This window comes from Monodelphis domestica, chromosome 4 (assembly GCF_027887165.1).
Source record: "Monodelphis domestica isolate mMonDom1 chromosome 4, mMonDom1.pri, whole genome shotgun sequence".
Classification (NCBI taxonomy): domain Eukaryota; kingdom Metazoa; phylum Chordata; class Mammalia; order Didelphimorphia; family Didelphidae; genus Monodelphis; species Monodelphis domestica.
In genome coordinates this window covers 282074870-282143201 of record NC_077230.1, presented here as the reverse complement: position 1 = coordinate 282143201, position 68332 = coordinate 282074870, and the positions used below count along the sequence as shown (strand labels likewise).

The 68332-nt window shown below is 38.6% G+C and overlaps 1 long non-coding RNA gene across 1 annotated transcript; it reads right to left on the bottom strand.

Moving 5' to 3' along the window:
* Positions 1-23766: 23766 nt before the first annotated feature.
* LOC107648978 (uncharacterized) lies at positions 23767-32486 on the bottom strand. Its single transcript, XR_001622179.2, has 3 exons — positions 32326-32486; positions 30991-31133; positions 23767-25383 (listed from the first exon to the last, which is right to left on the bottom strand). It is a non-coding gene; the product is annotated as an uncharacterized LOC107648978 (long non-coding RNA).
* Positions 32487-68332: the final 35846 nt, after the last annotated feature.

Below are 68332 nucleotides of genomic sequence, written 5' to 3'. Positions count from 1 at the left end.
CTTGAGTTTGGGAGATTCCAAATGATCAAGGAGCTTTTCTCATCTGGAAAATGAAGTGGTTGGGTCAGATGGCCTCCTGTGTCCCTTCTACTCTATAATTATAAGCCTATAACCTTTTATGAAGGTTCTTTTTTAGAAGAAAGGTGGTTATTTGGCATGTGACCTTTGTGAAGACAGATTTCAAGTGTTTTGAGCATCCCTGAAGAAAATGCTGTTAAATGGTCTTAGGTAGCATTCTAGATCTTCAGAATGCCTTTAGGCATTGATTCATTAACTCTCCCCACATACCTATGTGCTAAGCAGGATAGGGCATGACTGTTACCTTGAATAGAGGAGAATACTGAATCACGTAATAGTTAGCTGTCCATGACCCTTCTTTGCTGCTGCAAGTCCAGAGTAAAGCTGATGTGGACTCTGAAGCTTGTGAGCATAAACTGGGATATTTATTGGGGGGGGGGAGCTGCAGAAGGATGGAGCTATTAGGTTCACCCTTGCTGAATTGTTTTGATACACTGTGGGTGTTCTATGCTCTTCAGACAATATTCAATCCAGATGTTCTGTTTTAGCCTCCCCAGAGGGTTCCAGGAAAGTACTGCCGAACCATCTCCCAGCTGGCCCAAGAGGGTTATTACTCCTCTCTCTCTCTCTCTCTCTCTCTCTCTCTCTCTCTCTCTCTCTCTCTTCTCTCTCTCTCTCTCTCTCTCTCTCTCTCTCTCTCTCTCTCTCTCTCTCTCTCCCCCCCTTTTCCCATCTCCCTTTCTCTCTCTCCCTCCATTCTCCTCTCTCTTTTGCTTTGCCCTGATAATATTGTGTTTGACAGGAATGAGGACCAACAGTTTAAAAACAATAATCTCTTGGCAAGACAAGATGGCACGAGCTTTGTCCTGAAATAAAATAAGCCTTTCAGGAGAACTGTGTTTCAAGTTGCCGCTGGTGTTCCCAAGACATTGTGCTTTTCATGGCTGACACAAGAGTGGGGGCTGGGGCCAGGCCAGAGACCTTTAATGACTTGCCAAGAATAGGAAAAAGTCAAATGAAGGCCTAGAGAAATGAGCCCCTAGAAGCCTCTGCCCTGAGGCTGAAAGGCCTTGCTGATGGCATTGCCTTGCCCGGGGGCTTTGCTCAGCTCAACAGGGCTAAACAGAAATGACCAGATCCAGCCCTGGAGAACTGATTTGTTCTGAGCACCCATCTCTTACCCTTACATCACTTACCTCTTATTAAAGTGATTTGTGTACCAATGGGGATGGGAAGGTCCAGAATCACATCTCTATTTAATTTGCTCCTTCCTTATTACCTCTTCCCCACTCTGAGACATTTCTTTCTCTTATTCCCTCACCACAATACTCTCTTCCCATGATCTCTAAACTGCTGCCATCTATAACTGGCTTCCTGGATGTGATCACTTTTGTTAAATGCTACCTGGACATAAAACAGGTTTAGATTGGGCTTGCTGTTGTTGTTGCTCTTGCTCTTGCTGTTGATGCTGTTGTTGTTGGGAGCACAGTGGCTTTGGGCCTGGAGTCAGAAAGATCTGAGTTCAAATCCAGATTCAGACACTTAATAGCTGTGTGACCCTGGGCAAATCACTCAACAATGTCTGACTCAGTTTCCTTATCTGTGAAATAAGCTAGAGAAGGAAATGGCAAACCACTCTAGAATTTTTGTCAAGAAAACCCCAAATAAGTTCTCAAAAAACTGCAGAAAGAATTGAACCCAAATGAAATAACTGAACAACAATAACAATGCTACCTGGGCTTGCATTTTACCATGGAATGAACATAGTAGTACTCGCCAGTTCCCAAACCACTGTAAAGCATTGATTTGACTCTCTCATGGCCAATTAGCCCTATGCCTTGGTGGTTAATGCCACAATAATACTCAAGATACTCCTATAGTGCTTTAAAGTTTGCTGGGGACTTCTGAGCCTCACAAAAGACACATGAGCCTTTCATGTATTATTTTCACTATTCTGCAAATGGGGAAACTGAGTGCAAGAGATACGATTTGGATCCATGCTTTTGTGATCCTGAGGTCTTCCACCCTGCGTGAACATCATCTCATTTGCCCGACTCCATCTCTGCAGGTAGATTTAGGGAGCCATATTCTGAATGACCACTAGAGGGGGCGCATGACCTCTTATTTTAGCCCTCAGAGAGAGATGTTCAGGCCAGGAGGTGGCGCAATTGCCTTAACCATTAAAAAGGGTGAACTCATCTAGAGTTGGGTGGGGATCTGACTGTCCGTGCTCAGAGCAAACTGCATCCCTACGTGCAGAGGGGTTGTCCCCCGAGAAGATATTGCTTCTGCCGCACCCAAACAGCCTCTACCCCACCCTGAAAAGCCAAGCCAAGGCTTGAAAGCTGGGTGTGGGAAAGAGGAGGAAAAGCTGGATGGGGTGGAAAGAGTACTGAGCCAGGATTTGGGGGACCAGAGTTCTAATCCCGAATTGATGTGTTAGCTATGGAGATGCCAAGGAAGCTCTATCCTTCAATTTCTTCCTCAATGAGGACAAAATGAGATTTTATGCATCGGAGTCTCTTGGGGTAAAAAAAATAGGTTGTATTAAATTAATAAATGGTATTATTATTATTAGTAGTAGTATTAGTATTATTATTAACAGTGCTCCTTTGTAGAGAAATCAGTATTCTAGATATCCAGCTACCCAGGGAAGGTGTTTGCAACCTACACCCTGATCTTTAGGCAGTAAGTTGTAGTGGGAAGAATAATAAATTTCAAATTGGAAATCCTCAGTTCAAATTCTGACTCTGCCAGTCAAATTAAGTCAAAAAGTATTTTAAATTCTGCCTATGTGTTATAGGCAGCTAGATGGTACAATGAATAGAATTCTGGGACTAAAGTCAGGAAGAAGTCAGTTCAAGAATGACCACGAACATTTAATAGTTCTATGACTCTGGACAAAAGATTTCAACCCTGTTTGCCTCAGTTTCCTCATCTGTGAAATGAGCTGGAGAAGGAAATAGCAAATCACTCTAGTAACTTTGCCAAGAAAACCCCAAAACAGGATCACGAGGAGTCAAACAGAAATCACTGAACAACCACCAATGTGCCAAGTACTATCTTAATCACTTTGCAGTTGAGTTAGTCAAGTCAGTCTGTTGACAATATATTTAGCAAGTAAGCACCTGCCACTTGACAAGTACTAGGCAAGCCTAGGTATAAAAAGAAAGACAAAAGACATTTATACTCAAGGAGCTCACAGAAGACACCAGCATGGAAACAACTATGTAGAAACAAGCTATTTGACCCCTCTCAGTCTTCATTTCCTTATGTGTTAAAAATAGGAATAACAATGCTTACATCATCTAGCTAACAGGATGGCTGTTAGTTAGATGCTATATAATAAGAATTAATTATTATTGGGGCAGCTACATGGCTTAGTGGATAGGTTACTGGTCCTGGAATCTGGAAGGCTTGTGTTCAAATATGTCCCACCCCCAACTGCATTCCCGCCACCCTCTCTCTCTTTCCTCCCTACCTCCTTCTCTCCCACCCCTCTTCAAAATCCAAGGCCACTAGCTATGTGACCTGAGCAAGTCATTTCACTTCTGTTTGCCTAGGGGGTCAGCTAGGTCCCTCAGTGGATAGTTTTGAGCCTGGAGACAGGAAAACTTGAGCTCAAAATCAAATTTAGACACTTTACTAGATGTAGGAACCTTGGCAGGTCACTTAACCTCTGTTAGCCCTTAATCCACTGGCATAGGAAATGGGAAACCACTCCAGTATCTTTGCCAAACAAATGAAAATGAATGGTATGGTCCATGGGGTCAGGAAGAGTAGTTTACAACTGAATAACAATTATTAGTGCCCTTCTCTGTTCCTGTCAAGGGCAGCATCAACCTTCTAGGCACCCATGTTCACTTCCTGGAACCATCCTTGGTTCTTCACTCTCACTCTTCCTAGCCAAAAATTTGACATTCTAGTATTATCTTGGTGCCTCTACAACATCTAATATCCCTTCCATTTGCTCTAGACTAATAGCTGTCTCACTAGTTCAGGCCCTGATCATCTTTCTAACAGACACTGCCAGTGGGATTCTAATTGACAGCCTGCTTTGGTCTCTCTTCCTCTCTAATCTATCCTCCCTGGTCTTAATAACTTTCCTAAAGCAGGGCTGATAATGGCATGGCCTTGCTTGGGAATCTTAATTGGCTCCATACTGCCTCTAGAAAAAAAATATATAAACCCTGGAGGTTAGCATTTAAGCCTTTCACAATTTGACTTTGCAGCATTGTTTCAAATTATCCCTTTTCAGGTAGCCTATTTTCGAGAATAATTGGCCTGCTTGTTCCCTAATTTGGTATCCCTTGTCTCATTTTTGTGCTTTTGCACAAGCTGCCCCCCCACCAATGCCTGGAATGAACTTCCTCATCATTTCGACTTCTTATCATTTCTAGTTTCCTTTCATTCTCAAATGCCACCTCCTTCAGGAAGCATTCCCTGCTATCTATTGATAAATGCTCTCTCTGTGTGTCTCTATGTCTCTTTGCCTCTCTCTCTGTGTCTCTGTATTTTGTTCTACCTCTGTCTCTGTGTCTGTTCAGTTAGGGAGGAGAGCTAGTGTGTGCATATGTGTGTACATGTTTGTGCATTTGTGTGTATATATATGTGAAGACATGTATATGCTTAAAGTGGGAATGTAAAGAGAAATGAAAACAGTGAATACTGATCATTTTAATGTTCATTACAAAATTATTTTACACATAAAATAATAAAGAAAATAAACATTTTCTTTTTTAAAAACCTGACCTTCCACCTTAGAATAAATACTGTGTGTTGCTTCCAAAGCAGAGTAGTAAGGGCTAGGTGATGGGAGTTAAGTAACTTGTCCAGGGTTGTACAGCTAGGACATGTCTGAGGTCAGATTCAAACCCAGGACTGAGCCACCTCACTATCCCCACATTTGCTATCTTTGACACTACTTACTCCTACCTCTCAGACACTTTCTCTTCCCTCCACTTATCCTGGTTCTCCTCCAACCTGTCTAGACATTCATTCTCTATCTCCTTTGCTGAATTGGCATCCATCTCCTACTCCCCAAGGACAGGTATCTGTCAAGGAATAAGGGTGCAACTGTAGCTGACCCTTCTATCAAAGCAGAAACATTTTGAATATGAGTCATTACAGATTATATGCTTTGTTCAGAAGACCTAGCAAAGTTCAGAGAGGTTCATTGCCACTTTGATAATAAAATGATGATGATTTTTGGCCATAGAAACTCTCAGAGATCCCCCACTGTTCTAGAGGGGTGTCTCTCTGTATTGGTGTGGGTGGCTATGTATCTTTAAAGTGCTTTTTGCTTTGTTGATGTCCTGAGTGTTTACATGGAAATCATTTCTACATATGCCCATCATCCCCATCATCCTGTGAGTATTCCTTTCAGTCACATGGAGCCAGCTACACTGTGGCTGCTCACTCTGCCAGGGCCAGGATTCTAGGGTACCCTCGAGGGTTGGTGGTATAATCTTTTCTGCTGCCATCTGCTCAATTCCCCACTGACTTCTTGATTTTCCCATTGTTAAGGGCCAGTGACTATCACCCCAATTCAGTTTAACCATTTAACATCAGTTAATTTTTTTTTCCATTTTAGAATCAATAGTATGTGTTGGTTCCAAGGTAGAAGAGCAGTAAGGGTTAAGCAATGGGGGTTTAGAGACTTGCCCAGGGTCACTTGGTAGGCCAATTTGAACCCAGGATTCCTGTCTCTAGACCTAGCTCTCAATCCACTGAACCATCTGGCGGCCCCTAACAGTGATTTTTTACAAAGATATGGCACTAAAAAAAACATAAAAATGTTTTTCTCAATGCCTAATGGAATACTCTCGCAGGGGAGAAAACATCTTAGTTTGGGACATGGTGGTGGGGTGGAGTGGAGAATATGTTCAACTTTTCACAGTCCTTACATGGCATTGATCCTACTTAGTGGTGGGGCTGTGTATGCAGAAACAACTTAGAAAGTGTTTATGAAGTATGAGTAACAGAGAAGAATCAAATATGACTTGTCGGGTTTTGAGCCATTTGGGAGAGTGGTAGTTACATCAATAAAAATAGAGAAGTTTGGAGCCAGATGAAATATTGCAGGGACAGAGATAAATAAAGGAATAATTATATTTTCAATATGTTGAGTTGGAGGTGTTGGCAAAATCTATGGATTGGACTATTGGAGACGTGAGGCTAGAAGTAAGAGCTGGGAAAATAGATTAGAGTCATCTCTACTGAAATAATATTAAGTCATGAGATTAGATAAAATCTCTAGCAGAGTGTATATAAAGAGAGACAGAAGGGAGCCCAGGGGGAACCTTCGAGGATACCCACACTTAAAGTATGAGAAGGAAGAAGATAAACCAGGCAATGAAAATGGAGATCATTCAAAAGTAGTAGAAGAACCAGAAGAAAGTAATGTAATGGAGGACAAGGGAAATGAGAGTATCCAGGGTAGGTTGTCAACAGTATCAAATGCTATAGAAAATTCAGACTTGATGAAGATTGAGACAAGACCAGTGAATAGAATAAAAGATTAAGAGGCCATTGAGATCCTTGGAGAGATAAGTCTGAGTAGTTTTTTTTGTTTTGTTTTTTTGGTAATGTAGCTCCCCTGGACTAGTATTTATGAAATGTATCAATATATTTCAAGTCTATAAAAGTTTGGCGCCAAAAAATAACCTTGGGAAGTCTTCATTTGTGAGACCAAGATGATAGTGTAAAAGGAGTAAACTTTGACAGTATCATGGAGGAGAAGGATTGACTCAAAACATAAGGATAGGAGATCTCATTAACATTCAGTAGATAAGAGACAATAGAGAGGCACTAGATTTTGGGGAGAGAGAGAGGAACTCAGAATCTCAGACTTTGAAGGAACATTTGAAGTAACTAAGTTGTAGGCTCTTAAAATTGAACACAATACTCTAGATATAGTGCAACCAAGGCAAAAGTGAAGCAGGATTATCACCTGCCTCAGATTTCATGATGGCATCTAGGTGGCTCAGTGGGTAGACAGCCAAACCTGAAGATGGGAGGTCCTATATTCAAATCTGGTCTCAGACACTCCATGGTTGTATGATCCTAGACAAATCACTTGACCCCAGGTAGCTAGCCCTTGCTGCTCTTCTGCCTTGGAATCTATATTTACTATCAATTTTAAGACAAAAGATAAGGGTTAAAACAAAGAAATAAAGATTTCATGACATTATGTGGGTTTCAGTATAGCAGGCAAATTACCCTTCTCTTCTCCTTCACCTCTACCTAATTGGTCTACCTCTTTTATTCTATTCATCTTTTATTCTATTCCTGATATGATGCTTCATTAGTAGAATACTGCAGCTTATTTATTCCTACAATCTAGTTCTTTGCCCTTTAGGTGGCCCACAACTCACAATCATTAGAGACTGTGGAATGTAATGACATAATCTCATAGCATCACTGGAATAATTTTGGTCTTTTTAAAGTTAAACCTTATTTTTCAATGAATATAAATTGGTTTTTTCTCCCTCTTGACCACTAGAAAAGAAAACAAAGTCTTTATCCCAAATATACATAATCAAGCAAAACAAATTTCCACGTGGGCTATGTCTATAAATATATGACTCATTCTGTACCCCGAGTCTACCAGCTCTCTATCAGAAGTTGGGCAACATGCGTCATCATTGGTTCTCCAGAATCATAGTTGGTTATTATGTTTATCATATTTTTGAGTCATTCAAAGTTGTTTTTATAGTGACGCGTTTTTCTGTAAGTTACTCTTTTTTCTATTCACTTACCTCTGCATCAATTCAAACAAGCTATTCAAGTTCTTCTGAAATCAACCCTTTTATCATATGAACTTTGTTCTCAAAAAGATGGGAAAAGGTTGGGGTTACGAAAAGCACAAGGCAACTTCGCTATCTAACATGTTCTTTTCTTCTAGTCAGCACTGGGCCAGATTCATTGTTCATTTCCTGTGTCTATCCTAGATACATATCATACAAAAATAAAATGCTTTGTTCTCAGGTTTATGTAATTAGCATAACATAAATTCTTCAGTGATTATTTTCTATGTCAGTGGAAAACATATTTAGAAAACATGTGTCCTTGATTTATGCCTCATTTGATATTAATAATCAGAGGATAACTCAAACATTATATCTGAAAAATCTCTGAAACAAACTAATCATTACAGAAATGAAAATTAAAGTAAATTTGACATTGTACCTCACACTCATCAGATCAGCAAAGATGACAAAGAGGAAAGTGACAAATGTTGGAGAAGTTGGCTAGAAAACAAGCAGCTGGGAATTGTTCTGGCCTTTCTGCAAAGCAGTTTGGATAGTTTCAGCAAAAACAGAAGACCTTCATTAACTAATGTAGAGTGGTATGAACAGAAGTAGAAGAATGATGTGTAGCGAGACAATAATGCAGGGGGACCAAAAAACCCAACAACATTGTGATAGTCTTTAGAACTCTTATCAATGGGATGATAAATCATGGTTCCATGGGACCAAAGATGAATCATGTGACCTAACTCTTGAGAGATGAGATGAACTTCAAACTATGAATGGAACATTTATAGTCACATCTGTTCAATATAGGAATTTGTTTTGTTGGACTTGTTGCATTTGGTATGAGAGTTTTCTTTTACGATTTTTTTACTATCCAATTTAGAAAGGCAGCAGAAGACAGAGGTTATATATGTTTGTATTAACAAATATAAAATCCAAGTTTTCTTTAAAAAGAAAAAATATTTTCTGTGCATTTCATCCTTCAAGGAACCTTATATGATATGGACATATGTGTGAAGATCATTTTTTTGGAGGAGTGCTTTTAAAGTGGCATTTTGACCTGCAAAACCAAATACATTTTTGTTATTGCCAAGCAATAAGCACACTGGAGTCTGGTATTGGCTATGTTTTTTTAGTAAATTGGGGACCTAAAGATTGAAAAGCCCTTACTTTCTACATCTTCTACAAAAGTCTACAAAGTTTCATTCAGGATGCCTCACATACACATGCAATTTATTTTCATAAATTTTTAGACAAATGAGAAAGTCAGCTTATAGTACAGTACTTATTTTTCCATGATTGTCTCTTTTTCCAAATATTAGAAAGACCTATGATTTTCACCAAGCATTTAGTATTGTCTCTTTTCACAAATATATTGGTAAACTCTCAATGGCCTTAACTCTTAATGGCCTTGTCTAAGAAAGTTTTTCCCAATCCCATCTTTAGAACTATTTTTACTATACAGTTGTAATTAATGCATTACAATTAATTATGAATGCCTCTGATTGTATTATTTTCTAACTCAGATCTCTCCCTCTTGACCAACATGAGTTGGTCTTGGGCAACATGAGTGACTTCATTAAATGCTTTCCTGGGTGTGTTAGCTTTCCCCTGATTTTCTAGTTTAGTATCCTGGACAAAAAAAAATGAAAGAAAGAAATGAGGCTAGTCTGGGACAATCTATTCTTGATGGCATTGGCTCTTCTTTTTACACATTCAAAAACCATTTCTTTAAATAAAATACATTTTGATATTTTGCTGGGAATCAAAATCAAGATCACTATCCTATAGTTTGAATATTCGTCTTGCCTCTCTTATATGAAATATGGTAGAATGTCTGCCATTCTCCAATATCCCAAGACATATTTCTCATTCTCCATAGTCATTCAAAGGCCACTTGGTGTAGGTTAGCAATCACATGCATCAGCTCTTGTTGTAGTATCCTGAGATATAGTTCATCCAGATCTGGTGACTTGAATTCATTGAGGAAGTGTAGCTATCTTTTGATATCATTTCACTTATCTTGAGTTTCAGTTCCTTGTTAACCATCCCCTACCCCATTCTTCCCAGTCTGAAAATTTGCTTGAGCTTGCCAGGGATTTCAGTGTAGAGCCTCTCAACCCCCAAACAAGAACCAAACCACTAATCCAATTAATCACATTCAAGGAATATGAAGACAAAATTCAATTTTTACTGAATTCAGTAAATACCATTGAGAATCTACACCAGGTGATAAAGCACTACTCTCATTTTTATAAGCTTTTCAGGACCAACCTAGACACTGAGTCTCAATGCTAAGTTTTATGCTTGATTTCCATGGCTGACTCATATGACCCAGATCAGGCAACCACACCTCTGGACATCAATATTCCCACATCTATAAAATGAATATTGTACTCCATGACAGTGGTCCCCTAAATCATTATCCCAGTGAACATTGGGATAAGAGGCTGAGGCACATATACTATTATACTCTCTTCCTTCTGTCCTTAATTTATATCAGAAGTATTTTAGTGGTTTGAGGGGACAGTAAGCAATAGGGAAATAATAGATATAAGGTAAGCTAGGAGTGGGGAGGACCCTGGAAAATGTGGATAAAGCCACTCCAAACATTGTGGTCAAACAGAATTTTTGTGGCCTGATGACTTTTAAAAACTATCTTCAAGGATGAATGTAATAACATCTTTCCCCTCCTGACCACAAAGGATTAGCTAATATGAGTAAAGCACTTGGAGTGGCTCTTAAGAAAGCACAATGTTATTGTTATTATTATTATTATGCTCTTACATATTTCCCCCCTGAGATGCTAAATGGATGTGTTTAATGCCTGCTTGGCTAATGCTTGCATTGTAATAACCAAAACACAGAAACTAGAACTTAGTGATATTAGATTGTAGTTTGAATATTCTCCTTGTTTCTCTTACTTGAAATATGGGAGAATGTTTGCCCTTCTCCACTCCCAAAGGATCTCTTTCATTATTCATAGTCATTCAAAGAATTTGAGTTGAATAAGGCCAGGTTAATATTCTGCTGTTGTTTTGTTTTCTCTATTTTACTTCTCAGCTCAGAAAAAGGTCAACATGTCATCCTGAAAAGGAGGTTTCAGGGAAGGGAGAAGAGGAGCAAAAGGGAGTGGGGGGTGGGACAAGCTTGGAATTCTGTTTCTTCTCTTTAGATTATTCCTGCTACCACACAGTGATCTGAAAGAATAAACTATGCCTTCCTGACCACCTCACTTACTACTCAGGGGGAATTTCCAAGTGGGAGTATAAGGCTTACTATGTCAGAATAACACAATCTCAAAGCATTCTATTAAAAACATACAATTAGCCAGATGGTTTTCCCATCAAGAAATTAACTCTAAAAACTAGAAAATGAAAAAAAATACATGATGACATGGATTTGTGATTTCATCAGCATTCATGCAAGTGACAACCTATCCATGCCTCATCTTCTTATGAAAACTGTGAAGATAAGGTAGTGGAAGATAATATGATTAATCTGTGATGTGCTCCAATAATTCAGATTATAGCCCTTACTTACCTTCTCATTCTGTGCAATTCTTGCCCTTCCTGGGTTCACCCAATATTTATAATTTGTAAGGGGGGGGGGCTTACCAATTGTTTATTTCTCTCATTCTCTCCATATAATTGGCTCCCCTCCTTTTTTAAGCCATCCATCTTCCCGTAATATCCTTTATACTACTTCTAAATTCTTCTTTGGTAATATGCTGAAACCAATTCATAGTCACAATGCTCCTCTTTATTGCCATTTGGGGTACCCACAATACTAACTCCTCAGAGGCTGTGGTACTCTGTGACTCATAGACATACAGAATACAAATATTTAAAAGATATGACTTTGTTTCAGGGTTAAATGTTGTGTCATCAAAAAACAAAAAATTGTTATGTCTGGAGACTTCCTCAGCTGCATTGGATGGCCGTGTTGTTCTTTGTGCTTCAACATGCCCTAAGCACTCCACAGTGCTTTGCTGCGTCGCCCTCTCAGCCATTGAACCTTCTTATTGGTTTCTTCCGCCTGTTCCACCAAAGCAGTCTTCACATGCTGGGTGAACAAAGCCCTGGTTCACCAGGGGTCCACGATGACCCGATGGCTACCCTCACAATATTTGGCCGGCCTGTCAAAGCCATTGCCCGGGGTGTGGCCGCTGCTGCATGCTAGCAGCTACTGAGAGCCACAAGTGAGAGCTGGGTGTCAGGTGGGGGTCAGAGGCTGGAGAGCTGCCCTAGGAGAGCACGATAAGACCTCCATACCAGAGATACTACCCCTCCCTGAGCACCCCATACACCCCAGAAAAGGGCTAGGCAATGGGGGTCAAGTGACTTGCCCAGGGTCATACAGCTGGGAAGTGTCTGAGGCCAGATTTGAACCTAGGATCTCCCATCTCTAGGACTGGCTCTCAATCCACTGAGCAACCCAGGCTTCCAAAGCCGAGAGAGTGGGACTGTCTCTGTGCATTGACTTTTCCACTTAAATCTCCTTCACGCACAAGTATCTTTGTGCACACTCATTTATCCTAACCCAGTCCACCCTCTTCAAGACCTCCGGCGATGGGGGAGTGACGAGCAACAAGTGGAGGTGACCACTGGCAGTTGTAGTCACGATCCTGCATGTAGGCGGCCCATGGAACAGTGGTTGCTTGGCCCTCTGGGCAGCAGGGACGTTCGGCAGCATCCTGGGCGACTGAGCAGCCCTCTCTAGGACAGCACTGCTCACCCTAATCAAGGGAAGGGACTAGAAAAGGTGTCCCAAACATTGCCTGCCCTACAAACACCCAGTCAGCACACCGCAGCTGGCGGGTCATCCCTTTAAGCAGCCAAAATCAAAGAAAAAATACAAAGAAACTCCTACTAGGAGCATAGAACATCAGGACATTACTTGACAGAGAGAATACCCCAAGACCTGAGAGAAGAACAGCTCTAATTGGTAAAGAACTGGTGCGATATAACATCGACATCGCAGCCCTAAGCGAAATACGCTTACCAGAAGAGGGATGACTCAGCGAACCCACCACTGGATACACCTTCTTCTGGAAAGGTAGAGCCTCAAATGAAGACAGAATTCACAGTGTTGGCCTGGCTATCAAGACCAGTTTGCTCAAACAGCTGCCAGACTTTCCTGTGGGCATCAGCGAGAGGCTCATGAAGATCCATTTGCCTCTCAGCAAAGACCGGTATGCCACAATCATCAGCGCATATGCCCCTACACTGACCAGCACAGAGGAGACCATCGAGCAGTTCTACTCTGACCTGAGTGCCGTCCTGCACTCAGTGCCCACCAATGACAAGCTGATACTACTGGGAGACTTCAACGCCAGGACCATGAAAGATGGAAAGGAGTGCTCGGCAACCACTGTGTGGGCAAAATGAACAACAACGGCCTACTGCTACTCAGCAAATGCTCAGAGTTCAAACTCACCATCACGAACACTGTGTTCAGAATGGCGAACAAATATAAAACAACGTGGATGCACCCAAGATCAAAACAGTGGCATCTCATTGACTACATCATTGTACGCCGGCAAGACATCCAGGATGTACAGATCACCAGAGTCATGAGAGGAGCTGAATGCTGGACAGACCACTGATTAGTTAGAGCAACTCTTCAAATGCACATTGCACCTCACCATCCAAAACGCGCCCAGACAGTTCGCACATTTTACAATGTGAGTCGTCTTAGAGATCCATCTTATTTGCAAACATTCCAGTCCTGCCTGGACGACAAGCTGTCTGCCAAGGGACCACTCACTGGAAGCTCAACCGAGAAATGGAACCAGTTCAGAGACGCAATGGAGGAAACATCAAAGGCAGTCCTAGGCCCAAAACAACCCAACCACCAGGACTGGTTCGACGAGAACAACACTGCTATTGAAGACCTATTGAGCAAGAAGAACAAAGCCTTTATGGAATGGCAAAATAACCCAAACTCTTCTCCTAAAAAGGACAGATTCAAGTCTCTCCAAGCCACGGCGCAGCGTGAGATCAGGAAGATGCAAGACCGATGGTGGGAAAAAAAAGGCAGAAGAAATCCAGCGTTTTGCTGATATGAAAAACTACAAACAATTTTTCAGTGCCCTCAAGACTGTCTATGGGCCATTAAAACCCACCACCACTCCCTTGCTATCCTCTGATGGTGACACTCTCAAAAGATAAAAAAGGCATCAGCAACAGGTGGAAAGAACACTTCAGTCAGCTTCTCAACCGACCCTCTTCAGTCGACCAAAGCACCCTTGACCAGATCCCCCAAAACCGCACCATTGAACAACTTGATGTCCCTCCTTCAGTAGAGGAAGTCCAAAAAGCCATTAAACAAATGAGTGCAGGCAAGGCACTTGGTAAAGATGGGATCCCAACCGAGGTGTACAAGGCCTTAAATGGAAAGGTGCTCCAGGCATTCCACATAGTGCTGACCAGCATATGGGGAAGAGGAAGACATGCCCCCAGAATTCAGAGATGCCTCCATCGTAACCCTATACAAGAACAAAGGCTCACGAGCAGCCTGTGACAACTACAGAGGCATCTCACTACTCTCCACTGCTGGAAAGATCCTCGCCCGTGTTATACTCAACAGACTCCTGTCATCTGTTTCAGAGCAGAACCTGCCTGAATCACAATGTGGCTTCTGACCAGATTGCAGCACCATCGACATGGTCTTCACAGTGAGGCAAATGCAGGAAAAAATCCCTTGAGCAGAACCTGAGTCTCTACATTGTCTTCATAGACCTGACAAAGGCGTTCAACACAGTGAACAGGGATGCATTGTGGGTGATCCTCAGCAAGCTCGGTTGCCCAGCAAAATTCGTCAAACTGATCCAGCTCTTTCATGTCAACATGACAGGGGAAGTCCTATCTGGTGGAGAGACTTCCAATCGCTTCAACATCTCCAATGGCGTGAAACAAGGCTGTGTCCTCGCTCCAGTACTATTCAACCTATTTTTCACCTAAGTATTATGACATGCTGTGATGGATCTAGACCTGGGTGTCTACATCAAATACTGACTGGATGGCTCACTATTTGACCTTCGCTGCCTGACTGCAAACACAAAGACAACAGAGAGACTCATCCTGGAAGCTCTCTTTGTAGATGACTGTGCTCTCATGGCCCACCAAGAAAATCATCTCCAAACCATTGTGGACAGGTTCTCCATCACAACAAAACTGTTTGGCCTGACTATCAGCATCAGCAAAACAGAGGTGCTGTTCCAACCTGCACCAGGGAGGCCAACGAACCAGCCGTGCATTACAATCAACAGCACGCAGCTTTCTAACGTCAACACTTTCAAGTACCTGGGAAGCACCATCACCAACGATGGGTCCCTCGACCACGAGATCAATGCCAGGATCCAAAAGGCCAGCCAGGCACTCGGGCGGCTGCGCTCCAAAGTCCTCCAACACAGAGGTGTAAGCGCTGCGACGAAGCTCAAAGTGTACAACGCAGTGGTCCTCAGCTCGCTCCTGTACGGCTGTGAGACATGGACACTGTACCGGAAACACATGAAGCAGTTGGAGCAATTCCACCAACGCTCCCTCCGGTCAATCATGAGGATCTGATGGCAGGACCGAATTACCAACCAGGAAGTCCTCGACAGAGCCAACTCCACCAGCATCGAAGTCATGGTCCTCCAAACCCAGCTACGATGGTCTGGACACGTCATCCGCATGGACCCACAGCGAGTACCAAGACAGGTATTCTATGGTGAACTGTCAGCTGGACTCAGGAAACAAGGCCGACCAAAGAAAAGATTCAAGGATCAGCTAAAGTCAAACTTGAAGTGGGCTGGCATTACACCAAAGCAACTAGAACTCGCTGCCTCTGACAGAAGCAGCTGGCGAACCCACATTAACCATGCCGCCGCCACCTTTGAAGATGAACGATGTCCACGTCTTGCCGCTGCGCGTGAACGCCAACACCAGGCCACAGCCGCACCTCCCGTAACAACTGGCGTCCCAGGCCCCATGTGCCACAAACTGTGCGCCTCAGCCTTTGGACTCCAAAGCCACATGAGGGTACACCATAGATGATAATACACAAAGACAATAGTCATTCTCGGTCACCGAGAGACTACCACTACATCAAAAAACACTGTGCAATTCCTTGAATGAAATCTAACCCACTCTACTCCTATTCAGTTCTAGACCCAGATCTCTGTTCTTCCAGAGTTAAGAAATATGTGCTAGTGGGAGTTTATCAGGAGAGTTTCCTGATTGACTTGATGAGGTAGCAGGAGGGGAAACATTTTTTTTTTTGGAAATTTGATTGCATCTCTCTATGATGGGAATGGAGCATGCACATTTGATAACTTCATCAAGCACATAAAATAGGGGCAGCTGCATAGCTCAGTGGATTGAGAGCCAGGCCTAGAGACTAGAGGTCCAAGGTTTGAATCTGGCCTCAGACACTTCCTAGCTGTGTGACCCTGGGCAAGTCACTTGACCCCCATTGCCTAGCCCTTACCACTCTTCTGCCATGGAACCAATGCATAGTATTGATTCTAAGGCAGAAGGTAAGGGTTAAAAAATAAATGAATAAAAAGAAAATAAAAGGCATTTCCTGAGCATTAGGTATGATCTGCTTTTTGGGGTTCAGCCAGTTTTATACATATTGTGTATATATGCACATATATATACACCCATATTTACACATAATATATATGTACATACATATATACACATACAGTGTGAATGCATTAATTCACATAAGTATGTACATTGAATTCCCAAGTATCCAGAATCTCCTCTGCTCCATCCATCTTCTACTCTGACATTTAGGAGTCTGACATTCAGGAATTCCCACCACTTGGTTAAACAGTTCCCTTCTGGCACCATATGGCTTCTGAAAGCATGCGCAGCTTAAATGTTCCTCTCTCACTACCTTTCCATTACTGGGTAGAGGAACTACTAGCCTGAGAAATCTAGATCTTAGTCTACCATTAATGGTCTTTGGCTGCTGCCATCTCTTGGGGAAATGGGGGTCAGAGAGTGATCAGTTAGTTCCATGGAGAAGACTTTGCTGAAAATCAGTCAGTGGACCAAAGTTTACTCTCAAGTCTCTGGCCTCAGATCTGTCAGGATCTCTCAGATAAAGTGAGAGAGAGAAACAGACAGACAGACAGATACAAAGAGACAGAGACAGACAGAGAGACAGAGAAAGAGAGAGACAGAGAGAGACACAAAGAGAGAGAGAGAGAGACAGAGACAGAGAGAGCAGAAATTCTGCCAATCTCCCCACTCCCATTTTATGGGCTCAACATAAATGTCTAGCTCTGGTCTACAAATGGAGGAGCCAACTAGGTCATTCCCAAAGCCCTCAACAGTGCTTAATTTTGTCAGGAAATGTCAATAAGAATATTTTATTACTTCTACGGGTCTGAAAACAAAGCCTCAAACAAAGTCTCTCCTCCAATTACCTTTATCAAGTTAGTCAGGGAACTAACTGTTCCAATGATTGAAGCCCCCATACCATTCCTCTAGGAACTTATCACTCAAATGTACGTGTTATAGGGATTAACATTTTTAAAAACTGAATCTTCATTAGTGAGTGCTTCACCAGGTCTACTATTTCCAGCCACGCATCACATGACTCTTAAAAAAAAAAAAAAAACCTTACCTTCTTTCTTAGAATCCACACTAAGTATTGGATTCAATGCAGAAGAGAGGTAAGGGCTAGGCAACTGGGATTAAGTGACTTGCCCAAGGTCACACAGCTAAGAAGAGTCTGAGGCTAGATTTAATTCACTTGATTCTTATTCCCTACTTATCACAATGGTACCAAACTAAATGGTACCAAACCCTAGAGATTTTACCTTTTCAACACTAGAACTTGTGCTCCTGGGGTCCTCCTCTCCTGATAAGTACCTTGCCTGATCCACTCTTTCAGGCAGGTTCCAACTATGCTTCACTTTATCTCTACTTTTCAGCCTTCTTTCTCTTTGACAGCACCTCTCCCACTCCCTCTCCTCACACTCTATTTTTAGAATCATCATTAATTCAAGTCTAACATTGCTCTTGAAGAGTGTGACAGTTTGGGGCCCCACTTGCCATCCTTGAAACTTTTGGTCCAAGTGCCCTTCTCCGGCCCCCATTCTATCATGTGTGTTTTCTTTCCCTTTTTTAGCCTAGTTACCTCTTTGAGAGCAAGAAATTTCATTTGTTTTTTGTATCCCTTCACCTAGCACAGTGCTTGGCACATAGTAATCTCTTAGTAAATGCTTGTTATTCTTCCTTCTTTAGGGCCCTCACTTGGCTGGTTTCATAAGGTTCGGAGATAGAAAACCACAAGGTATATGCTTGCCAAATGTATTTGCCACTGTTATACAGGATACTCCAAGTGGGGTTTGATTCAAAGTGGGTTTCCCTACACATAGACATTATCTAAATACTTTCTTTTGCATATGACATTGTGTTTATTGGATCACACTCTGGAATGTAAGGTGTTATTACTAAACATAATAATGGTAATTTTGCAACAACACAACAATGTTCATTCTTTTATAAGCTGCTTAGTAATCACAATTGCTTCCATTTAGAATATATTTTATAGTTTCATAGTATTTATATTTATTATTTCATTCAATTTTCAACACAACCCCATGAAGGAGAAATAACATAGCGTTTGGTTTTTTTAACCCTTACTTTCCATCTTGGAATCAATACTATGTATTGGTTTCCAAGGCAGAAGAGCAGTAAGGACCAGTCAATGGAGGTTAAGTGACTTGCCCAGGGTCACACAGCTAGGAAGTATCTGAGATCAAGTTTGAACCCAGGGCTTCCCATCTATAGGCCTGGCTCTCAATTGACTGAGCCACCTAGCTGCTCCCAAAATAAGTATTATTATACTTATTTTATAGATGAGGAAACGAAGGTTCAGGAGGGGTGTTATGAGGTTCAAATGAGAAGGTGAATGTAAAGCACTTTGAAAACCTTAAAGTGCTATGAAAATGATAGTTTTTATTAGGATTAGGATTAGTTACTGTTGCTGGGTCTCTTATTATTAGTCTACAGTTACCAGGCCTCCATTCTGGTTATGACTTCATTCCCTGAGCTGAAGCAATGCTTATAGAACCATTAATAGAGATGTACTTATTAATGTTTAACAACCAGACTGTTGTGGGAAAGGGGAATGCATGCACATACTTTTAAGTTTAATCTAAATTATTAACACTTTCATACACCTAGATAATTAACAACACAAAACCCGCCCCACAAAAAAACCCCAGCAACAACCTAAATCAAACCCCGATTCACAACTAATTTCAGAGGTTTTAATACACTGAAAATTTAACAACCAGCTCTCAAAAGCTACTCAAAGCCAACTCTGGTCCTCCTCTGTTTAAGTGATTTGTCCATGTCTGCAATGCTAATAAAATAAGGTGTTAGGAAACAAATAAAAATGTTTTTTCCCTGATTTTATTTTCTCATTGTTATGTTCTGCTACCTTTATAAAGGCAAAAGATTGCTTTAAAAGGGATTCACATTAAAAACAAAGACTAGAGGACTCCAAATGGGACCATCTTCACCCATACATAAGTCAATTAGAGCTGGCTCAAATAGGTAGTTGACTTTGGGTAATAGGAGTAGCACTGCCAAAAGGACTTCTTGCCCCTAAAGATTTCTGCTTCGTTGTCTTGAGTTCAGATTATGGGTGGTTCATCCCTCTGGGCTAAAAAAAGCTTCCAATTTAATTTCAATCTGTTCAATGGATGGAGTGTCTACCATTTGCACAGCTCTGGTCTTCAGATGCTGGGGATACAAAGATAAATATGACAAAGACACTGCTTTCAGGAAGCATACAATATAATGATGTCTTCATATGTACACAAGTAATATTGATACAAGGGAGAGAGTTCAGCAAGAAAAAAAAACTGGCCCAAGAAAAATGCTATGAGAAAATAAAAGAAAGAAAGATTACTTTTCAGGGAAAACTTCATGGAGAAGGTAGCATCTAGAAAGACCTTAATCTACTCGGTAAGTTTGCTTGGGCTTAAATCTCACTCTAGCTATAGAATATATCTGAATATAAATAAAACCAAGCCACTGTGCTCAAAATTCACACTGAAATCACCAAAATATTACAATCCTACACAATGTCTATAAAGAAATTGAGAGCATGGAGAACACGGCTTCCCCAAGAACAGGTCAGACCAGTATAACCTCATTTCCATTTTTGGCAGTGTTACTAGATGGTCAGATAAAGGTAAAGCTATAAACATAACATACCTGGATTTCAGCAAAGCATATGACAAAGTGTCTTGATATTCTTGTAGACAAGGTGGGGAGATGGAGGCTGCCCAATAGTATAAGCAGATGAATTCAGAAGTGGTTGAATCACTGGATCCAAGGAGTAGGAATTAATGGACAGACTGAATCAGCCTGGAAGGAGATCTATATAGTAGAGTGCCTTGGATCTGTTCTTGACCTTGAAAAAGAGGAAAGAGAAGGGTTGATGGCACATAACTGCCTTCAAATATTTGAAAGGCTGTCATCTGGAAAAAGAATTAGATTTGTTCTTTTGAAAATCCAGAGGGCAGAACTAGAAGCAATGTAAAGATATTTCAGAGACAGATGTTGGCTTCATATGAGGGAAAAAAAAATTCCCCTCACTTGGAGTTGTCTAAAAGTGGAACGGAGAACCTACCAAAAGAGGTACTGAGTTCCCTCTCACTGGAGGTATCTGAACAAAGGCTTGTTGACAACTTGCCAAGTATGTCATCAAGGGGATCCCTAACCAGCTGAAATTTGGACTAACTAGCCTTTGAGGCTCCTTCTGCCCCAGCACTGAGGTTCTGCACGACATCTTAGGTGACTAACGTCCAAAAGCCATGGTGAAAGTTGTCATAAGTGTTTCAGGTTGGTATATATGTTCAGAGGTGTACGGGGTGTCTCTTTCATTGATGGCTCAGTCCTAAATGTGCTAAAGAAAAACTTGGGCTTTTTCTGTAGTTCCCAAGAACGTTAAGTTGGAGTCAAGTTACTGTTGAACTGAATCCTGCCAAAATCATCCTCAAGCCTTTAACTATCTACAGCATCCAGAAAAGAGGAATGTGGAGGAGTTAGGCTGCTTTGACACTAATATATCATCCAGAAGGAGGTGAAAATAAGACTGCTGTCCCCTCTCCAGGTCAGGCTTCATCTGGAGTATTTTGTTCAGTTCTGGGCACCACATTTTAAGGAAGAACATGAATATACTGGAATTTTTCCACAGGAGAGTATCAATGATGGTGACAGGATTGGAACCCAATGCCATATAATTTTTTGAGGGAACTAAGATGATTAAATCCAAGGCATGAGGTTTGGGTTGGGGAGGGGGGGGTGGCAGAAAGACAGGAGTGTAATGAAAACACTGTTCAAATATTTGAAAGGTTGTTGTGGAGAAGATAGATTAGATTTTCTCTTTGGTCTTGGAGATGAGAGCTAAGACTAATAGTTGGAAGATAGTTCATGATAATGACAGACATCCTAATATTAGATAGGGATTGGACATGTGATTTTATTTGTATAAAGAACTCCAAGGTGAGGAAATTCTCTATTATTAATGCAGGTCTCCAAGATCTCTGCAACTTAAGAGATAGAGAGTTGCCTAGAACATTGAAAGGTTAAGTGACTTTCTCAAAATCACACACTCAGTATTTGTCAGAGGTGGGTCTTGAACCTGTATTTATGACCAGGTCACTATTCACTGTTTTGTAGCCTTTTCTTAGAGTTCTCTGCACAACATTTGGGCTCTTCTATAAAGTAGTGAGTTCATCATTCCTACAGGTCTTCAAGTAAAGATTAAACCATTTCCTATAAATGTTGTAGAGGAGATTTATGGCTCAAGTAAAATTAGGCCTAGGAGAAATTGGGAAAGTGGTATGTATGCTTGAGGAAGGATGGGAGACAAATTAGATTTTGTTGTTGTTGTTGAGTTTTGTTTGCTTGTTTTTGAAGAAAGGAATTGTGACATTAAAAGCTTAAAAAAAGATAAAATTTAAAACCTAAATTAGAAGCAATAGGGAAAAGAATGTCAAACCTACTTATCTTTTTAATTTTATTTTTTGCTGATCCTAGCACCTAGTGTGACTTGGGACAAGGAGGAAAGTAGCTTCAGAATATATCTGTGGGCTTAGCTATGACACGAAATTGTCTAATTGTATAATTTGGCACCTAATTTGTTTTGAAATGTTCCGTCTTCTTAGTTTCTTTAGTTTTCAGTCCAAGACCATCTTGTGAAATACTTTGAACTTTGATTCAGGCTGAACATGTAAGTCAGCTGAGTGTGAAAAACAAGAGTTGTGCCATCTAACTGAAAGAAAAAAATAATTTTAAATAATTCAATAAAGCCATAACTGGAACAATATGTGAAAGAGACAGCAAGAAATTGAGCAGCTCTTCCCCTCTAGGAGTCTTGGAGTCTTCCAAGGCTAGGGGAGCCAGTGGGCAAAGGAAGGGACTACAGTTAAAGACCCTTGAACTCTTATGATGATAGCACTTTCAAGAGAGCCAGTATATTTAAGCATTCAGTGTGCATAAAGAATACCAAAAAAGTAGAAGACATGATCCCTGTCTGGTGTAATATGAGGCAACTGAGTATAGTTACAGATATCATATATGGTAGAAAGAGCTCAGGACTTGGTTGGAGGCATAAGAACTGAGTTCAAGTCCCCTCACCATCACTAAATAGAGAAATAATGGTGGGTGGCTCTTTAGACTTCACACGATACAGTCCACCCTCTGTAAAATGGGGATCACAATAGTCATTACCAACCTAGGCTTGCTGTTTATAGCTAGGTGGATCAGTGGATAGAACTCCAGGTCTAAAGTTTTAGATATGACCCTGGAAAAGTCATTTAACCCTGTTTAGCTCAGTTTCCACATATGTAAAATGAGCTGCAGAAGGCAATAGCAAACCATTCCAGTATCTGTTAAGAAGACCCTAAATGGGGTCATGAAGAGTCAAACACAACTGAAAAGACTGAGCAACAAGAGGAAGGGTTGTATGGAGGCTCCAATGTGCAAATGCATGCAAAGTGCTTTGCTAACTTTAACATGCTATGCAAATGTCAATGATTCTTATAGAAATGTGAGTTGTTATTATTATGACAATAAAATTCTTGTGCTGAAAAATGAATAAAATGACAATAACAATTATAGTAACTGACCTGACAAGCTGGATGACATTACTAAATAGAGAGCAGGCTTCAGGATCAGGAAGATTTGGGTTCAGGTCCCACTTCTGATATAGACTGGCTGTTAACCTCTTATTAGCCACAAGCAACTCTCTGAGAATATAAATTGAAGAGAAGGTGCTGACTGCATTGGTAATGGAAGAACCTCCATGGGAGTTCCCTGGAGTTCAGTAAATCACAGAAAAAATCCCAACTCTTACTTAGCATTTTAAGGTTTGCAAAGGATATTACAAATCCAGTCTTACTGTGATCCTCACAATAATTATGTGAGATAAGTATGGCAGATATTATTGCCTTGATTTTACAGATGAGAAAACTGAGGCTTGAAGAGGTTTGCCCATGGTTTCACAACTATGAGAGGCAGGATTAGAAGATTCCCAAGTCTAAGACACTTTTCAATCCAATTTGTTGCTTAGCAACTTATTGACTCAGAATTTTTTTTTAAATGAGAAAGGAAGAGATGGGAAGTCAAAGACAGACAAAAGGGCCACCCAAAGGGATTCCTTGAACTGTTTATTAAATTTTAGCTAGGAAAAATTTAAAAATCGGAGTGAAGAGAAAATAGGAAAAATTTTGTAAAGTTTCAAATTTCCATCTTCTTGTTTTGGGGGAAGAGATTTTAGAGACTCTCCAGCCCACCCATCCTGTCTGATGGATGAATCCCTTCTGATATCCATGACTGGTTTCCCAGCCTCTCCTTGAACATTAGAGACTTCCTCTAGGGTCTCCACATTGTTAACCAGAGCAGGAAGTCCACTCATCACTGATGTGAGAGAGAAAGCATATGAATTCTCTAGAACTAGCTCCAAAGAATGAGCTGAGTTGTTTTCCTCTCTGGGCACATTATTACCATTACTCACTGTATTCTTCATCGTTAGAAGCTGGCTTCTTTGGCGTTTGGCACACTGTAACTTCCTGCTTCTAAGAAAAACCTAAAAAAATGTCTTGGGAACTGTCACAGGCATCAAATCACTTTCACCAAACAACATTAGGATAAAGAAAACATGAGAAAATCTGAGAAATGAAAATTAAATCCCCCTAAATATTTGTGGGTTTGACAAGAAAGAAGAAAAAAAAAGACCCAGATAAAGCAATACCTTGGGTTTTCTGGCAGTTCTTAGGGGACCATTTTTATCCCTTCAGGTCATAAGCTCCTTTGGTCTCTACCATCAAGGCAATGGTAGCTACCAGTATTATATTACCCCAAGGGAAAGGACCTTTGCTTTCTACAAGAAGCTATCATTAATGATGACCCTGAGGTTCAGAGATGGACCAATGGGAATGGAGCTTGCTTTGTTCTGTTCCATAAACACATTTTCCTACAGATCTGCTCACTCTCTGTGTTGGAAATCTTTTGAGTTGCTCTCATACCATGTTTTGGCCATGAATTTCAGCATGCATCCTGTCCACAATGGAGCCTATGTAACTGCACCAGCTCATGGTGGGGCCCCCTAATTACGGTCATTCATTAAGCTGTCAGGAAGTACTCCCCCAATCAATCAGGTCTTTATCAGGCCCTGGCTGCCAATGGGGTGAAGTTGGCTGTCAACGTCTGACCTGCCCTGAGCCCCTGGCATGCATTGCTCCCTACAGATCACTGAGGCCTTTGTGATTCCGAAGGCCAGACAGCCACCTGGCTTCCCTCAGCTGGGTCACCTCTCCCATGGCAGGGCCCCAGAGGGCAGAGGAAAGAAAAAAGGTTTAATAGCATAATCAGCATTGCTAGGTCAAGATAGCACCCTCTCCAGTGCTTTATCTCTTTGGTTTCTTGTGCATTTACTTTGCATACCAGCTATGAAGGACAGGGAAAGGCCTGGGTTGGATGAGAAGTCCTTGGTGGAACAGGGAAGGATCTTGTTTTAGAAGGGAAAGTCTTTGGTTGGACATTCCTTTTAAATTACCTTCAGGCAAGTCACCTTCCTATTCCAGGGTTCAGTTTCCTCAGATGTAAAGAGGAAGCAGGACTAGAGGATCTCTAAAATATCCTCTAAATTCTATGATAACCTTGCTGAACTGTGGCCAAGGATTTTTGGTTTTCTTCATTTTGTTAAATCACCTGATTCAAACCAAAAGTTTTGAAGTGAGTTCTTTAAAAATAAGGGATTTTAGGCTGGCTCACAGTGGAGTAGAGCATTGTGATGAGACTGGCCTAAATTCTCACAATATAATGAATCTTATATTGATCAAGTGCCTTTGGGAAAGAGTAAAGGAAATATAAGACCGGATCCTTCCCTCATCGCATTTAAAATCTAGCTAGAAAAACAGAACAAGTAGAACTCTAGTCCTGAAGCCCTTTGGTATGGGACTCTCTTATTCAATGCCTGGTGGTGGGAAGGGTAGAGCCAAATTTTTGAGTGAGAGAGGTCCAGCCTTCTTCAATCTTCTTCCAGGTGTCCAGTCACTTCAAGTGCTTCTGGCTTCCAGCTTCAAAACAAAAGATGAAAGAAACCAACTCTACTTAAATCTGCTGAAGAATAAGACTCTAAGCAGATGAGAAGAGTTAGCAGTCTATCATATCCCTAGCACTACCATGCTACATCTTAATGAAGATTCCCCTTGTGTGAGACCCAGGACACACTCTCTTTGTTGAGCTGAGTTACTTTGCTCCCATTGTAGGAGTTACCTCACCCTCGCTGTATTGCCTGTATTGTATGTATGTATATCTTCTTGGAATTCAGTTGTGCTACTGATTTGGATAAATGGATTTTCTTTGATAACTGGTATATTCATGCTCATTGCAGAACTAGTATTTGCTGGGAAGTGAGTCAAGCCTTGGATTTAGAGCTTGGGGTCCTGCTTCCCTCTATAATGACTCAGAGATCAGAAGTTATATTGAATCTGATCATATCCCCTAGACTAATATTTAAAAGAGCAGATAGGTATAATTCCTCCTATCTCCTGTCTCCAAGGAGAGCAGAAGGGCACAGTTATTATTTCTCTTCTTGGCAGAAATTAGTCTGTTTTGAAAAAGGGTTGGGGGAGAAGAGGCTGGGGATATCTATTCTGCCTCCCATTGAGTCACACAGTGATACCTTCATGCTATGTTTGGGGGTGGGGGACAGCCCTCACTACACATACACTACACTCTACACCCTTAAATACAACAATGTCTTAAGAACAATTATAAGTGTCCCATGTCTTGTCTGTCCAGGTTCATAGCAAAGCCTCCCAATTTCATGAAGATTTTCCTGACTATTCCTCTCCAAGTTGCACTCTTAACTCTCCCCGTATCTCTAAAATGCTTCCTGAAACCACTTCATAGTTCCTTGCTACACCTCAATACTCTACTTTTTGACTCCACACATTGGAAGCCACTTCCTTCCCCTTCAATATTTCCTTTGATTGTCTGGTTCCTCCCATAACTTCTATTTTAAGGAGGAGGTCTAGTCCAGCCATGTCTTCATTCCTTTTCAGGCTGCACTCCCAAATGTCTTTATTTTTTTTTTCAATTTCTTTATTTGTTACATTAGAGTTTCTCTGTGTCTCCCTCCCTTCCTCCCCTCCTCCCATTAGAGAAGGCACCATTTGACAAAAAGATATATATGTATTTAAGAAACAATGTCTTGCTTATTTCTATTTATCAGTTCTTTCTCTAGAGGTGGATATATACCAGTTATTCTTTAAAAAAAATGTTTCTGTGGCTGTAGATAATGTTATCTTGGTTCTATCCATCTAACTCTTCATAATTTCATGTAAGTCTACATGATTTTTAAAAATTAATCTGCTTATCATTTCTTATGATGCAGTAGTATTCCAGCACAATTATATGCCACAACTTGTTTAACCATTCTCTAAGTGATGGACATTCTCTCAGTTTTCAGTTCTTTGCCATCATAGAGAAAGCTGCTATAGATATTTTAGAACAGATAGGTTCTTTTCCCCTTGATCCTTATGAAATAAACCTAATAGTGGTTTTGCTGGGTCAAAGAGTATACACAATTTTATAACTTTTGTCCATAATCCCAGATTGCCCTCCAAAATGGTTGGATCAGTTCACAGCTCCATCAATTGTGTATTTTTCTGCATCCCCTCCAACATTTGTAATTTTGTGCTTTTATCATTTTAGCCAATTGATTGGTGTCAAATTATACAAATATGAGCCATACCCCAACTGATAAATGGCTAAAGGATATGACAACATGGTTTTTAGATAGAGAAATCAAAGCTATATGTAACCATATAAAAAAGGCTCTAAGTCATTATGGATCAAAGAAAAGCAAACAAAATGACTCTGAGATATCACCTGGGACCTATCAGTTTGCCTTTATTTTTTTACAATGCAGCTAGTATTTTCATCTCTTCAGACTCCCCCTCCCAACACTCCTCTATTCAGGTTCCTTTCATTTATTGTTATTTGCCACTGTACTGTAAGCCCTTTGGGGTTAAGAACTTTGTATTTGGACTCCTCATGCTTAGCATGGTATCTGGAACATAGTAGGTATTTAATAAATCTTTATTCATTTGAACCTGAAATGGTCTTTCTCATCTCAGATAAGTGAAGTCCCTTACCCAGTGTTATATAACTAGTGAATAACAGAGCTGAGATTTGAACATTTTTTGCCGTGTATGATTTTTTCATAAACATATGTCCTGCCCCTACCCCTTACTTCCCAAATATGTTTAAAGAGCAGTGAATGTTTAATCGATGTTTTAAAAGCCTCCACTACGTCTAGTACAGTAAGACTTAAGGCTTTCTCAGTTAGTGATCATGTTCATGATGCAGGCTCTCTGTAGGATCACTTGTCTAACTTGCACTAGACCAGGATATGCACATTTTAATACCTTTGAGGCCATAGCTCCAAGATGCTATCCAAAATGACTGGATCAGTTTACAGCTCCATCAATAGGGCATAAGCACACACATCTCCCCATGATTTGAATCTTAAAAACTACCCAGACTCTACTTTATAAGATTTGATTAAGCTATCCCCATTTTTAACAATGAAGATACTTAATCAGGAATGTATTGGGAACTTTTAAAATTACTCCACCCTACTCAGACCATGCCTTAGGGGAAGATAAAGTTGCAAATTCCTGATTAAACAATGAAAAGTCCCCAACTCATATCTTATAGTAAAACTAGAACCTTAAGCTAGGTCTATTTTTAGATCTAATACAAAAGGGTGCTAATTACCTATAAAGGTTAAATTAGTACCTAAAAGGTCAAGCAACTTATAAAAGGCGAGCTTAACAAAAGAGGTGTGAAGTACTCAGTAGATTTTATCTAACCAGAGAAGGTGAAAACTTTAGGTGAAAAGGTGAAAAAGAAGATGAGAACTAAGAATGGGCAGTCCTGGAAAAAAGCATCTACTGTGATTGATAGAAGTGAAGATTTAGGGGAGGTGACATAAGAGAAAATTTCTTTAAAAGGAAGGGATAAGAGGAATTCAAGGACTTATTGAATTTGAGTTGAATTGGTTGGAGTTTGGAGTTGAAGTGAGGACGTTTTGAATGGAGTTCACAATTGAATTCAGTGGAGGACTGGAGCTTGCTTGGAGACGATCTTGTGGTGAGTGATAAAGACTGAGTTGCTCTCCCTTTTCTACTGCTTGGCTATTCTCTCTCTCTCTCTCTCTCTCTCTCTCTCTCTCTCTCTCTCTCTCTCTCTCTCTCTCTCTCTATTTCTCTCCTTCCCTTAATTCCTTCATTTATATTAATTAAAATCTCCATAAATCCCCAGCTGACTTGGGTATTTTTCATATTTGGGAATTTCCCATGGTGACCACTTATTTAGATTTTAAGTCAAAACACTAAAAATTACCTTTATCAGTTTGGTCAAAACCTTTACAGTTTTGGCATCTACAGTTTTTAACACTCATAGATCCCTCTGTCATTTGTCATTTTCCATTTTTGTCAATTTTGCCTATGTAATGGGTATAGTGTAGTATTTCAGAGTTATTTTAATTTTCATTTCTAAGAATGAACCATTCCCCAATTGATAAATAGTGATAAATAGTGAAAGAATATGAAAAGGAAGATTAAGGATAGATTAAAGATTTGTCTGGTATTAGTTGAAATCTTTGATTTGATTGCTTGATACAGTGGAAATGTTCTTTGCAAAGGAAGAAACCCAAGCTATCAATAGCCATATTAAAAATGCTCTAAATAATTAATAATCAGAGAAACAAAAATTAAAGTAACTCTGAAGTACCACCTCATACTTATTAGAGTGACTGAGATGATTAAAATGAAAATTACAAGTGATGAAGGGAATACAAGGATTTTTTCTTTAGGAGCTCATTCAATTTATTCATGGCTTGTTCAATTTATTTTTAAGATAGGTTTTTTTTAATTCCCTTTTTATTATTCTGTTAATCTGAGCAATTTATATTTTTGTAAATACCTACCCAATTTAATTTAGATATCCAGTTTTATGGATATACAGTTTGGTTCAATAGCTTCTAAAATTCGTATTTACTTCTTTGTTGGTTATAAATTCACCTTTCTGGTCCAAACATTCTGGAGGGCAATTTGGAATTATGCACAAAGGGCTTTAAAAGAATGTCTGTCCTTTGACTAAGCCACACCACTGCTGGGTTTGTACCCCAATGAGATAATAAGGAAAAATAGTTGTACAAAAATACAAAAATACTTGTACATGCTCTTTGTGGTGGCAAAAAAAAAAAAAGGAAAATGAAGGGTGTCTCTCGATTGGGGAATGGTTGAACAAATTGTGGCATCTGATGGTGAGAATATTATTGTGCTGAAAGGAATGATGAGCTAGAGGAATTCCATGGGAACTGGAACGACCTCCAGGAATTGATATAGAGCAAAAGGAGCAGAACCAGGAGAACATTGTACACAGAGACTGATACACTGTGGCATAATCAAACATAATGGGCAGTAAAGCAATAACCCAGGACAATCCAGAGGAACTTATCATAAAGAACATTATCCACCCCCAGAGAAAGAACTGTGGGAGCAGAAATGCAGAAGAAAAACATATGATCGATTACATGGTTCAATGGGGATGTGATTAGGATTTTTATATTAGGTACTTAGCACGTTTAGAAAAGATATTTTTAGAAAAGAGGAAAGGGAAAGAATATAAATCATGTAACCATGGAAAAATATTCTAAATAAAATTTTAAAATAAACTAAAATAAACTCACCTTTCTCATTTTTGATTCTATTAATTTGGTTTTCTTTTTTATATTAAGTGAGTAAATGGCTTATATATTTTATTGTGTTTTTGTAAACTAGCTTCTAGTTTTATTAATTCAATTTTTTTTAAATTATAGTTTTGTTAATCTTGTCTTAGATTTTCAGGATTTTTAATAAGTATTTAGTGGGGCAGGATTAATTTCTTAGATTTCTATGTATGCCCAATTCATTTATTTGCTTTTTTTCCTCTTTTACTGATGAAAGTGTTTAGAGGTTCCCCTACATATTACTTTGGTTGCATCCCCAAAGTTTGAATATGTGACTTTATTGTTGTCATTATCTTACATAAAATTGATTGTTTTTTCCAGCGTGGGCTCTGTATTTTTGCAAGGAATGTCTGGGATGAGCTTTTGTTCTCTTGGGTGCTTCTGCTACTTTCTTATGGTATCAAATGTTATGTTATTCCAGGATCTTCGTGGATAATTCAGGCTGGTCATCTATAAACTTTTAGTGTTCCCAAAGTGACATGATCCAGGAATAAATCTGATCATTGCCCTCCTGGTCTGAGCTCTGTAAGTTACTGACCTAGTTCTGGATTGGAGCAAGACATTAATTATTAACTTATTCTTCATTGGAAGTTCAAAATCTAGTAGGTTGCTGCTGGACTCAGCTACTCTTGACCAGATAGTTGGTGAGCTCTGCAGATTCAGAGCAACCTAACTGCAGATTCTCTTTTGTCTTGGGAATCATGCCCTGTTTATTCCATTGTAAGCTTCAGCCTGAGCAGGAAGTTAGAAGTTAATTACTCCTTTGCTTTTAGGATACAAGACACAGAGCTTTTGTTTGTTTCTGAACTTGTTCCTCACTCAAAACATATCTAGGACCTATAACCATAAAAATCTTATCCACTATGTATAGGTCACCTACCAGTCTTTCCTGATCTCTGACTTGGATGTGGTTGCCAGATGACTTTGGATCCCATATTCTGAAGGATCTTCAAAGATTCCTTGAGATCTCTTTCTGTCCTAGTATTTTCTACCCTGGTACACAGCCTGGTCCCCTTTAATTCCCTGGGAACGAAACATTTTGTCAGTTTCTGATTATACCCTAACTGTACTGTCCACAGACTTCTTTGTTGATCTGCCTATGCCATCTGGACTGGAAAAATAACTCACTGTGAGTTTTGCTTGGATTTCTTTATAAGGATTCAGTCTAACACATTTTCTAGATTTCTGAGGAAGACATTTAGTGCATTTTATTCTTCTTGCTCCTGACCACCTAATTTTTAACACAACACCCAAGGTAAGTACCAAGGCTAACATCCAGCAATATAAACTGCTCCCAATAATTTAGTCTTATAGACATATGGGACATCTGACAAGATTAGTGCTTTAGCTATTAGATTCGGTTTACAGTAGCTTATTACATGGTGTATATACTCTTCCAAGTTTAGTCATTATAAGTCCAAAGATTTGCCAGTTAATTCAGTTCCAAATTTATTAAGCATCCATAATCTGAAATATACAATTGTAGGTGCTTAGTTAAACAAAAACAAAAGAAACTAATATGTCCCTCAGGAGTTTACATTCTACTAAGCAGGAATTCTTAACTGTTTTGTCTCTGGACTCCTCAGAAAAATATTTTTAAATGCATAAAATAATATGTATATAATTTTAAAGGAAACCAATTATACTGAAATGTTATCAAGATATTTTTTCAAATAAGTTTATATACCCCAAATTAAATACTCTTGTCATAGGAAAAAAACACCAACTATACCTCATTCTCATCTGTAAAATGAGGTGGTTAGATAAGTGGATCCCTAAGATCTCTTTGAACTTTAAATCTATGATTATATTTTCAGAGATAAGTAAATATAAGATAATTTGAGGAGGGAGAGAGCACCAAAAAGGAAGACTTGGTAGAAAGTCATACCTGAACTGAGACTTGAAGCTTTGAACCTAAAGATTCTAAAGGTAAAAAATGATGACATTCCAGGAATGAACATGTAAAGGTAGGATTAGCACCTCTGGAACGAGGGCTTGCTGAGCCTCTTTCAGGGTTGATAACCCACTTTTGGTGTTTACCTTTCACCCAACTCTCACCTGTGGCTCCAAGAAGCTATAGCATGTACAGCATCCACATTTAAGTAAAATTATCTCTCCTAATGGGCTAAACCAAGTTGAAGGTAATCAACAGGCCTCAAACCCAGTTGGTGAGTTAGGGAGAAGTCTATTTCAAGCCTGTCAAGACTTTTCTCACCTGGATGGGAGGATAAAAACCATTTGTTCCAATAGCCATGAAGTCATCTGAAGCAAGCATTGTGGAGTTCTTAAGAGTTTGGTCAACAATGAAGACATCAAGGTCATCAACTTCATCTCAGGATATAGTCAGTCATCCTGAATTTTGGCTTGCCACTGAACTTTGATGACTCTGGAAGAGTGAAGTAAAGATATACCTAGTCATCAAGAGGCAAAGACATACCTAGTCATCAGCCTCACTTTGATGACTAGGTATGTCTTTGCCTCACTTAAATTCAATGCACAAACAAGTCAAGACATCACCCCATGATGTCATTTTGAAAACAAAGAATCAACAACATCTGATGTCAAGTCAACATTAAACTTCACATTATCCAGGCTGTGTCTCCTGGCATACATTTATATCTCCAGCTCAAGTGTGAATCAGAAGGACTGAGATAAAGCTACATGAATACTAGAAACATCTGTGATTTCATTATTTTGGGGTAAGAGTAGAGAGGATTTTTTTCCACAAAGGAGTATCACAATACTTTTATGAAAATATAGAAGTGCTGGAAGGGACCTCAGAGTCCAATATTCTTACTTGCAAATGGGGAAAATGAGAACAGAAATAGTAAATAACATCTCCTGAGCAAAATACCAAGTTCAGACACCACCAGAACTCTACTTTTCTTGCCAATTTAACCATCCAGTCATGAGGATACAAAGCATTTGGAAATCTCTCTCTTTGACCTTTCAAGTAAGACTAGGCTGCCTAGATCTTGGATTTCCCTCTCAGATTACATGTAAAAACAGTACAGTTCTTTTAAAAGTTGCCCTAAAATTTTTCTGCTTCACTACCTTATGATCAGAACACACAAAATATATATATATATATATATATATATATATATATATATATATATATATATATATATATATAAAATCTCTTTTGAAGACAACTCTATTCATCATTGGTACATGGAATGTGCACACATTTACAGACAACATAAAATCCAGGACACCTGAAAGATGAATGGCTCTTGTTGTGGAATAATTTAACAGGCTATCACATCCAAATAAAATCCCTTCATGAAACAAGACTGGCAGAAGGTGGACAGCTTACCAAAGTTAGAGATGAATACGTATTTTTTCTGGAGGGTCTCAGGTGATGAGAATCATCATGGAGTTAGTATAGGTTTCAAAATCAAATCTAACTTGGTCAACAAGCTTGTATACCTCCCCAAAGGAGTGTATGACAAGTGTATTATTATTCTAAAATGCAAAGTTTAAATCCTTTTGAGAGTAATTTTAGGATAAGAACTATGCTACCTCTCTGAATCCAGAAAGTAAATTTTTTGGAGAAGGCTCCATGAAGATGACTGCACAGACCACACATTGTACCAGAAGATGCAAAGTGAACTTTGGAATGTGGTGATTTGAACTGTGTGAGATTGAATGCATTTGTTTTTGTATGTATACTCTTATGCCAAAGGGGACTGCCCCCTAATTGGCTTTTTGTCAATGTACCTAGCAATCATTGGTTTGTTCTTTTTCCCTTTTATCCCCAAATTATTGTTATTTAAAAGTTTATTTTGTTAAATGATCAATTGGGGAAACTGGTCTCCCAATGATCATGGGGCGGGGGGACATGTGTAATTGGAAATCTGTTACCCTAAAAACTGCATTTTCTGAGAGCCCACTGACTTCCTGTTGTTACGTACTTCCTGGAGACAGAGGATATTAGGCAGTGGGGTTGCTGGTCCCAGCCTCTTTGCTTCCTGTTGGCAACTGTGGTGGTAAGTGGGGATTTTGAACAGGCTGATTAGCCATGGGCACGCAATTTTTTAATTTTGTTACCTTTTTATTCCTTCTAATGATCATTAAAAATCTTTAAAAATTTTTTCTAATTGTTGTACATTAACAAACTAATGATAAAGTGATTACAACTTGCAGAAAAGTGCCACACCAGTATCAGGGGTGTGCATGTTTACACCATGACCTGATGATATCAAAGAAAATTTTATGGAGACCTGGAGATCTTCTTCATCAATATGCCAAAGGAAGACAAGCTTATAATTCTGAGTGACGTTAACACTAGCATAGGCACAAACTATAAGGCATGGCAGGAAGTCCTTGAGAGGAATGAAGTAAAACAAAGCAATAGCAATTATCAACTACTACTGAAGACTTGCGCATCACAAGATCTTCTCATCACCAACACTGTTTTCAATTCACCTAAATGCAATAAAACCTTGTGGATGAACCCTTGTAGCAAACATTGGAATTTAATAAACTATGCCATTATAAGAAAAGACAGATTGGATGTGAGACTGACAAAGAGGAGATGTATGGTACAGATTGTTGGGCAGATCGCAGACTTATCCTGTCTTAGTTAAACATTTGGATTTAACAAAAGCAGTGGCTTCAAGACAAGGTGACCATCAGAAGATACAACCAATAGATTATTTCTCCCAATGTGAACAGTTCATTGCTAACTTGGAGGGAAAGCTCAGCCAACACATGGTTGGCAACAGGGGAGCAGAAAAGGAATGGGTAGCTTTCAAAAATTTTGTGTATGACACCACATTGACTCATTTGGGCCAGAACATGTGTGAACATCAGTATTGGCTTGATGAAAATGATAAGGTAATTCAGAATATACTAAAAGAAAAATGGGAATACCAAAAAGTTTACCAATAGGAAAATGTGTCCATTTTTAAGAAGATAGTTTTTATAATAAAGTATAAGTAAAACATAAAGAGATGTAGGATTCTTGGCTCATTAAGAAGGCAAATGAAATTCAGTTTCACACTGATAGTAACAATCTAAAATAGTTATAAAGTACCCTAAAATTTATTTAGGGCCAAAGACCTATGGTGCATTTCAACTATTTAGCACTGATGGAACCATGTTAATCAATGATAACCATCATAATCCTGGAGAGATAAGCTAAATACATTTATAAGGCAGGGGGTCCACTGCTCATATAAAAACTGACTGAAATATTCCCAGGTCATATGGAAAGATATTTTCTACCAGGAGATCAAGGATGTCTCCATTAACAATTTCTATATGGAAAAGGAAATAGATTGTTATGTAATAATCACAAGAAAATATCTCAGTCATTGTTGGCAAGATTCTTTCCAGAGTCCTTCTTAATCAACTGATGCTTCACCTGAAAGATGATAATCTGCCCAAAAGTCAGTGTGACTTCAGAAAAGACTTATAGTCAGCACGATGTTTGCTGCCTGACAACTGCAGGAGAAATGCCAGAAGCAGAACAGAAATGTTCATTAATCTGACCAAAGCCATCAATGCTATCAGTTGTGAGAGTTTGTGGAAGATCATGGCAAAATGTGGTTGTTTGGAAAATTTCATCAGTATTATATGCCAGTTTCATGATGGCTTGCCTGCAAAGGTCAGAATAATGGACAATGCTTTTGTACTTTCTTCATCACTAATGAGAATGAAGTAATGCTATGTGCTTGCTCCCATGTTTTTAGCATGATCTTTTCAGTAATAAAAGAAAAAGAAATGGAAGGAATTAGAAGAGGCAATAAGAAAATAAAGCTATCACTCTTTGTATATGATATGATGATGTGCCAAGAAAAAATCCTAGAAAATCAACCAAAAAACTAATCAAAACAATTAACTTTAGCAAAATTGCAGGATATGAAAAAAACTCACAAAAATCATCAGCATTCTTCTCTATTACAAGAAAGGCTAAGAGAAGAGATAGAAAGAGAAATCCTATTTAAAATAAATGTAGGCAATATAAAATAACTGGGAATCTACCTGCCAAGACAAACCCAGGAACTACAGGAGCAGAACTACAAAACAGTTTTCAGACACATAAAGTCATATCTAAACAATTGGAAAAACATTAATTGCTAATGGGTAGGTCAAGCCAATGTAATAAAAATGACAATCCTTCCCAAATTAATTTGTTTATTCAGTGCCATACCAGTCAAACTACCCAAAAGTCATCTCATATAGATAGAAAAAATAATAACAAAATTAACCGGGAAGAACAACAGACATAGAATACCAAGGGAATTAGTGGATAAAATATGAAGGAAGGTGGCTTAGCTGTACTGGATCTCAGACTATATCATAAAGCAGAATCCATCAAAACAATCCAGTTTTGGCTAAGAAATAGAGTGGAGGACCAATGGAATAGATTAGATTTACTCAGTAAACAATGGTAAATTACCATAGTAACCTAGCATTTAACAAACCCAAAGATTCAAGCTTTTGGTAGAACTCATTACTTGACAAAAACTGATGAGAAAACTGGAAAAGAGATGGCAGAAATTAGGCATAGACCAGTACCACATGACATATATCAAAATAAAGGCAAAATGGATACATGATTTAGAATAGAAGTTGATACTGTAAACGAATTAGGGGAGAACAAAATAGTTTACCTTTTGGACCTATGGATAAGGGAAGCAACATCAAAACAAGGCATAGAGAACATTATGAATTATAAAATAGATAACTTTGATTGCATTAAATTAAAAAGTTTCTGCACAAACAAAGACAATGCAATCAAAATAAAAAGGCAAACAACAAACTGGTAAGAAATCTTTGTAGCAAGTCTCTCTGATAAAGGCTTCATCTCTCAAATATATAAAGAACAGAGTCAAATTTATAAGAACACAGAGCATTTCCCCATTGACAAATGGTCAAAGTAAATGAATAGGCAATCTTAGATGAATAAATTATAACTATCTTTAGTCATGCTCCAAATCACTATTGATTGGAGAAATGCAAATTTAAAATAACTCTGTGGTACTACCTCATACCAATAATACTGTTAAACATAACAAAAAAGTAAAATAATAAATGCTGGAGGAGACATAAAAATTGGGAGACTAATAAACTGCTGGTGGAGCTGTGAACTAATACAACCATCTGGAGAGCAATCTGGAACCATGCCCAAAGGGCCAAAAAACTGTGTGTACCTTTCTCCCCAGAAATATCAGTATTAGATCTGTGTCCTAAAGAGATTAAAGATAGGGGGAAATAACCTACCTGTAAAAAAAATATTTCTAGCACCTATTTTAGTGATGGCAAAAAACTGGATACCAATGGGATGTCCATCGATTGGGGAAAGGTTGAACAAGTTGTGGTGTATTCTTGTAATGGAATGCTATAGTGCCATTAAAAAAATGATGAACAAGATGAACACAAAAAACTAGAAAGATTTATATGAAGTGCTGCAAAGTAAAGTGAGTAGAACCAGGAGAAACAGTAACAACAATAACATAATGATCTTTTATGAATAAATGTTATCAATAAAGTAAGGATCCAGGACAACTCTAAGAGATTAATGACAAAAAAAAAAGAATATCCATTCCTAAAGAAGGAACAAATGGAGTACAAATGTAAATTGAAACATACTATTCTTTATTTCTTCCATAAATTTTTCTTTCTATAAGCAATATATGCCTTCTTTCACAACATGGCAAACATGGAAATATGTCTTATATGATAATATATGTATAACCTTCTTGGGGAAGGAAGGAAGGTGTGAAGGAGAGAGAACATGGATTATAAAATTTCAGAAAGCTAATATTTAAAAATTGTATTGATAAGTAATCTGGAAAAATAAAAATTTAGTATAAAAGTAATAAACATTTAGTATAACAATGATAATTTTTTAAAAGAAGTGTGAGATCTGAAGATTTAGAGACATCTTCATCGCTACTGTTCAACCAGTTGCTTGTGCCCAACCTTCTGAGCTTCTATTGGATACATATTGACTTTAATATAATGATGTCATTTTGATTCTCTTTGAGTATGAAGGATAACAAACAAACTTTCTATGATTTTGACAAATTTATCAAAGTATTCAACTAATTAGGAGTTTCCTGATCAGCAACCCCTATCCCAAATATCTTTATGGCAAACATATGTTACAAACTCCATGGCTTGGAAAAGAATATTCCATTTGGAAATTTTCAATTAAAAAAGCACATTTTATTTTCTTGAAATAAAAGTTACTGTAGAAAATCTGGTGCATATGGTTTCTATATCTCTATCATATAGAATCTAGGCTAAGGGGAAAAAAAAGGATGTTCTATTCCTATAAACACATTGTTAATTTAGCACACTGTCTAAAACCCTTACAATCTTGTTTTGTTAGGTAATCAGTCACCTTTCTTGGCTTGATAGAAACTTATCTTCCTGCTTCTCTGGCTTTTAAGTCAGGTAAAAGTGGCTCTTAATCTTTCTAGTTAGGTCCTCCAGTTAGAAAAGAAGTAATGACTGATATTTATTTAATACTTTGCCATTTTCCAAGGACTTAGCATATAATACTTCATTTAAGTTTCATAAGGATACTAAGAAGTAGGTTTGGTCACTATTATTGTTCCTACTTTATATATGAGGGAACTGAGAATCCAGAAAATAAAATGATTTTCCCATTGGAAAATAAATAATGAGGTATATAAGATCCAAAGTAGGGAAAAGAGGAAACAACTAGTACCAGGGTCTTCCCAGAACCTTGGCCAACTATGCCTTCAGTCCTGTCTAGGTTGTACTATTGACTCATTTCACCTGGATTTTCTCCACCATGACTTCATCCTGAAATTTCTCCCCTTCCCCTACTCTCCTTTTCTGCTCCCTTTTATAGATTGTCTTCTCCCTTTAGCCTGTAAGCTCCCTGAGGGCAAAGATTGTCTTTCATTCAGCTTGAGGATCAGACACATTCTTATGTTGTTCAGTTGTTTCAGTCATGCCTAATTCTTTGTAACTTCTTTTAGGGTTTTCTTGGTACTGCAGTGGTTTGCCATTTCCTTCTCCAGGTCATTTGATGAATGAGGAAACTGAGGCAGAGTTAAGTGACTTACCCAGGGTCACACAGTTTATAAGTGTCTAGGGGCAAATTTGAACACGGGAAAATGAATCTTCCTAATCCCAGGTCCAGCACTCCACCCACTGTGCCACCTAGAAGTCCCACATTCTTGTAACAGAACTAAAAACTGAGTAACAGGATTTTAACTTTTTTCAAGACTAGTAGGCTTTGGACCTTTGAAATATTTAATTAAATAAGTATTTATAAGTCACTACAGAGTGCCCATCACTGAGCTGGCACCTGAGATAATAACAAAAGGAAAAAATATACAGGGTCCCTGACCCTGAGGTGCTTATATGTATTTTGGAGAATCCATTTTGATTTTGATTTCCCCTCAGGGTTGATCTTTGCTTGTGAAAACAACCAGCAGCTGGCATTGCTTCAGGAAGGCAACCAAAAATTATTTGTAAGAGTCCATTTATGAAGAGATATATTTGTTTATCCAACTTCCCCTGATTGAGTTGTTCACATGGGTTTTGAAATTTACATAATGACAAGAACAACTTGCAGTTTCTAGGGAAACTCCAGAGACTTTACAAAGAACTCTCCCTGGGGTATTTAGAGTCCAAAGCTCTGACAGCTTCTCCCAACAACTGAACCCAGATGTTGAACAAAACATATGCAGACAGTCAATTTAAACAAGCAGCCCAAATGCTTTGACCTAGGGCCTTTACTTGAGTTGTGTCTCTCCTCAAGGCCCATCTCTTGTCTTCTCTAGGAGTCTTGTTCGCCATTGAGAATTTGAGTTAAAAAAAATACATCTCTATACAGTCTTCAAATCATACTCCTTTGCCTCTCCCACCTCCACCTGACAAAGCAAAAATATTGCCCACTTGATTTATCATTCCCCATCGGCACTGATTTAACAGGAATCTGCCTGTGGCAATGCAATCTTCCTCAAAAGGCCAAACTCCAAGGACCCCTTTCTAGTTCTCGAGTAACTATCACAACCTTACAGAGCCCAAAAAGAGCTTGCTGTTTGGCCAAAGGAAACCCCAGGGGAAAAGAAATATGGAAGAGAGAGAGAGAGAAAGATGGATAAATTGATGATAAATGGAGAGATGGAGAGACGAATGGATAGATAATATACATATATACATAGGTAACATATATGTGTATGTATAAGTATGTGTGTTTTTAGAAATTAAATTTAGGGGTCTAAGTATGAGGCTTCTAAATTAATATTGTGGTCACCAGTTTAAAATATCTTAGCTCAAGTTAAAATGAATTTTAGTAGCTTTTATTTACAAAGAGGTGGAAAGAATAATGGAGAAATGTAAAAAGAGGGTAGAGAAAATGTCTAGCCTATCACACTAAATGTTGCTCCAGTGTCCAGCTCAGCTCCAGCAGAGCTTGGTAACCCTTAGCCAGAGGACCCAGTGGTGTCTTATGAAAGTGTTCCACCAATGTAGCCTCCTCCAGGAAAGGAAGGCCTCTTCACAACTAATCTTTCCAGAAGCCAAGAAAGGAAGGCCAGCTACTCACTCTCCCAAAACAAAGTCCTCCAATACTGAAGTCCAAAGGAGAAGATCCAGGAGCAGTCCTCCAAAAATCAGTCCAAGAACCAAGGTCCCAAGTCAAAGCCAAAGTCCCAGTTCAAAGCTACCTCCAAGAGTCAAGTCACCAGTCAAAGCTCCCTGAACAGGAAGTTCAGGATTTTTTATAGTCCTTTTTCCAAATCACTTCCTTTTCCTTCCTCCACTTTATGGGAACCAATTGCAGTTTTTCAATTTTCTTAGCACTGCCCAGGGGGTGGTCAGTCACCTCTAGAATTGTCACCCACTTTTAGCAAATGACTTGCAAACACTCTTACTTAGTGTTAAGTAGGGGTGCTTAAGTTTTTGATTAACTTAAAATTGCTGATTGATAGACAAAGAAAGTTTGATTCACTCTTCACAGTGTATATACATATTCATATATACTTAGAGGCAGCTAGGTGGCTCAGTGATACAGTGCCATACCTTTGGTCAGGAAGAATTATTTTTCATAATATGGTCTCAGATACTTGCTAGCTGAGTAATATTAGGCAAGTCATTTAACCCTATTTGCCTCAGTTTTCTTATCTGCAAAATAAGCTAGAGAAAAAAATTATAAACCATTCCATTATCTTTGCCAAGAAAGACCTAAATGGGGTCATCAAGAATCAAACACAACTGAAATAACTGAACAATAAATAAATGAACAAACACACATATATTTATATATGTATATGTTTGTCTATGTAAGTCTATGTCTATGTATGAAAGCTACATGGAGATAAAAAACCTACGGGAGCCAATGAGGCCACCAAATGAGAGAATATAGAAAGAAGAGGCTTTTTTGATCTTGAATGATCTACCAAAGACATGTGAAGAGATAGTTCCCAAGAGAAGAAAACCTATCCTTATTTATAACCATATGGAGAAAATGCTCTAAATCACTAATTAGAAGAATGTAATTTAACAATTCTGAGATCCCATCTCATACCCTCCAGAGAAACAAAGATGACAAAAAAAAGAAAAAAATATAGATGTTGGAGTGGCTGTGGTAAAGCAGGCACATGGATGTACTATTGGTGGTCCTTCTGGAAAATAATTTGAAATCCTGTACAAAAGATTACTAAAGAGGGCATGACCTTTGATACAGCCACAACACTGCTAAACCTATCCACAAAAGAGATTAAAAAAAGAAAAAGTCTTTTATGCTATATATATATTTGTGGTGGCAAAAACCATAAACTACTATGTTTTATATATTAGTAAATATTTATCACAAGTTATATATACATAAATACACAAATATATTATGCATATATACATGTAGTTGATATTTAATGCATATATGATGTATATTTATATTTATATATACATCTGGATATATATATACTTCTATAGTTAAATGTGCACAGACCTACATGAGCAAACATGTGTGAGCATATGTACACATACAAATGTATTTCTAATAAAAATATTTGTAAATATATCAGTATTAAACTAAATGTTATTATATTATACATGTACATACATATAATTGTATGCAGTCATTGAAGGAATTCCTTTTGTTTGACTCTATATAGTTTGTTTAAGAAATTTGTTTTTATTTCTTTTCCCAATAGGGTAAAGAATGCTAAAAAGAACAGATTTTTGTTTATTAAAAAAAAAGTAGATGGGAGGTGGAGTCAAGATGGTGGCATAGAGGCAGTGAAAGTTCAGACCTCTGAAAACCTTTCCTTATCGATTACAAACTAAATGATCTTAGGGGACTGAAAATCAAACCTAACAACAAGACAGAGCCAAGGAACTCACCTGCTGGACTCAATTCAAAAGGTAGCCCCCCCCCCAAAGCCAGAATTCGAGAACACTCGGGTTTAAGGGGAAGGAAGAAGGAAGGTCTCAGGACACCTCCCCCACCCCACCTAGAGTTCTAAGGCTCCAGCAGCAGCGGGGACCTCTGGGCAGACAAAGGCACTGGTCTGGAGGGTGTACCTTGTGGGCAGGACTGTGGTGCCAGGCTCAGAGCATCAAACATAGGCAGTGGGGAAGGAGCTGGAGAGGGAGCGCAGAGCAGGCAGCCTGGTCACAGCAGCAGAGACCCTCCATATTGCTCCTGCCTCCCAGGAGGTTTTGGCCTCAGGGCACATCCAGCCCAACCCAGCTGAATTTAATCCCATCAAAAGTCTTCAGAGGTCAGGGAAGCTCAAGCTCCAACACCCCTCCCACACAGACTGCATTGAGAGATCTCCTGACAAAGCTCCAAGAGGGGAGACTGACAGAAAACCCCAAAACCAAAAAAAAAAATGAGAGGAGCAAGAGCACAGACAACTGCAGGGAGTAAAGAAGGGGTAAATATGAGCAAACAACAGAAAAGGAAAAAAGAAATTACAATCAACAGCTTCTATATAGGCAATGAACACAGAGCAAGTGGAACCAAGAAGGAGGGAACACAAAGCAATAAAACAGAAAATCCAGCGAAATGGACACAGGATTTGGAAGAACTAAAAAAACCTCAAAACACAATTAAGAGAGGCTGAAGGCAATTGGGAAAAGAATTTAAAAACTAAGATAAGTCATCTGGAAACAGAAAATAGTGTCTTGAAAGCCAAAATCAACCATCTTGAAAATGAGGCAAAGAAGATGAAAGATGAGGCAAAGAAAATGAAAGATGAGGCAAAAGAGATGAGAGACAAAGTTAAGAGAATAAAAGAATTCCTTCAAAGAAAATCAGACCAGAAGGAGAAGGTTAACCAAAAAGCCAGGGATGAAATGCATGCAGTCTTTAAGAATCAGAATACAACAAGTAGAATTAAGTGACCTCACAAGGCAGCAGGATACTATAAAACAAAACCACAAGAATGAAAATGTTGAGGAAAATATGAAGTATCTCATTCACAAAACAGAGTATTTAGAAAATCATTCCAGGAGAGACAATTTAAGAATCATTGGTCTACTAGAAGAACATGACAAAAGAAAAAGCCTGGACATAATTCTACAGGAAATTTTTCAAGAAAACTGCCCTAATATGCAAGAACAAGAGGGAAAAGTGGAGATTGAAAGAATACACAGATCACCTCTTGTACTTACTTAATCCCCAACTGACAACACCCAGGAATGTTATAGCCAAATTCAAGAACTACCAGACCAAAGAAAAGATATTACAAGATGCCAAGAAGAAGTTATTCAGATACCATGGAACCACAGTGAGGATAACGCAGGATCTGGCTGCATCCACACTGAAGGACTGAAAGGCATGGAATAGGATATTCCAGAAAGCAAGGGAACTAAGTCTACAACCAAGAATCAACTACCCAGCAAAACTGACTACATTCTTACAGGGAAAAGTATGGTCATTCAACAAAATAGAATTCCAATAATTTGTAAAGAAAAGACCAGACCTGAACAGAAAATTTGATGTCCAAGCACAGAACTCAAGAGAATCATCAAAAGGTAATTTAAAAAGAAAGGAAAAACAAAAACAAAACAAAGCAAAACAAAAAAACTTTTTTAAGAGACTCAATAAGTTAAAATGTTATGTATCCCTATAAAAAAGAGGTCATTGGTAACTCTTAAAAATTGTTATTATCACCTAGGCAGCTAGAAGAATTACACTGAGAGGGAACAGTGACAAACTGTATAGGATGAAATGACAAGACATAAATAGGTATACAGATATATGTATTCATGAATGCATATACATGTGTATGTGTATATATATATATGTATATATATATAGCTAAAAAGAGGTTAATACTAAAAGAAATGGGAAAAGAAACAAAAGGGGGTAAATTTATATGTCACAAAGAAGCTCATGGCAGGAGGGGGGAGAACATCAATACACTGGAAGTGTAAAGAGGTTGAAGATAGAAAATATTCAACTTGTACGTGCATTGAAATTGACCCAAAGAGGGAAGAACAATCCAATCCATTGGGGAAGAGAATAGATTTGTGCCCTATGGGAGAGTAGAAGTGTAACAAACAGACTGGTGGGGAGGGAAGCAGTACAAGGGAGGGAGAAGTTGGGGGGCATAGTTTTAGAAAGACTGCAGAGAAAATAAGGGGGGATAAGAAGGGAGGGGGTAGAAAGGGAAGTAAAATAAGGGTGGGAAGTAGGGGGACTGATTAAAAACAAATATTGGTGTAGAAGGAAATAGTGAAAGAAGACAAGGCAGGACCAGGAGTAGAAATCAAAATGCTGGGAAAAACACAGCTAGTAATCATAACTCTGAATGTGAATAGAATGAACTCACCCACAAAATGCAAGCAAATAGCAGAGTGGATTAGAATCCAAAACCTTACCATATGCTGTCTAAAAGAAACACACATGAGGAAGGTAGATATGCATAGGGTGAAAGTAAGAGGATGTAGCCAAATCTATTGGGCATCATCTGAATAAAAGAAGGTAGGAGTCTCAATCACGATATCTGACAAAGCCAAAGTAAAAATAAATCTAGTTAAAAGAGATAGGGAAGGTAATTACATCCTGCTAAAAGGCAGTATAGACAATGAGGAAATATCAATACTCAACATGTATGCACCAAATGGCATAGGATCCATATTTCTAAAGGAGAAACTAGTGGAGCTCAAGGATGAAATAGATAGAAAAATTATACTAGTGGGAGACCTGAACCTTCCTCTATCTGAACTAGATAAATCAAAACAAAAAATAAATGAGAAAGAGATAAGAGAAGTGAATGAAATATGAGAAAAATTAGAGTTAGTAGATATGTGGAGAAAAATAAATAGGGACAAAAAGGAATACACTTTCTTATCAGCAGCACATGCTACATTCACAAAAATTGACCATGTATTAGGGCATAAAAACACAAAAGAGCAGAAATAATAAATGGAATCTTCTCAGATCACAATGCAATGAAAATAATAATTAGTAAGGGAACATGGAGAGGTAAATCAAAAATTAATTTGAAATTAAACAATACAATTCTCCAAAACTGGTTAGTTAAAGAACAAATCATAGAAACAATTAATAACTTCATTGAAGAAAATGGCAATGATGAGACATTCTTTCAAAATCTATGGGATGCAGTCAAAGCAGTACTCGGGGAAATTTATATCCTTGAGTTCATATATTAACAAATTAAAGAGGGCAGAGGTCAATGAATTTGCCATGCAAATTAAAAAACTAGAAAGCAAACAAATTAAAAATCCTCAAATGAAGACTAAATTAGAGATCCTAAAAATCAAAGGAGAAATTAATAAAATTGAAAGTCAAAGAACTATTGATTTAATAAATAAAACTAGAAGCTGGTACTTTGAAAAAATAAATAAAATAGACAAAGTACTGGTCAGTCTAATTAAAAAAAGAAAAGAAGAAAACCAAATTGACAGTTTCCAAGATGAAAAGGGAGACCTCACCTCTAATGAAGAGGAAATTAAGGTGATCATTAAAAACGATTACACCCAATTATATGGCCACAAATATGGCAAATTAGGTGATACAGATGAATACTTACAAAAATATAAATTGCCTAGACTAACAGAGGAAGAAATAAATTGCCTAAACATCCCAATATCAGAAAAAAAAAAATTGAGCAAGCCATCAAAGAACTCCCTAAGAAAAAATCCCCAGGTCCTGATAGATCCACAAATGAATTCTATCAAACATTCAAAGAACAACTAATCCCAATATTATACAAACTATTTGACAGAATAAGCAAAGAAAGAGTTCTGCCAAATTCATTTTATGACACAAATAAGGTACTGATCTAAAAGCCAGGCAGGTCAAAAAGAGAGAAAGAAAACTATAGACCAATCTCCTTAATGAATATAGATGCAAAAATCTTATCCAGGATACTAGCAAAAGACTCCAGCAAGTCATTACAAGGGTTATTCACCAGGTAGGATTCATACCAGGAATGCAAGAATGGTTCAAAATTAGGAAAACCATCCACATAATTGACCATATTAACAAGCAAATGGACAAAAATCACATGATTATCTCAATAGATGCAGAAAAAGCCTTTGATAAAATACAACACCCATTCCTATTGAAAACACTAGAAAGTATAGAAATAAGAAGGGCCTTTCCTAAAAATAATAAACAGCATATATTTAAAACCATCAGCAAACATCATCTGCAATGGGGATAAAGTAGAAGCCTTCCCAATAAGATCAAAAGTGAAACAAGGATGCCCATTATCACCTCTATTATTTAACATTGTACTAGAAAAACTAGCAGTAGCAATTAGAGAAGAAAAAGAAATTGAAGGTATTAATATTGGCAAGGAGGAGACCAAGCTATCACTCTTTGCGAATGATATGATGGTCTACTTAAAGAATCCTGGAGAATCAACCAAAAAGCTAGTCGAAATAATCAACAACTTTAGCAAAGTGGCAGGATACAAATAAACCTGCATAAGTCATCAGCATTTCTATATATCTCCAACCCATTTCAGCAGCAAGAATTATAAAGAGAAATTCCATTTAAAATCACCCTAGACAATATAAAATAGTTAGGAATCTATCTGCCGAAACAAACACAGGAACTATTTGAACACAACCACAAAACAGTCTTCACACAATTAAAACTAGATCTAAACAACTGGAAAAACTTTGATTGCTCATGGGTGGGACGAGTTAACATAATAAAAATGACAATCCTACCCAAATTAATTTACTTATTTAGTACTATACCCATTGAACTACCAAAAACCTTTTTTTACTGAATTAGAAAAAAAAAAACATAACAAAGTTCATTTGGTAGAACAAAAGATCAAGGATATCCAGGGAAATCATGGGAAAAAATGCAAAGGAAAGACTTGCAGTCCTAGATCTCAAACTATACTATAAAGCAGTGGTCATCAAAACAATTTGGTACTGGCTAAGAGACAGAAAGGAGGATCAGTGGAATAGACTTGGGGTAAATGACCTCACAAAGACAGTCTATGATAAGTCCAAAGATCCCAGTTTTTGGTACCAAAACCCACTATTTGGTAAAAACTGCTGGGAAAATTGGAAGACAGTATGGTAGAGATTAGCCTAGATCAACACCTCACACCCTACACCAAGATAAACTCAGAATGGGTGAATGACCTGAATATAAAGAATAAACTATAAGCAAATTAGGTGAACACAGAATAGTATACTTGTCAGATCTTTGGGAAAGGAAAGACTTTAAAACCAAGCAAGAGCTAGAAAAAAAACACAAAATGTAAAATCAATAATTTTGATTACATCAAATTAAAAAGTTTTTGTACAAACAAAACTAATGCATCCAAAATTAGAAGGGAAGCAACAAATTGGGAAACAATCTTCATTACAAAAACTTCTGACAAAGGTCTAATTACTCAAATTTATAAAGAACTAAACCAATTGTACAAAAAATCAAGTCATTCTCCAACTGATAAATGGGCAAGGAACATGAATAGGCAATTTTCAGGTAAAGAAATCAAAACTATTATTAAGCACATGAAAAAGAGTTCTAAATCTCTTATAATCAGAGAAATGCAAATCAAAACAACTCTGAGGTATCATTTCACACCTAGCAGATTGGCTAACATGACAGCAAAGGAAAGTAATGAATGATGGAGGAGATGTGGCAAAGTCGGGACATTAATGCCTTGCTGGTGCAGTTGTGAATTGATCCAACCATTCTGGAGGGCAATTTGGAACTATGCCTAAAGGGCACTAAAAGACTGTCTGCCCTTTGATCCAGCCATAGCACTGCTGTGTTTGTATCCCAAAGAGATAATAAGGAAAACGATATGTACAAAAATATTCATAGGTGCACTCTTTGTGGTGGCCAAAAATTGGAAAATGAGGGGATGCCCTGCAATTGGAGAATGGCTGAACAAATTGTGGTATATGTTGGTGATGGAATACTATTGTGCTCAAAGGAATAATAAAGTGGAGGAATTCCATGGGAACTGGAACAACCTCCAGGATTTGATGCAGAGTGAAAGGAGTAGAACTAGGAAAACATTGTACACAAAGACTGATACACTGTGGTTCAAACAAATGTAATGGACTTCTCCATTAGTGGCAATGCAGTGATCCTGAACAACTTGGAGGGATCTAAGAGAAAGAACAGTATCCACATTCAGAGGAAACACTGTGGGAGTAGAAACATAGAAGAAGAAAAACAACTGCTTGAATACATGGGTCGAGGGCGATATGAATGGGGATGTAGACTCTAAATGAGCATCCTAATGCAAACACCAACAACATGGAAATAGGTTCTGATCAAGGACACAAGTAATACCTAAAGAAATATCGTGTCAACTGCAGGAAGAGTGGGTGGAGGGGAGGGAGGGTAATAATATGATTATTGTAACCAAGGAATAATTTTCTAAATTGACTAAATAAATTAATTCAAATAAAAAAATTTAAAAAGAAGTAGATGAAAAATGGTTACAGATGTGATATTTTGCATACCCTTTCAGATGTAGTAACATAGTTTTATTTAACTATTTTTCTTTGTTACAAAACTTCTTGAAGTGGGCATAATCTCTAAATGTTTATAATTTTAAGATAAAACTCAACAATAAAACTTTTTCAAAAGGTTAACCCAGATTTGTTTATATGTACAGCCATATATTATAGGTATAAATGCAACATAAAGTACATATACATAACATGTATGTAATACATGTAATATGGTTTACAGGCCATATGTACATTTATATGTTTATACTTGTGTATGTACATATGTGTAGCTTCAGGAACTAGGCTGTTACTGAACTTCTGATCCCAGAGAAAATTCACTCTATTAAATGGTAGAGGAGTACTGGGTAGCTATGTGCTATTTTTGGAACCCCTGTTCCTGACTCAGTGCCAGGAGGTTGATAGGAGTTGCTCTAGTGAAAAGAACCCTGTGCTTAGAATCTTTGAACTGTGTTTATATTCCAGATCTCCTACTTACTATTTGTGTGTGACTTTAAGGAAGTCAATTTATTTCTCTTGGGTCTCAGTTTCCTCAAACTTATAATGAGCATGTCAGACTAGATGATTGCTAAGACCCTCATGTCTCCCTCAGCGTTATCATACCATACATGGTATATGAAGAACAATTCTTGCATATTCAATTACTTTGTAGTTCTAAATCTCTATGTACATCAAAACTATTATGAAGATAGGCAGGGCTGCCATCTCATAGCTCCTAGGAAGACAGCCTCAGGTACTGCCTGGAGCCTCCTCACACAAAGTCCTCCATAAACTACTTCTCCATACCTTCCTAGTCTTCATACACTTTACTCCCTGACACATTCTCCAATCCAGGGACACTGGCCTCCTGACTGTTCGTTCCACCAACAAGATAATGCATTTCTTGTTTCTGAGCATTTTCTCTGGAGTTCCCCCTACCTGGAATGTTCATCCCCTTCATGTCTACCTATGGTTTCATGGGTTGTTTCAAGTCCAAGCTAAAAACCCATCTTCTACAGGAAGCCTTTCCCAATTTCTCTTAAATCTATCTCTTTTATTTCCTATTAATCCTGTATATAGCTTGTTTATACATACTTGTTTGCTAATTGTCTCCTGCATTCGACTGTAAGCTCCTTGAGGGCAGGGACCTCTTTTTTAATATCCTTTGTGTTTAACACAGCATCTAGTATTTAATAAATATATCTTGACTGACTGACCAAAAGTCAAAGTTCATGCTTGATGCAACCTCTGCCTTGTAATTATTTGGGTTTCCAAAGAAGAGTCTCTTTCTGGGTTCAGGAAGAGGGATAAATAAAGAAGGGGTAAGAGTAGGGGAAAGGAGATAAATCGCTTTTCTCTGCTCTTGTTTAAACCCACAGATTTCAAATTAGTGCAACTAATGCCTGGAAGAGAAACTTTGAGAACTTGGAATGGATAAGAATCATAGACCTTGGGTTGAAAGCCTCATTGTGGTTCAGAGGGAAGGGAAGGACTCAAGGTGGCCAGACTTTCACTTTCCCATTAGTTCCTAACACTTGAGTTTCCATGTGTGTGTATACATGACTGTATTATATTTGTTGCATAATGTATTATGTGTTTTATTTTATCTATACAAATAAAATGGTGACATAAACATATATACACATATACATAACACAGCTATATAATATGTTGCATAATACTATATTACATTTTTAGATTTTATTTATACATAAAAGACTAACATATATACATGCACGACTATTATATAATATATAGCATATGGTATATATAATATATGAAATGGTTATATATTCTTGATCTATATGGCTGACATATATGTCATGTATATATATTTAAGTTCTCTGTTACTCATGCTCCTTTTGTGTGTGATCCCCATGACCTGTGTACGTTTTTGTTCATTTGAACATCCGAGACCGTTTGACACCCCTAGCTTTCTCCCAAGTACCTGTTCACTAGAATGGAGCCAGCTCCTTTTAGCAAAAGAGGACCAAAGAAAGAAATTGGAAGTCTTCTTATGAAAAGGGCAGGCTGCTTTTCATCTGGAACTGAAAGAAAGTAAATCTTTTTCTTCATAAAGTGGGCTCACCTTGCATTCCTGGGGCAACATATGTGTGTGTATATTCAAAATAAACTCATGTGTATCTTGCTTCACTATGGTATCTCTCTATCCTAATCACTCTCTCCAAAACAATTGCCTATTCTCTCTGGGTGGATGTGTCTAGTGTTAAAACAGAATCAACATTAAATGAATTCATAGTCCTGTACCCCATCTCCCAAACCAATTCTTTCTAGAATTAATTGAATTTTAAATAAGGTACTTGCTAATCCAAATGGATCTCCAAAGGGTAGAATGTTAATATATCTGGGAAAATGTTAGGGGAAGTGATAGAAATAAGGAATATTTGTGGTCCCAGATGCTACAAGTAAGGCTGCTTACCCATTTTCCCTACTGCCAGGTCTAGCAGTTTCCAGATTAGAACCAGAGGTCCATACTACACTTGAGATCCCCTTTTCCTCTGCAGTGGAAGTTAGGTCCAGCCTTCCCTTGAAGATTGGGGGTCCTTATAGATGTGGCAGCTTTGGCATAATGAAGAAGACGGGAAACAGTTAACGTTTCAACCCGTAGTCAGGTGTCACAAGAACTGTTCTGCCTTTGGCTGGCTTGACTTTATTTTTATACCCTCAGTGATTACACATACATGGCACACAGTTTCATTTTTCAACATGCATGCTTCCTTACAGGTAATTGAGTAAGTCATATATTAACTTTTAATAAATTGTTTAATTAACAATCTATGATTATCCTACATACTATGATTCCATGGATTCTAACAACAAGCATGAAACTTTTACAGAAGATGGATATTTTCTCATCACTGGAATAGCACAGCTAAAGGTCTCTTCTCATTAACCCATGAGGTGCTCAGACATGCAGTTAAGCCAAATGATCATTTGTTACTTCAATCAAATACACAATCAATCAGATTTCTAAGGAGATAATCAACACAACACTGGTGTCAAGTCAGTGGGGTCAGAGGGTAATACAACATAAACCAGTTTTAAGTATTTTTTTCAATATCAAGCTTTCCTATTCTAATGTTTCACTAAGGTTTCCAAGACATTTTACCTTTCCTACAGAGTTAGCAAAACAATCCAGTGAGGTGGAACATACCAGCCTCTTCATGAAAGGCAATTCATATACCAAGTCGGGGAAGCTGGTCATCCCTGGCCTGTATGTGAGGGTGGAGAATCTAGATATAGTTTTGTTAGAGGTTTTTATACCTAGGGAAGGGGAGGGGGGTCTCATCTATGATTCTTATTTTAAATGGGTACATAGTAATCCTTAGTTTTAATTTTATAAGTAGAATCTTTTGGCAATATTTTAGGAGGATAGAGTAAGACATCTATTTCAACCCTGCAAGCATTTTGCTCTCATCTGTTTTCCTGGGGCTGGATAAGAATAGTAATCATAACAATTCCAATAATAAGGGGGTGTTAATAAAAGAAGTAACACGGGGGGGGGGAGAGGGTCTGAGTGGATGTTTCCATCCTTCCTGGGGGCCACTGTGCAGGCCCTGGTTTCCACCTGCGACCCTGTCATACAGTGTGGACTTGATGGCTCCCGGCAGTCCCACCATGTCCAATTTGCACCTTTAAATGAATAGGAAATAACTCCTATGGAAAACCAGAAGGATAAGCCTCAACAGAAATCCAAGATGACCCACTGATCTCAGAATTCATAATACCCTGATTTCTAACACCCCAGGGCTAGTGTACCTATAAGATAAAGAAATTGTTAAAAGCCTGACCCATGGGTATTCACTGCTGTAAATGTGAGGAATGGACTGGCCACTTGAGTGTCCTTAGGTTTCAAATCCAGGAGTAACCCCTATTACATGATACCCCAAAGTACTCTTTCCATTGCAACTTTTATAGACTCTCCATTTCCTATCTGAGTATAGCCCCCACCTTTACTTATTCTCCAAGGGATTAAGTAATGCCAGTGGTGAGGCTGGGACTCTAGCACTGTGTACTGACAATACAATTTCTGTTCCCTTCCTAGTCCTAGAAAAGCCCCTCCAGACAAAAGGCTTTACTCTTAACACTTACTGGGATTAGAAGTATTGGGCACATATGAATCCTTCTTTAAACCACCAGTTAAATCTTTTTATGTGTAGCATTCTCTAGGATATAGGTAATCATTAGTTCTTCCTTTTTTCAACATTAGTCTCCCAAAAAACTAGAATCCTAGAAATAACTAATATGTTTGCCTTTGCGAGGGAGACAAGCACCTGCGTGTATGGGCAGGAAATCAGGCATAGGTTTCTAGGTCCCTGACTTTACCCTTACTAGTATAACTAAATACCTCTTTGAGATTTAAGAAAGCATACTGATGATTTGTATAGTCCTAACATTGACAAGGAATGACAGGAGTTTATTCACTCTAACTGAAGTATCAGAGGAGAGTTCAAGACTTCACTGGGGTGGGGTGGTCATGGAAGATAGATAAATGAGATTATCAAAAAAAGTCTTGACTTTTTTGTATGTAAGTCTAGACCAGCAGTGGGATTTCTTAACAAAGAAATTAAAAATGTATTGATTAGCCATAAGTAAGGCAGTGGCAGTCTCACAAAAGAGCAATAACACTATATTTGAGGAAGAAAAAATTCTATAAAAGAAGTCTAACATGTGATAACAACAAAAAAGAGATACCCCATAGCAGATTGCTCTGGAGGTACAATGGACATAGTTTCAGAATCAGAAAGGAATAGCAGCAGCAGAAGTGTATCCAGGAGACCTTGTGGAACAGCCCATTGCAAGGGGATGTAGTCATCCATAAGAAGTTATCCCATCCAGACACAGATACAACTGTAAGATCCCAGAGGAATGAGAATCTGTGAGAGATTATATATCATCTGTGAGAGAATTTTTATTTCTTGTTTCCTTAACAATTCTTTTTTTAACCCTTACTTTCTGTCTTATATGTGATGCTAGGTATCAATTCCAAGGCAGAAAAGCAGTAAACAGTAGGCAAAGAGGGTTAAGTAACTTGCCCAGGGTCACACAACTAGAAAGTATCTGAAAACAGATTTGAACCCAGGATCTCCCATCTCTAGGTCTGGCTCTCTATTCACTGAGACACCTAGCTGCTCCTTTATTAATTGTATCTGTGTTGTTCTGTCATTTTTCAGCTGGGCCCACCTCTTGATGACCCAATTTGGGGTTTTCTTAGCAAAGTGATTTGCTAGAGTGGTTTGCCATTTCTTTATCCAACTCATTTTACAGATGAGGAACTGAGACAAAGTGTTAAGTCATTTGTTCAGGGTAACAGAGCTAGTAAATATCTAAGGCTAGACTTGAACTCATGAAGATGAGTCTTCTTGATTCCAAGTCTTGTGCTCTACCCACTGTACAACCTAGATGTCCCAACAATTCTGTCTTAATTAAAAACTTTACTATTTGAACCCTTCAGGGTCTGTTGTTCGAAATAGTATTTGATGGAAGATTGAGTACTTGCATAATTTCAGTTAGCCAAAACACCCTCCCCTGAATCTCAAAAGTCTTCATTATCCTGGTCACTCTTCCAGAGGCTCTCGAGTTTGATCAGTGGTTATTCCTAAAATGTTATATATAGACCAGAATACTCTAAAAGTAATCTAAGCAGAGAAGAATACAGTGGTCACTTTTACCTTGCTAGTTCTGACCCTTGCTGCTCTTAGTGCAATCCAAAACCATATTAGTTTGTTTGGCTGACATATTACACTGTTGACTCACTCAGTGAACAAACATTAAGCACCTACTTTGTGCCAGGCACTGTGCTAAGTGTTGGAGATACAAAGGAAATCAAAGGAAAGCCCCAGACATTGTCCTAGGAAAATATAAGGACAGATTTCTTCTGTTGGGGTGAGGGAGTGGGTAGGGAGGGGACATGATGTGGGAAAGTACAGTTTTATTCCAGCTATCCAACCTTGGGAAATGACCTATGAATGTCCAGAGATGGGAGTTAGGGGGACAAAATCAGAAACCACTAGAAAGTTCAGTTTGGCTGGAACACAGAATATAAAAAAGGAGAATGGGAAGTAAAGCTAGAAATGTGGGTTGTAGATATGTTGTAGAAGGGTTTTAAATGTCAAGCTGAGCTTGTTTTTCACCCTATGTGATGTAGGGTGCCACTAAAGAATTTTAAGTAGGAGTAACATAGTTTTGCCTATTTTTAAAAGATCATTCTGGTTTCTGAATTAAGGATTGTCTGGAGATGACAGAGGTTCAACTTTGGGAGACCATTAAGAAGCCATTACAATGTTCCATATGAAGAGTTAATGAGGCCTGAATTGATGGAATGGAGGTGGAAAGAGACAGAGACAAAGAGAAAGAGAAAGAATAAGACAGAGAGACAGACAGATCAGATAAAAACAGAGAGGGACAGAAACACTACTTGTGGGTATGCTATATTTGGATGTTTGTGTTTTCTTAACCAAAGGGAACCCAGTTCTTTTTAAAGGGAAAAGATACCTTTCTAAAGCCTTTAAGTTTAAAGAGCCTTTAAATTGAGGGGGTGGGTCCTTGAGTGAATGAAAGAATAGAGTACTGATGGATGACAACTTGCCTCTCTCCTGCCTGGGAATCTCAGCTAGTTGGGGAGGGTAAGGAGGAGGAAGGAAGAATGATGAATTTCAGAATTAGAATGGAACAACTTCCTCCATAAAATCAAACCCACACATGAAAAAGAATTGCCTCTATGAAACACCTAACAGGTGTCTTCATTATGTGAAGACCTCCAGCGGAGGAGAACCTGCTACCTCCATAGGCAGACCATTCCACTTTGGGTCAGTTGTAATTGTAAGGAAGTCTCATGTCTAAATTGGCCTCTCTGTTAATTTCTACCCATTAGTTCTTAGTTCCATCTTCCAGGGTCAAACACAACAAATATAATTCTTCCACAGGATAACCAGGACATGTAGGCTTGGAGATCCACCATATAAGAGGTACATGTGGTGTATACTCTACATTTCTACCACTTTCTCTGAGTCAGGGAGCTGGGGCCAGAGTTCTAACACAGTCTAATTATCTCAGATTATCTCAAAGAGTTTTTGCAACTCAACATTTTTGAAGGCCACCTTTGGATATGTTCAAATAATTAGAAGAACAAAGAGAGAAATCTTCCTGGCCACCTAAGCCCAACTTTGCTTTCCTACTAATTTAGGTGGATATTGACTAAATGTACTTTAAATCAGAAAAGGATGAAAAACAGCTGTTCCTCTGTCTATTCAAGATTGCATTGACTCTTTTCTGTCTTTTTATCATCCTTCCCAGAGACATCACTCTTTCCCACCTCTGATCCACCCCCATGCCCTGCAGCAGTTGGTCTACCCCTAACCACTGGCTCTCCTCCATGTGTGCATGTAAAGTGTAAGGATGAAGAAAGTATAGATCTTGAGTCAAGTACAGTTAGAATAAAGTATAGAGAAAGGAAGGAGTGCAGACATGTCTTCTCATTTCAATAGGCCGCCCAACTTGCATGCCAAGCAGGTCTGCTGAAACATAGCATTTCCAAGGGTGAACCCAAACCAGGCTAGAGACTTTTATCTTCCCACTCTTGCCAAGATGTAGTATCTTGTTTCTAAGGAGGAAAGGAAAGCTTATAAACAAGACTGCAAAGGCATCTTAAGACAACAAATTGCTCATAAAAATGGGAACATTTTGATGAGTTAAGTGTAAATGAATCAGAAACATATGGATTCAATCTACTTTACAATGCCCACTGGGATTCTAAATGAAGGGCAATGATGCATCTGGGATTCTTCCAAATCCAGGACGGTTAGTGCTGGCCAGGCTCAGCAGGCTAGGCTGGCACTTTCATCCCTAAGCCACTTGGAGAAGTGGAAAGAGAACCATATCTAGAATCACACAACCATTCACACATGATTCAACTCTTAGTTCTGACACTTACGACTTGTGTGACTGTGGGCAAGTCACTTAACTCTTCTGACTCTAGGATTCTTCCTCTGTAAATTGAGGATAATAATACATATGCTTCACAGTATTGTTGAGAAGAAAGGGCTTTGCAAGATTTAAAGTGCTACATAAATGTTATTAATATAATTATATTATTATTTTTATTGTTACTATAGCATGCATAATATATTATTATTATATTGTTATTATTATGGTCACCTAAGAGACCAACTGGAAAGAAATCTCTGGAAGGTTCTGGGTTCATTTTAGACCATAAACAAAAGATCAGATTTGTAAAGTGACATTCCTCTTAAAAATATATTTTTAGGGATATCTTATATGAGATGGGAATTGAGATACCAGTTGATGAGTTTTCCTGAGGAATTTAATCCTTGGAACTTAAGGGGAGTGAAATATCATCTTAAAAGTTTCAAGTTTCTCCTCCATCGCAAAGTCTCCTCTTGAAGTTTAAGTATTTGACTATGAAAAAGTTGACCCCAGGGCCTTCTTTCCATCACCTAGTCTAAACCCCTTTTAACCCCTGGACCTGGGGATGAAGAAGTGACCAGTGGGTCCTCTTTGGCATAAATTGTCCAGGAAATGAACAATGAAACATATTCAACAAAACATAAAACAATGGAGGGAGGGAGAGGGAGAAAGGAAAGAGATCCAGACTCATCAGTCTGGTTGGGTTACATCAGCCATGAAAATAAACACTGGCCAGTGGGCCCAAAGCCCAAAGAGATCAGGCAGGTCTAATGGAAACCAGACAAAAAGCAGGTGTGTTTCCTTTGCAGTGACAGTCTCAAGCTCCAGCCTTGTGGTATCTACACCTCACCTGCCAGGTGATGAGAGGGTGGGGAGGGGATCGGGAGCAGCTTCTGTCCCCAAGGATACCATTCTCTCCAGTCTTCCTTTTCATTGCCCAGCAGTGTGAGAACCTACCTCCTGGGCTACCCTGATGAAAGGAAGCCCAGTCAGTCCAGTCCATACTATTTACTATTCACTCGCAGAGGGGTTGCCATGGGAACGGGTCTCTCCTGTCCACCACTGGCCCAAATAAAGGTTGGGGGTGGGGGGAAAGGGAAACTAAGAAAAATGAGCAAGTGGAACAATATTCTCCCCAAATGCTGAATTTAAATTGAAATCATCTGTCCTTTTAGCCCAACTTCCCCCAACTCCCACAGCCTACACCCAGGCAGCTGTGAAAGTGGGAGGGCCAGAGCCCTCCTTCGCTGACAGGATGGAATGGCCAGGGGTAAGGTGATATGCTGAGAAGAAATTCACTTAGGAGGTTGCTGCTGAGCATTGCTGCTTTTCTCAGCTCCCCTACACCCCTGTCATCAGCTTTCATGTCTCTGTAGGGCTCTCAATAGAATTTATCTTGGTACCTTTGAGTCATCTACCTCCCACCCACCCCTTGCCAAGTCAATGGGGTTTGGGGGAGAAGAGGACACTGGGTTAGAATTAACTGGCCTGCCAAGTCTGCTCTTTCTTGGGTGGCATAGGTGACAAACCACTGGTGTGATCTTCAGCACACCAGAAGGTCTATGCCTCAACAAGGGCTCCCTGCTGATGACTAGAATTCTACCTAACATAATTAAACTCTGTTCTGGGGCAAATACCTTTGGGAGGGGTGGCACTTTGAATTTTCTGTCATCCCTTTGAAAGAAGAATCTGAAAATCCATTTAGACTGGGAATGAGAAGAAAGGAAAGCATAAAAGGGATTGGCCACTAAAAGGTAAGAGTAGAGAAAGGGAAGGCTGGGAGCACCGAAGACAACTTTATGCATGAAGAGTCCATTTTTCATCTTTGCTCAGTGTCAGTCCTGCCCATGGGGGTGGCATATTTTGGCAGACTGGAAAGAGCTGTGGCCTAAGGTTATCCAATTGAGCTGCCATATTGCTTCTGCAGTGGTTTTAGTAAGGCATGTCAGAGAAAGAAGAAACATTGATGGAAGGAGAACCAGATGCAATACTTGCCCATTTTTCTTCCTCCATAGCCAAAAAGTCTTCAGAACTCCAAGGTTTCTTACTTTTTCTAGGAACTTCATTTCATAAGCAAAACTTATTTTCACTAGAATTAAACAAAGATGTCCTGAAAAATCTGATTTAAACTAGGTAAATGCCGAGTTAAGTTTGGTCTACCTCCTTTGTGCCTCAGTTTTATCATCTGTATCACAGCACCAAGAATATTAACCCAATACAATTGAGGTAAAAATTCAGCTGCTAAAGGACATCAAAATAGGATGAGGAATTCAGCTAGAAAACAAAAATTTTAGCTGTGTTACTATTCCTCATGGTTTCTACTTTATCCAAACCAGTATTCATGTTCCAAGAGGGAAAGGAATCTTAATTTGGATATCCCTAGTCCAGGCACCAGAATTCCTGTAAGGCCATAGTAGGTAATAAGCATCTTATGCTATTGTTAGGCCCATTCAGGCATGTTTGTACCACTCTTTATGATCCCTTTTGTTTTTTTATGAGAATATAATAAATTATATTTAATAAAATGTCTTTGAAACTTATTCAAATTATTTAGAAATAATCTAAACATGAAGAACAAGTCAGTCTAAGAACATATAAAAACAATAATTTCATTGAAGATAAGGACAATGAAACAATATACAAACATTTTGTGATATAACAAAAGTAGTACAAAGGGGAAATGGGGGGGGGGGGCTCTTGGTAAAGACAATAGAGTTGTTTGCTATTTCCTTACCCAGCTCATTTTACAGATGAGACACTTAAGTGACTTATCTAAGGTCACATAGGTAGTAAGTGTCTGAGGCTAGATTTGAACACAAGAAGATGAATCTTTGTGACTTCATGCCTAGCACTCTCTCCACTGAGCCATCTAGCTACCCTATTCAGCACATTCTATGGGCCAGGCACTCTACTAAGTGCAGGAGATACATCAAAATGTAAAAGACAGCCTCTGTTCTCAAGGAGCTCACAATCTAATGGGAGAGACAACATGCAAACACATATCAAACAAACAGGATAAATTAGAGAAAATCAACAGAGAGAAGTGCCTAAGTGCAGTTGGAAAAGACTTCTTTGCAAAATGTGGGAATTTAAGTGAGACTTGAAGAGAGTCAGGGAATCTAGAAGGGAGTAATGAAGGGGGAGAGATTTCCAGGTGTACGGGGCAGCCATATGAAAAATAATTTGAGTCAGAAGATGGGGTATCTTTTACAAGGAATAGCAAGGAGGCCAGTGCCACTGTATTGCACAGTACATATGTGGACTGAAAGGTTTAAAAAGACTGGAAAAGTAGGAGAGGGCCAGGGTATGAAAGGCTTTGGGCACCAAATAGATTTTTATATACCTATTTGATTTCCTTTTAGCAAAAAATTTACTTACCCTCAATCTTTTTGAGTGGCCTACAAGATGAGCAGAAAAGATGCTTAATAAATATATGTTGAATTGATTACTTATTATTGCTGAATGGGAAGTAATGAAGAAGAAAAAGAAAAGAACTGGAGAGGTGGGGTAGAGAGGAGAGAGGACTTAAAGGTGGGCTCCCTTTTCCAACTTAGTTATTTTCATTCTCAAAATTACTCCTAACAGCTGGGTCAGTGATCATCCAGCTCATGTTCCACTGATGGTCTGTGGACTGGGGGAAGCCAAGGAACTTGGCAGAAAAGCAGTCCAGTCTGAAGCCAGAGCCCCCAGTGTGCTCAGAGTGGAGAGGTACAAGCCTGAGAAAAATGGCGACAGACTCCAAAGTCATAGACTTCTAGACTGGAAAGAACAGTCTGTAGGAGAGCATCTGGTTCAGTTTTTTGTGTTGAATTATTCTGTGAGTAGTAGGTCAGGCATGGTTAAATCAGTGGTACATGCCCTTTCCTCTTTGGATTATGATGACACTACACTCTGCTCATCCTCCACTTCCCCATCTAAACACTCTTCAGTCTCTGCCAAATTTCATGTGGTTATCTCCCAAATACTATTGAGGACCCTCTACTATTTCCTCTCCACACTCTTACTTGGTGACCTCATCAGTTCCCATGGGTTCAATTAACATTACTATGCAGATGATTTCCCAGATCTATATATCCAGCCCCATTTTCTCTCCCAAGGTCAAGCTCCACATCACCATCAGTCTATTGGAAAATTTGAGCTAGATATTTTGTAGGCATCCCAAACATGCTTAAAACAAAACTCATCCTCTTTTCCCTTAAACCAGTTCCTTTTCCAAACTTCCCTATTACTTGAGGCTATCACTGAACTTCTATTTAATCACCCAGGCTCACAACTTCTATATCATCCTCACTTTCATTCACCCATCATATATAATCAGTTTCCCAAACTTGTCATTTCTATCCCTACATTTCCCATATGGCCCCTTCTTTTCATATACATGCTACCATACTGGGGGAGGGTTTCAACACCCCTGACCTCCTAACTATTGAAATAGCTTCCTGTTTGGTCTTTATGCTTCAGACTTCTCCCTCCAATCCATCCCGCACATAGCCTCCAATGTGATTTTCCTAACATAGTTACCTACCAAGTCACCTCATTCTCTTACACAGTAAATTCCAATGGTTCTCTCTTACCTCTGAGATCCAATATAAACTCCTGTTTGGGGGTTCAGTTATTTGCAATCTAACCCTTTTCCTACCTTTCCAGGTTGGTTTTTTTTTTGTACATTACTCCCTTCCACATACTGAAATCCATATGCACTGACCTACATACTATTTTGCACATACACAGTGCTTTGTCTGCTCTCTCTGTGGCTTGGTGCTGGCTGTCTCCAAGCCTCTGTTCATTCCTATCTCAATTCTGCATCTTAGAATACTTGGTTTTCTTTAGGCCTTAGCTTATTCCTCCTCCTCCTCCATCATCTCATTATCCTCTTCTTCTATATAAAATTTTTATTATTAATTTAATTTATAAATTAATTTTATTTTTATTAGTTTAACTGATTGATTGATTTTTATTAATTTCCCAAATTACATTGGTTCAACTTCCACATGGTTGTTGCAAGTTATATGGTGTTTGATATGTCTGTATAAGAGGAATGTACTTGAAAATGCCCCTATCCTTTTTTATTGTATTTTTTCCTATGACTGAATAGAGAAAAAAATTTTAACATTCATTTTCTGACATTTTGTGATTCAGATTCTCTCTGGCCCTCCCCGCCCCTTTCCCTGAGGCAACAAGGAATATGATATAAGGTATATCTGTGCTGCCATTTTTGCTACCTTTTACAAGAAACCCTTCCCAATACCCCTAACTAGCTAGTATAAGAGGCAGCTGGTGTTCCCGTGGAATATGAAAGACGTGAGTTCAAATTTGGTTTCAAACACTTTCTAGCTGTGTGACCCTGAGCAAGTCATTTAACTTCTATCTGCCTTTGTTCCTAAACTGTGAAATGGGGATAATAACAGCAATTATATGCCAGGGATGTTGTGAGGATCTAATGAGATAATAATTGTAAAGTGCTCAGTACCTGGCATATAGAAGCACTATGTGTGTGTTAGCTATTATTAACTGTAGCTTTTGAGAACTCCCAGGGTTCTCAAAAAGATCAAATGAGAAATATTTATAAAGAGCTTAGCATTGCCAGGCACATTGTAAGCACTTCAAAAATACGTATTTCATTCCTTTCTTATTAATGCTCTCCCTCTCCAAACCATATTTTATTCATTCGTAAGTATCCTGCATATACTCATGTATGTAAATATTGCCTCTCCCAGGAGAATGTAAGCTCTTTGAGGGCAAGAAGGTTGTTTTTTTTTTTAATCGCCAACTCCTAGAACAGTGTAGAAGAGCATACTAAATAGTAATAAGAGCTTAATAAATTTGTGAGTTTTGATTGATCAGCTAATTGGTAGTCTAGATTGCTTGTGTCTATTGATTCCATTTGACTTTAGCAAAGTCACCCATCTCTTTGTGTAATGGGTTCAACTGTGGGCCAATTCCATCTTGCAGCCCCAAATATTTTTGAAGCATTTGAAACACCTTTCCCAGGACATCATACTGCTGACTTAGCCCATGAAATTCTATTAGCTGTGGCCAGTTTGCTCATGTTCAACTTCAATAAGCATATGTAAATGGACAATTATGAAATATTGCAGGAAGATATGAACATTAAGTTAGATTTGACACCTACCCTCATGAAACTAATGGTCTGGTAAAGTAGTATTACACATATAAAAATGATACAAAATAAAATGAATGAAAAATTATTTATTTAGTTCTCACTAGGTGCCAGGCCCTATGTTAAGCATTGGGTATGCAAATAAATGTAGAAGTAAGCTGAATGGTCTTTGTTCTGAAGTTTATTTTTTGATGGGGGAAGATGACAAAAAAAATAGGAGACTAGATATACAAAATGCTGCATAGTTTAGAAATGAACACGGAGTGATGGGTAGAGTGATTCTGGGTTAGGTAAAATGAAAGGCTGTCTATCAGAACCCAGTGTCCCAGGGGCAGAGTCCAGGTTTTTGTGCAAGAGGGATGGGATGGATGTCCAGAGAGCAGGTGGCAAGGTATTGGAAATGGCTAGGAAATACCTAAGAGAGATCCAAACTAAGTACTATGCTAAATCTGTGGAGCAAAAGATATTTTCAGATTAAAGATATCAGAAAAATCTTCATGGAGTTGTGATGTTGATATTTCAATTGGTCTTGAAAGGAGGTAAGGACATTAGTCAAAGAAAAATATGCTGGAGAAAGAAAGTGGGCTGGTACCATGGTGAAAATGAGAGATAATTCAGAGATAGCCCATGTGTTCCACTGGTATCTTTGAGATGTCAGGAAAACTGGAGAAAGACACCTAGCGCATTTGGCAACACCCCCTATGAGGAACTGAAGAAAAGCAGAACTGAAGAAGAGTCACACTGGGGTAAAAGGTATAGATGGGCTTACATTTGCATCACTGTAAGGAATAACCACATTGATGAGATTATGGATCCTTAAGAGGTCTGGAGTATGTAACGGATAGGTAAAATTTCAACAAGCTCCTATGGAAGACAGGGGAAAACACTCCAAGTGTGTGGGAAAACATGAGGGAAGGACAAAGTAATGAGCATTTCATTGTATAGGGAGAAGAGAATGAACATAAGGGATCTATATCAAATCCTTAAATGGTCAGAAAGAGTTGGAAAGTCAGCCTTGAATGAAAGCTTGAATGCCAGGCTAAAGTGTTTGAGCTTTATTCAATAAGCAAAAGGATCTTTGAAAAAGATCCAGAAGGTTTTCTATCTGGAAGGAACTTTACAGATCATCTAGCTAAACCTCCTGAGTATCTAGGTAGAGATACTGAGTCTGAGAAAGGTGAAATGGCTTGCCTAAGTTCATATAAGGAGCATAAATACTAGATTTGCAATACTTTGTGCTATAAGAAATGACCTAATGCTTTCAGAAAAACCTGGAAAGACTTCTATGAACTGATGAAAAATGAAGTGAGCAGAACCAGGAAAACATTATATACAGTAACAGCAATATTGTAAGGATGATCAACAGTGAATGACTTAGATATTCTCAGAAATACAATGATCCAAGATAATTCCAAAAGACTTGTGATGGAAAATGCTATCCACTTCCAGAAAAAGAACTAATAAAGTCTCAATGCAAAATGAAGCATATTTCATTTTAAAATTTTTCTTTTTTTGTTTGTGTTTTCATTTACAACATGACTAATATGAAAATGTGTTTTGAATGACTCCACGTGTATAATCCATACCAAATTGAGAGGCAGAGATGAAGGACAGAAAGGGAATATAGAACTAAAAAAATTTTTTTAATGTTAAAAATAATTTTTACAAGTAATTAGAAAAAATATGAATACCAGACCTGGGACTTGAACCCAGGTCCTCTGACTCTAAATTCAAGGATTTTTCTAGTATACCAGCTTCAGAAACACTGTAGCTAAGAAAAGTGGTTGATTAAAAGGTCATTGCAACAGAACAATTGGTTGAGGGTAACTAACTTTCATCTAGTCACTTAGATGTTGCCTATTCCAGGCAATTTTCAGTTAAAGAAATCAAAACTATTAATAAGCACTTGAAAAAGTGTTCTAAATCTCTTATAATGAGAGAAATGCAAATCAAAACAACTCTGAGGTACCACCTCACACCTACCAGACTGGCTAACATGACAGCAATAGAAAGTAATGAATGCTGGGGGGATGTGGCAAAGTCAGGACATTAATGCATTGCTGGTGGAGTTGTGAATTGATCCAACCATTCTGGAGGGCAATTTGGAACTATGCCCAAAGGGTGCTAAAAGACTGTCTGCCCTTTGATCCAGCCGTAGCACTGCTGTGTTTGTGTCCCAAAGAGATAATAAGGAAAACGATATGTACAAAAATATTCATAGGTGCACTCTTTGTGGTGGCCAAAAATTGGAAAATGAGGGGATGCCCTTCAATTGGAGAATGGCTGAACAAATTGTGGTATATGTTGGTGATGGAATACTATTGTGCTCAAAGGAATAATAAAGTGGAGGAATTCCATGGGAACTGGAACAACCTCCAGGAGCTGATGCAGAGTGAAAGGAGCAGAGCCAGGAGAACATTGTACACAGAGACTGATACACTGTGGTACAATCGAATGTAATGGACTTCTCCATTAGTGGCAATGCAGTGATCCTGAACAACCTGGAGGGATATAGGAGAAAAACCACTATCCACATTCAGAGGAAAAACTGGGAGTAGAAACACCGAAGGAAAACAACTGCTTGAATACATGGGTCAAAGGTATATGGTTAGGGATGTAGACTCTAGATGAACATCCTGGTGCAAACATCAATAGCATGGAAATAGGTTCTGATCAAGGACACAAGTAATACCCAATGAAATTGCGTGTGGGCTGTGGGAAGAGCAGGTGGAGGGAAATACTGTGATTATTGTAACCAAGGAATAATGTTCTAAATTGACTAAATAAATTAATTCAAATTGGAAAAAAAATAAAGTTGTTTGGGGATGAAAAAATATTTTTCCCATCTTTTTGTGGGTTAAAAAAAAAGATGCTATCTATTCCATTAGGGCAGGGATTTCCTGTTGCTTTTCTTTATATCCCCAGAATTTAGTAGTATCTAGAACCATGATGGCAAACCTATGACATGCATGTCAGCAGTGACACGCATAACCATTTCAATGACACACAGCTGCATACAGTATCAGCTTGCCTCGGGAGCTACTCCCCTGCAGCCTTGGCCATGCCCTGGCCTAGTGGGGGATGGGGGGGTTGGGGGGAGGGAGTGCTCCACCTGCTGGCCACAGGGGCAGGGGGCAAGTGACAAGCAATTCATGGAAGGAGCACACTGGCAGGCAGGCAGGCAGTCTGGCAGGTGGTAGCCATTGCTCTCCAGGTGCCCCCAGGCCAGCCTGGCTGGGGAGGGGCTAGGGAGGAAGGGGAAGGGCAGGGACAGGCCTGTGGGACTGGGTGGGACTCTGGTCCACATACAATGGAGGAGTGCCTGGAACCAATTACCAGACACTTTTAGCACCCTGAAAAATATAGCAATGGCTTTACTCACAATTTTTTCCTCTACATATTTTTTGTGAGACCTTATTTTCAGCTTTAAATAATATAAAAATGAACAAAGGAAATAGATTGACAGTTGAAGTTAGTAGTGCTTGCTTGAGTTAGAAGTATACAAAATACCAACCCTCAATTGAAGACTTAGCCAATGAAATTCTGCAACAAAAAAGTCTTTAATAGACAGGTTAGTTAAAGAATTCTCCCTCCCCTTCACTTATCTTAGTTCATGGCACCTCACACAAGTTAAATAATATCAAGACCGACAAAAGAAACCAACTGACAGATGAACAAAGAAGTCACTAAAAAGATAAGTTAAATAATTAGTTTTTGTTTTATTAAATACAGTTATATATTATAATTATACAATTTTGTTATTTAAAATATAAAGATCATGAAATTATGTTTTTTTTTCTTGAAGTAACACACCACCTGTGTTATGCTCATGTTTTTGGCAAATTTTGACACACCAAGCTCAAAAGGTTGACCATCACTGGTCTAGAACATAGGAAGGACTTAAGAAATGCTTGTTAATAGACTTACTTGACTGACTCAACTGCCAAACTATTTTTCTGAAGCATAGATATGATTTCATCACTCTTTTGCTCAATGAACTCCAGTGGCTCCCAGTTACCTCTAGGATCAAATTTAAGATCCTCAGTTTGGTATTTAAATCCCTTCACAACCTGTCTCCTTCCAACCTTTCTAGTTTTTTTACACATTACTCCCTTCTATTCAATTTACAACCTAAAGACATGGATCTACATATTATTCAAATATAACACTCCAGGAGCAGCTAGGTAGATAGATTTCCAGGCCGGGTAGATAGATTTTCGAGGACCTGAGTTCAAATTTGTCCTCAGACCCTTCCTAACTGTGTGTCCTCAGGGCCAGTCATATAACCCTATTTGCTAGTTCTTGCTCTTCTGCCTTAGAGTTGTTACTAAGACAGAAAGTAACAGGTGTTTTTTTTTTTTAAATACAGCACTCCATCTCTTATCTCAGTGCCTATGAATTGACTATCTCCCATTCATAAAATTCTTCACTCCCTCATCTCTGTTTCTCTGGCTTCCTTCAAAGCTAAGTTTAAATATTACTTTTTACAGGAAGACCTTCTCAGCCGCCTACCTAATAGAACTTACCTCTTATTAATTACTTTTTCTTCTCTCTCTCTCTCTCTCTCTCTCTCTCTCTCTCTCTCTTCCTTTCTTTCTCTCTCTCTCTCTCTCTCTCTCTCTCTCCCTTTCTTTCTCTCTCACACATATATAGATAAGTACATGTATATATATACAATCTACCTGTATATATATTCATATACATCCATGTATATTTGTGTGTGGCAGAGAAAAAGAGAAGAAGGAAAAGAGAGAGACAAAGTGAGAGACAAAGACAGAGAGATAGAAACAGACAAAGAAAGAGAAAAAGAGAGAGAGATAGTTTATAGATAAATTCCCACAAGTTACTTTTACTGTATTTTGTGACCCCCATGGACCTAACCCCTGACCAGTCATCCTACAGCAATATGCCCCCGAGGGAGCTTCATGAGATAATGGGCATGAATCAGAGCAATTCTTCATCAATTGTGAAAAACAAACCATAGTACACTAACTCGAGGTCATAAATGTTGTTCTAAAGGCAGTTTGGCCTAGACATTCAAACTCTGGGCTTAAGTCTATGCTGAAATCATAGTGGAAGTTGGACTCCTCTGAGTCTAAAAGAGGAGATGGGGAGAGGCAGAGAAGTACAATGGGATAGGTATGAGATCTTGAGTCAGAGGACTTGCAGTCAAAAGCTGTGAGGGTATCTGTTCTACTAATTATTCTGTTCAAACTTGGAAAGATATCCAACTTCTTTGGGA